Source organism: Lathyrus oleraceus, chromosome 5, assembly GCF_024323335.1.
Source record: "Lathyrus oleraceus cultivar Zhongwan6 chromosome 5, CAAS_Psat_ZW6_1.0, whole genome shotgun sequence".
Lineage (NCBI taxonomy): Eukaryota > Viridiplantae > Streptophyta > Magnoliopsida > Fabales > Fabaceae > Lathyrus > Lathyrus oleraceus.
Genome location: NC_066583.1, coordinates 305185947 through 305258035, shown reverse-complemented (window position 1 = coordinate 305258035; position 72089 = coordinate 305185947). Strand labels below are relative to the sequence as shown.

Below are 72089 nucleotides of genomic sequence, written 5' to 3'. Positions count from 1 at the left end.
TGATTGGTGAATAATTATGTGTGATGTTAAAAAATATTGAAACTGGGATGACATATATTCACGAGAATTATCAGTGCATAAAATTTTAATGGAAGTGTCAAATTTATTTTTAATTTCATCATAAAACTCTTGAAATATATGGAAAACATATGAATGATTTTTCATTAGAAATAACCAAGTACATCGTGAGAAATCGTCGATGAAAGTTAGAAAGTAATAATATCCTAAAGTTGATTTGACACGACTAGGACCCCAAATATCATAATGAACTAAAGCAAAAGGTGATGCAACATTTATATATACTCGTTGACAATAAGTGTTACAAGTATGTTTGCCTAATTAGCACGACTGAAACTCAAATGATGAAAGCTTAGAAAAATTAGGAACTAAAAGATGCATTTTATTAAGGCTAGGGTGACTCAAAAGTTGATGTGTAAGATCTTGAGAAGAAATAGAAGCACATGCCACTTATGGAGATAGATGATATAATCCTCTGAACTTACTCTTTGCTCCAATCTTTCGGCTTGTACGTCGATCCTAAACATAAACAGAATTATCGTTAAAAAGGACTAAACAATCAAGAGTACGAGTGAGATTATTAAAATATATTAGATTAAAAGGAAAACCATGAATGAAAAGGACAGAGTCTAAAGACAAGTTTGGAAGTGGGTGTGCCTGACCAAATCCTTAAACTTTGATTTTAGAGCCATCAGCCACAGTGACAGAAGGCAAAAAATCAGAATAAGACAAGAGAGATAAAAGGGATTTATTGTCAGCCATATGATCAGAGGCACCAGATTCAAGGACCCAAGGACTAAGAGAGGATGTAGAGACAAAGGCTACATGATTACTAGACTGAGCAATAGTGGCAGATGATGATGGTTGATGGGTTGCTTTGAATTGAAGGAAATCATTGTAATCAGTGGCAGGAATAATGATGTATTTAGTGACAGTCGTCTGAGTAATGATAATGGGCCATGGTTTTCGTTGTTGTTCCATTGCCTTTGTACGACAATCACCTTCAATGTGATTGTAATGATTGTAATAGTTACAACGAATACCATGGTGGTTGAAGGTGTGAAAAACACAAGAAAGAGGGGTTTGAATTGGGTTTTAAAAACAAAACCAACTCAAAAACTCCACACAATTAAAATAACAAAGAGAGAAAGACGCGAAGATTTTTATCCCGGTTCGCTTGAAATCAAAGCTACTCCAGTCCATCCGCCAAGGTGATTTCTCCTTATACACAAGGACTAAACCCAGTATAATCAAACATATTACAGAAATCACAAAGAATAACTTTATTTATCTTCTCAAGGATTCGACTACAACTTAGTCTCCTTAAAGAAATCACAAAGAACAACTTTCTTTGTCTTCTCAAGGATCCGACTATAACTTAGTCTCCTTAAGGAAATCACAAAGGAAAACTTTCTTTGTCTTCTCAAGGATTCGACTATAACTTAGTCTCCTTAAGGAAATACAAACAAGCAAGTTTGAATATAGTTTTTTATGTTAAAATTTGCTTCTACACAAGCAGATTTTACACAAATGAAATATAAACACTTAAAGAAAAGTAAACACAAAGATGAAAGCTTTTTCATGTAGAAAACAGTCTTGTAAATTATTGCACTAGCTTTCTTCAAGTCTCCGAGTCCTACTTATATAGCATAAGAAAGGGACCATTGGAGGGAAAATCTGGTATACCAAAAAGCAATTGTCCACTAACGGATTAGTGACATGTGTGAAGAATAGTATTGTCCTTCGCCCACGTTTTTAGGAGTGGAAGGAATATTTTTGATTTGTACCATGTACTATTTGATCATGTATCCACTTTATCTTATCTTCAAATTCATTGGCTTCTGATGAAAAGTTGATGAAGCATGAAAAGAAGAAACACACAGCTGAAATCAGAATCTTCAGTCAAAACCATGACAGCGTCAGCATCTGGCTTGAGATCTTCAGAGTCTTCTGCTAAGTAACAAAACTTCATAAGCTTTCCATTCTTCATAAGCTTAAAGATCATAGTCATATCCATAAGCAGCAGCGGAGAGAACATTACAACAACAACAACATAACGTCTTTCCAGAACTTCTCATGAGTGAATCAACGTAGAAGCAGAAATAACATTTCCGCAGCAATATAGCGTCTTTCAGAACTTCTCATGAGTGAAACAGTGCAGAAGTAGAAAGAACATTGTCGTAGCAACATAGCGTCTTTCAGAACTTCTCATGAGTGAATCAGCATAGAAGCGGAATTTAGAAGAAATATTCAGAAACTGATGACGTAGCACGTCATAAACTCAGAGTCATAACTTGTTATTAAAGCTACAGAATAACAAACCATTAGAGTACCAAAATTGTTCTCACACAAATATTGCATTGTTATCATCAAAACTCAAAGGTATAGATGCAGAACCAAATCTTGTTCTATCAATCTCCCCCTTTTTTGTGATGACAAAACCATGTATTTTGATGAACAATTTTGTATAGGGTAATCACAGAAGGATACATCACAAAGAAGCACAGAGCTCCCCCTGAGATGTACAGTCCTAAAAAGATAAAATCAGAATGAAAGAACACTTTCCTGATTAACCTTTTTGTAGAACCAAAATGATCTTATATCAAAATCTGGCTTGTCTTTAGAAGTTGCTTGAACTTATCTAGAACACTGGTTGTCAAAGTCAACACTCTGATGAACTTCACTTCAGAAGCTTGGTTGAACTCTTTTTGAAAGAGCTTCATAGCCTGGTTCTTTTTGAAAGAGCTTCAAATTCTGGTTACAAGCCCTTTTTAAAGAGCTTCAGAACCTAGTTAAAACCTTAAAAGTTGGTTGAGTTAATTTTGGTTAACATGGAATTCACAATTCCTCAGAACTTAATGTCTGGTTATGTCTGGTTGGAAGTCTTTCTCAACCGGTGAAGTTAAAACTTCAGAATCATAGAATAAACCATTCTTCATAAACTAATAACTAAAGAGCTTCTGATGTTCTTGACTTTCCCAGAAAAACAATTAACAAACTACTATTCGAAGTAGTTGTTAGCAGAGACATTTAAAAATGTTTAGGTTCTGATTCACGAACATAGGTATATCAAAATCAATTACGTTTCTTCCATTTTGTCATTGATCAAAAAGGCATAGACAAAATAAAATAAGGAAACAACAAGTTTTATTAATAGCAAAATGCCATAAGGCACAATAGTATAAAACTTTGTAAAACAGATACACAAACACTTAGACAAAATAACACAAAAGTGCATAAATTATTTTGAAAAAACTAAAGTTTATATGACAGAGGAGGCGGCAATCTGGAGAGAAACATTTCGAACAGAAGATCCTGCCTATCCAAGCATTGTCTTACAATGGCACTTTCTTCCTTTATCTTAGCAAGAGTCTTCTGAATTACTTTAGGAATTATCCCAGAAGAAGTTCCAACGGTACTTTGATTCTCAAAGATAACAAGTTGTTGTTCTGGCACATTGTCTTGAGCTTGCTGTTGATCTTCAGAAGAAACTTGCTTTCCTTTATCCAGCTAAGCAGAAGTATCTTCCATGATAACATCTGGATGTCCAGAATCTTCCTCAATCTTCGTTGTTACTTCCTCAATTTTAGGAGTAGGAAGACATAGTGGAGCACGTTGTAACTGTAAGGCTTCCATTGTAGGTTTAAACCTTGAATGGGAATTCCTTTCAGAAACTTTGTATCCAAAGTTCTTCAACTTATAAATTTTGGAGTTAACCCATCTCCGATATCCTTCCCAGACCGCATCATTTTTTGCTAGATTAGTGGATAGAACACTAGTCCATTTGGGGGATTTTTTGTTCCACTACTGGGTTGGTCTTGTCGGCGGCGGAGTGAGGAGGAGGCTGATGTTGATGTTTTTGAATTTCAGCCATTGTAGAAGATGAACAGTTGCAGGAGATGAACAGTTGCAGAGAGAGAGGTTGGCGATTTGAAAGAGAAAAAGTGTGAGAGTATTATGAGCATAGTGTGGAATGTGAGTGAAGTGTGTATATAAAAATATTTTAGTAATGATGAAAACAAGAGATATGATGTCATAGGGGGAAACGTAAAAGTTTTAGCCTAGTTCCAAGAAGGAGAAACCCAATGTGTCACGCCATCATCATGCATGCTAAAAAAGTGGGATTGTTGTCACCACTAAGAACCACATGATATCAAACGAAATAACAACCATTAAATGGAATAACTGTTCAGAATCAAGAAGACAAATCGATAAGATTTCTTCTGATCAGAACCTTTCTGATTAATGGAACTTCCTTACTTCAGAAAGCTCATGTCTTAGAATTAAACAACACTAAATCATCAGAACCTAATCAAGAGATTTAGAAGCTTAACATTATGATAACATCTTTTCATTCTGGACAAGAGTCCATACATACATTTTTTAGAATAAAAATGAATCTAACCTCATCCAGGAGTTTTGTAAAGATACCATCCCATTGATGGTCTGTATCAACAAATTTTAAATGGAAAATACCCTTTTGAACATAGTCACGTAAAAAATGATGTTTAATCTCAATATGTTTAGCCCTAGAATGAAAGATAGGATTCTTGAATAAACAGATAGCAAAAGTATTATCACAGAGAATAAGAATGTTACTCTTAAAAGTCTGATAATCTTCCAGCTGACTCTTCATACAGAGTATCTGAGTGTTGCATCTAGAAGTTGCGACATACTCAATTTCGATTGTTGAAAGCATAATTGTTGACTTCCTTTTGCTAGACCACGAGATCAAAATTGTCTCCCAGAAATTAACAACTCCAGAAGTACTTCTCCTCTCTATTTTATCTCCAGCATAGTCAGCGTCACAATAACCTACTAACTTATATTCACTTGATTTTCTATAAAACAAACCAAGATTAGTAGTACCTTTCAGATACCTAAAGATTCTCTTAACGGAAGTTAAGTGAGTCTCCCTAGGGTCTGATTGGAAGCGAGCACACAAATAAACACTGAATAAAATATCAGGTCTTGAAGTAGTTAGATAAAAAATAGAACTTATGATACCTATGAATAGCTTCTGATTTACCTTACTACTTACATCTTCCTTCTCCATAATGCATGTAGGATGCATGTGAGTTTTTGCTTGCTTACATTCTGACAAGTTAAACTTCTTCAGAAGTTATCTTGTATACTTGCTTTGGTGGATGTACGTTCCTTCTGGACGTTGATCAATTTGAATCCCCGGAAAGAACCTAAGTTCTCCCATCAAACTCATTTCAAATTTTGTGTGCATTAACTTAGCAAAATATTTGCACATCGAAGCATTAGCAGAACCAAATATAATATCATCAACATAAATTTGCACACCAGAATATCATTCTTAAAAGTTTTGAAAAAGAGTGTTGTGTCCATTTTCCCTCTGGTAAAATCATTTTCCAAAAGGAAGTTACTTAGTCTTTCATACCAAGCTCGGGGAGCTTGTTTCAGACCATATAACGATTTTTTAAGTTTGAAAACAAAATCTGGGTTTTGAGAACTTTCAAAACCAGGGGGTTTATGCACATACACTTCTTCAGAAATGTATCCATTCAAGAATGCACTATTAACATCCATCTGATACAGAATGATGTTATGACTTACTGCAAACGAAACTAAAAGACAAATAGACTCTAACTTGGAAATTTGTCCAAAGGTCTCTGTATAATCTATACCTTATTGCTGACTAGAACCTTGTGCTACCAGTCGAGCCTTGTTTTTGACGACTTCACATTTCTCATTGAGCTTGTTTCTGAATGCACATCTCGTTCCACTGACATGGACACCTTTTGGTTTTTGGACAAGATCCAAAACATTTTTTCTGGTAAATTAATTCAGTTCCTCTTGCACATCCAGAATCCTTTCATTATCCAGAAGAGATTCATGAATAGATATGGGCTCTATCAAAGATACCAAACCCATAAGAGTTTCTTCAGAAGGTTTGGGTGAAGATCGAGTTCTGACTGGTGTGTCTTTATCTCTCAGAATCAATTCTTCAAAAGGAGAAGTTCTTAGTCTATTGTTCTTCTGATGAGTTGGACCAACGAAAGCTTCTGGTTGAGTCACTTCTGAGTGTTTTGCTTCAGCGTCCTTAGATTTTCCTTCTGAGTTTTTATCTCCAGAATCTTTATCCGTGGATTCGGAAAAATTGATCTTCATATTCGCAAATTTCTCAACTAGCTTTGACTTTTCAGGGTCAAGATTATCATTGAATCTAACATGAACTGATTCCTCGAAAATTCGTGTCTCGGTGTTAAAGACTTTGTAGCCTTTTAAGCATTCAGAATATCCTAACAATAAGCACTTTTGTGCCTTAGAATCAAACTTACCAAGATTCTCTTTAGTGTTTAACATAAAGCAATCACAGCCAAAAGGATGGAAATACGAAATGTTGGGCTTTCTGCTTTTCCATAATTCATAAGGAGTCTTACCCAGAATAGGTCTAATAGAAATCATGTTCTGAATATAACATATTGTGTTAACTGCCTCTGCCCATAAGTGCTTAGCCATATCAGTCTCATGGATCATGGTGTGGGTCATTCCATGTAAATTCCTATTCTTCCTTTCTACAAATGCATTTTGCTGTAGAGTTCTAGGACGGGAGAAATCATGGGAAATTCCCCACCATGATCTTTTCCGACTCTGACTATTTTGCAATTCATCTATGTTTTCACTTGTGAGCAGAAGGTAGAGAACACAAAATATGACTCATCCTTATGTTTCAAGAACTTTACCCAAATCCAACGACTGTAGTCATCAACTATGACCAATCCATACTTATTACCACTGATAGAGGCAGTTTTCATTGGCCCAAACAAATCAATGTGCAGAACCTCTAACGGTCTAGAGGTAGAAACAACAGTTTTTGCTTTGAAAGAAATTTTAGAAAACTTACCTTTCTGACATGCTTCACAAAGATCATCTGAAATGAACTTCGGGTTGGGTAAGCCTCTGACTAATCCAGGCTTATTTAGCTGAGAAATCCTTCCCATGCTAACATGGCCCAAACGTCTATGCCATACCCATTACTCCTCATTAATAGACATTAAGCATTTTACACTTTGATCCTCAAGATCAGAAAGTCTGATTTTATAAATGGTGTTCTTCCTCTTTCCGTTAAAAAGGATTGTGCCATCTTTCTGACTAACAGCCTTACAGGAATTTTATTTAAAAATGATATCATAATCATTGTCGCTAAGTTGACTGGTAGATAATAAGTTATGCATCAAACCATCGATCAAAAGGACATTAGTAATAGAAGGGAGTTTACCATTACCAATAGTTCTAGAGCGAATCATCTTCCCTTTCTGGTTTCCTCTAAAACCAATGAAGCCTATAGGCTTAAGTTCCAAATCTTTGAACATATGTCTTCTACCTGTCATGTGTCGCGAGCATCCATTATCCAGATACCATGATTGGTGTCTCAATTGAGCTGCTAAGGATATCTGCAGCATAAATGATCTTATCCTTAGGTACCGACTTTATGGGTCCTCTTTTATTAGTTCTCCCAGAGTTTTTTAAAACCTTGGGTTTTTGTGCAGTAGGATAATCAAGGGGAATTTGTGCATGATACTTGCAAAACTGTCATGCTCAATGCCATCAGGAACAAAATGCTCATAGAGAGGTTTCAATTTTACCTTCTAACTTTCGTCAGGTTTCCAAGTTTTTGTACAACCTAGACCTTTCTTGCCATTTATGCTAACTCCATAGATCATGGAGGTCATTTTGCTTCTATTTATGCTTTTAGCCATAAAGTACTGGAATGATTCGTCATATTTGATGACATAATCAATACCAGAAGCTTCTAAGACTATTTCTTCCTCTAACTTTGAAACTTTTCTTTTCAAACCAGAGTTGTTAGTTTCTAAAGAAAAGATTTTTTGTTTAGGGAAGAAATGTCCTTCTCAAGCTCACTACAAGTTTCAGAAGCAACTACTTAGACTTGTTTAAGGTCCTTGTACCTAATCTGAAGACTTTGGTACTTTTCCAGCATCTCAGAGAGACATGACTCCAAATTAGAACGAGATAGTTTAGAAAATACCTCTTCAGAATCGGAGTCTGATTCTGATTCTGACAACATCTTGTCTTCTGGTTCTTCAGAACTTTCAGGATCAGTTGTAGCCGCCATCAATTCAACGTTGGTCTATTCCTTATCAGAATTTTCTTCTTTTGATTCTGAGTCATCCCATGTAGCCATAATCCCCTTCTTACCTTTAGAAAAAAATTCTTGGGCCTTATGTCCTTCTTCGGCTTAGGACACTCATTCTTATATTGGTCTGACTCCTTGCACTCATAGCAGATAACCTCTTTACCAGAACCTTGCTTCTTTGGTCCAGATGAAGAATCAGAATGACCAACAGTCCTTCTAGCTCCTCTGAACTTTCCTTGTCCATTCTGCTTGTGCCTCTAGAGTCTGTTGACCCTCATGGAAATCAAAGATAGCTCATCATCATCTTCTGAGTCTTCATTAGAATCTTTTGATTCTTCCTTAGCTTAATAAGCTCTTGTCTTCTCAGGCTTGGACTTCAAGGCAACAAATTTACCTTGCTTTTGAGGTTTATCTTCCTCGAGTTCTATCTCATGACTTCTCAAAGAACTAACAAGTTCTTCAAGACTAATATTGTTCAAGTCTTTTTCCAACTTCAAGGCAGCTACCATAGGTCTCCATTTTTTGGGGAGACTTTTGATAATTTTCTTTACATGGTCAATCGTAGAATACCCTTTGTTCAGAACCTTGAGTCATGTGACAAACATCTGAAATCTTGAGAACATAGTCTCAACGGTTTCATCGTCTTCAATTCGGGATGCCTCATATTTTTGGATTAAGTTCAAATTCTTTGTCTCCTTAGCTTGAGCATTCCCTTCATGAGTCATTCTCAAAGAATTAAAGATAGACTTGGAAGAATAACTGTTTTTTTATCTTCTCATACTCAGTATAAGAGGTAGTATTAAGCAATATCGTTCTAGCCTTATGATGATTCTTATGATCCTTCTTTTGTTGATCTGCCATAGCACTTCTTGCTACTTTGTTTCCTTCAGCATTTACTAGGCGAATGTAGCCATCGACTACAAGATCCCAAATATCAACATCATATCCCAGAAAGAAACTTTCGATTTTGTCTTTCCAGTAATCAAACTTTATACCATCAAAGACTAGTGTTTTAGCACTATAGTGATCTTTCTCGTTGTTGTTAGCAGCATCCATTATTTCTCACACACAAACTGGATTGGTACTGATCATAGTGAAGTGTTGATAAAACTTTATCACAATCAGAATCGGAGCTCTGATGTCAATTAAAGGTGTGAAAAACACAAGAAATGGGGGGTTTGAATTGGGTTTTAAAAACAAAAGCTTTTTACCAACTCAAAACTTCCACACAATCAAAAGAGCAAAGAGAAAAGGACACAAGTATTTTTATCCTGGTTCGCTTGAAATCAAAGTTACTCTAATCCACCCGCCAAGGTGATTTCGCCTTATACACAAGGACTTAATCCACTATAATCAAACAGATTAAAGAAATCACAAAGAACAACTTTCTTTGTCTTCTCAAGGATTTGACTACAACTTAGTCTCCTTAAAGAAATCACAAAGAACAACTTTCTTTGTCTTCTCAAGGATCCGACTATAACTTAGTCTTCTTAAGGAAGTCACAAAGGAAAACTTTCTTTGTCTTCTCAAGGATTCGACTATAACTTAGTCTCCTTAAGGAAATTCAAACAAACAAGTTTGAATATAGTTTTTTATGTTAAAAGTTGCTTCTACACAAGCAGATTTTACACATATAAAATACAAACACTTAAAGAAAAGTAAGCACAAAGTTTAGAGCTTTTTCACGTAAAAAACAGTCTTGTAAATTATTGCATTAACTTTCTTCAAGACTCCAAATCCTACTTATATAGCATAAGAAAGGGATTATTGGAGGGAAAATTTGGGATACCAAAAAGCAGTTGTCCACTAACGGATTAGTGACAGGTGTGAAGAATAGTACTATCATTCGTCCATATTTTCAGAAGTGGAAGGAATATTTTTTATTTGTACCATATACTATTTGATCACTTATCCACTTGATCTTATCTTAAAATTCATTGGCTTATAATGAAAAGTTGATGAAGCATGAAAAGAAGAAACACAGTTTAAATCAGAATCTTCAGTCAGAACCTTGGTAGCGTCATCATCTGACTTGAGATCTTCAGAGTCTTCAGCTAAGTAACAAAACTTTAGAAGTTTGCCATTCTTCATAAGCTTAAAGATATGAGTCGCATCTAGAAGGAAAAGCGGGGAGAACATTGCAACAGCAACATAGCGTCTTTCCAGAACTTCTCAGGAGTGAATTAGCACAGAAGCAGAAAGAACATTGCAGCAACAACATTGCGTCTTTCAGAACTTTTCATGAGTGAATCATCGCAGAAGTAGAAAGAATATTGCAACATCAATATAGTGTCTTTCAGAACTTCTCATGAGTGAATCAGCGTAGAAGCGGAATTCGGAACAAATGTTCAAAAACTGAATGTGTAGCACGTCATAAACTCATAGTCAAAACTGGATGTTAAAGCAACACAATAATAAACCATTAGAGTACCAAAATTATTCTCACACAAATACTGCATTATTATCATAAAAACTTAAAGGTATAGATGCATAACCAAATCGTGTTCTAACAGTGGTGACCATTGCGTCCTCCGACTCTTCCACCACAACCATGGTAGTGGGAAGCAAAAGCAGAAGATTCGGTGGGAGATGGAGTAGAAATCGGTCCAAAAGCATGAGGTGTAGCAAAGCGCAAAAGTTGTTCACTAACTACTTCATAGTTAGGAACAGTGGCTCCTGATAAAATCTGGTTACAAACGGAATCGAGTTCTGGTGGTAGTGTAAGACCCCAATTTTGACCCTAAGATCTCTCATGTAATTTCATCATATGCATTAACATTGGGATCATACTTTGGCATCCTCCTTACCCCTCTTTCATTGGGTTTGTTTTAGGAGAGATCACCAAGCACTATGTGATTGTATCATACTTGTATATTATCATTTTACTAACTAAAATACCAAAAATATGTCTTTGTATTTTCCTAACTCTTTTGTAGGTAGGGCATGATCCTCCATTGATCTATCAAGTTCATATCTAGGGTTTAGGACCCTCATGACAAAGAGCACAACCATGAATTGATCCAATAATGGTTATGAGCATCATATATGAGTTCCATTGATTCCTACATGTTATATTGATCAAGTTTTCTTCAATAGTTTGAGGGTGATTTGCCTTGGAAACCCTAGTTTGACTGGGTATCTTGAGTAACTTCTCCAACAAGCTATCTCACCAATTGATCAAATCTCTGAAGGGACACTTCAAAATTCATCATCTTACTCATTTATGATCTACCATGAGCCTAAAAATTCCAAATAATTGAAGGTTAGCAATTTGGTTGATGGTAGTTGGCCAGATGAATTCATCTGATCAAAACTGGGTCTCCCTAGACCCTATCTCCTACACTTTTCACTATATGAAAATGATTCCAAGATCAAAGTTACTCTAAATGGCATTACAAACAACTTTTTAATGTTGAGACCTAGAGCTAGTTTTCCTTGGAAAATCATTTTCTATGTTGAAACATTATAGGTCATTTTGTCTAAACCCTAATTTGAAAGTCAACTTCCCAAGGCCATAACTTGCTCAATGTTTATGAGATGAAAGATTTCCAAGTTGCACAATCAAATCCAAGATGTCTACTTAAACTTTTATGTTTTGAATGAAAGCAAATTCAACTTTTATAAGCATGTGATATGAGGTTACATTATAGGTCATTTTTTACCTATACCATTGAACAAGTGATTTTTCCAAACTTCAAAAATGCATAACTGTATCATTCCAAATCCAAATTACATGAAATTGGTTGCCCTTTTGAAGGTCTTTGAAATATCTACAACTTTGATGAAGACACGTTTTTCATTTGAAGCTCACATAAAAAGTTAAGCAAGGTGGATTATTGAGATATATGGCTTGACACTTAGAAAAAATTTCAACATGTTGAAATTTCCAAACTTCCACCTAAAAATTATCCATGTTCCAAGCTCCAAATGAAAAAGTGTTGAACATCAAACTTGTTCCCCTTGATCCAAGCTTTCCAAAGAACCACATTTCATGCATTTTGGATGAGGTTTTCTAGGTATGCGCATGGCTTTAACAGAGCCGCATCTTTGGAAAGAATCAAGCTTCAAAACTTCAGTTCCCTTTGCCTTGCCAATCAAGCTTCCATTCAGACTTCATTTGGAATGACTTTGGACCTTTTTGCAGTGCATCATGGGCCTGCACATGCCCATGCACTCTGTAGCACCTCAAATTTGCCCTCCTCATTCATGCATTCATTTTAGGTCATTTAACATTTCATATTGCATTTCATCATGTCAATCAGAATTAGCTCCAAGAGTTTGTCTTCCAAGAAGCTTGGATATCATCCAAGTCACTTTGTGGGTTCTATCTGAATGATCAGTCAACACAAGCGAAATTGTGCATCAACTAGGGTTTTTCTCAACACTCAAGGAAGTTTGTATTCATCTGGGTATCAAGGGGTTTGACCTCTAGTCAACTTTGGTCTACTGAAGCAGTCAAAGTAGGGTTCCTCAAGGATTGAGATGCATTCTTGGTTTGAAGGTCTTATGGATATTGTGTAGAGATCTTGGGAGCTAGGGTTTCATTTTTAGAGGTTTTCTTTAAAGGATAAAGCTTAATGGGCTCAGTACAGTTCAAAATTCAACTGTGAAGTCAAAGTCAACTGAGGGTCAAATGGCTAGGGAATGACTTGAGATACTTCCAACATGTTCAAATGGGGTCTATTCATCATTCAAAACATTAATCTTGAAGGAACAAAGGTCTAGTGCACAAGTTACCAAATTTGGAAAGATGACCGGTATTGTGAAGTTTCCAAATTTGGAAGGATTTTGACCTAGCTTCAACTTGATTTTTCATCACCAAGGAAGCTCCAAATGAATTTTTTCTCAGGCATGAAAGTTGTAGACCTTTGTCTCCCCTTTCCAAAAAGTAGCCCCTGCTACTTATAGGATTGGTTCCTGAGCTATCATGCTCGCTAGGCGAGCAGAATGGTTCGCTTAGCGAGCCCCAAAATAAGCTACCAGAGTCACCTGCACCCAGAAGAAACTTCCTGAGCTGTCATGCTCGCTAGGCGAGCAATCCTTCGCTAGGCGAAGCCCACACTTCCTCCTTCACTCCAACGAGCCTTGATGATGTTGCTACTGGAATTACTCGCTACCTGCTTGCTGGATGCTCGCCTAGCGAGTAATTGCTAGCTATACTTTTATCCAAGTCTTGGAGTGTTCGCTAGAACCTCGCTGAGTGCTCGCCTAGCGAGCCCTTCGCTACCTCACTCGCCTAGCGAGCTTGCTGATGTACCAAGCAAATCATCAAAAGCAGGGGCAGTTTTGAACTTTTTCTCAGACATGAAAGTTGTAGATCTTTGTCTCCCCTTTCCAAGAAGTCCTATTTCAAGGCCATATGATGAATGGTTGAAGAGTTATGGTTCTTGAATGATGAAGTGTGCATGAAGGCTTTAAAAAGGCATAACTTGAGGTTGACAAGTCCAATCGGTGTGGCTCTTTTTGCTATGGTTTTGTTTTGAAAAGTACTTCAAAATGGCATGCAAAATGACCTATAATTTTGCAGGATTCATCATTGGTGCAAGTCATTTTTCAAGCTTCCTTTCATGAAAAGTCAAAAGGACACAAGATACATCATGGAATATTCTCACATGCCAATCATTGGGAATTTATTCAGCATTGTTTTTTGGGCCAAATCCACCTTGGAATTTGAGCCCATGCACTCCCACATGTGTGGAAACGTCATGCATGCACAAAAATTACACCTTTGCAAAATTGCCATTAAACATCATCTTGTGTTATTTCTTTCATATAATCATGATTAATCAAGTCTCAAGAGAAGATTAAGGTATTAAACAAGGTTGTCCATGTGCAAATAAGGGGGGTATTTCCAAAAATAACCAAAATGATGATGGATTTGAACCTCTTTCATTTGAGCCCACCAAGCCACAAAAATCAGAGTATAAACTCTAAAAATGAAATTGAGCAAAACCCTAATTCGTGCAACCTACATACACACTGAAAATCTGACTTTCCAAAAATAATCTCATACTTTATTCTCATCAAATCTCTTCATACATCCATGGAAAATGAAAAACAATAGCATATTCTTGATCTACACACTCTAAGGATCACAAACCACCCTTCATTTGAGCCATTCCAAGCAGTTTCTAAACAGAGCTTTAATGGAGGTTGATTCTTGAATCTCAAGATCTGGACCGTTTCAAGCACAACCAAAGGTAGCAAACATTCATAGAAGTTCAAGGGAGGTATTCTGGAGCTTATCTCATCACCATACTGAAGTTTCGGAAGGCGCCAATTCCGGTAACTCAAATTTCGACTCTCTTATTTCGCTCATTTCTTATGCCTAAATGAAACTACATGCTATGGTGATGATGTAGATGTGTTTACTTTTTAAAATGATGCAATATTGAGTGAGAAATCTTGATTTAAAGTTTTGATGTTCAAACTTGTTGGTTGTGATTTGAGAGATTGGTGAGGATTCATGAAAAACTAATGTGATTTTTAAGTTCCTAGCATATGGTTTAGGGGGGTAGCCCCATTTTCGTGAAGTTCTGGGCCGTGCGTGGAGGAGGTCGCTGCCGTGGGTGGCCGGAATCCCGCCGGCGTTACTATTCATGGCCGGAGTGTCTTGAGGAAGAAGACGATCTCATGGCCGTTAGATTGCTCTGACTTTGCCTTTTGATCTAAAGGCCCATATATTTTCTGATTTTTGTTTTTATTTATTTTTATTAGTCACTTAAGTGACTTGTGTGACCAATTGACATTGTTGCATATGTGTCGCATGTCATGTACATATTTTTCCCCGTTTTATTTTATTTTTTAAAAATAGAAAACATACTTAAAAAAATCTGAAATTTTTCATGAGTGATCCCTGATGAATCCTAGATTTTTTGGTACCATTGCCCAATTATTTCATGACACATGAAATTTAATATGAATTTCTGATTCATTTATGTGCATTTTTGACCATTTGCATTCAAACCATCATGAAATCCCATATTTTAATCATTATGACCCAAGCCTTTGCACGCACCATCCTCATACATGATACTAAGATGTGGTAACTGGTTTGGTTATTTTCTATGTCATTTTGCTAGGGTTTGACACATGAATTTCAATGTTGCGTTTTTGGACATGTTTTTGCATTCTCATTTTCTCAATTTTTGTTTTCATATCAAATGAATCTGGATGCTCCTGATTTTTTGCATGACGTTTATATATGCATAGCAGAACCTTGTGTTAAATTCCCATGAATTTAGGATGCATTTTCAGTTTGATTTGGATTTTTGAAGTTGATGTTTGCATTTTAGTCCCTATTTTGATGCTTGCTTAGCATGAGGCACTTGTGCCACTTCCTTTGAGTGTTGAAACCAATCCTTTTTCACATGTTTTAGTATGTATGTCATGTCTTGATATGTGGATCCTTGCCCCCTGACTTTCAGTTTTGATACCCTTTTGATGCATTTGTTTGACAAGAGGTTTAGGCCTCCTATCCTTGGTTGTTTTTGCGAACTTTTGTGAACTTTAATAGCATGATTCATGTGGTTACACTTTGATTCTGGTTTGGTGCCTTTGCACATGTGTTCTCCCCTGTTCTATGATGCTTTTATCAAGTTTTTGTGCATTTATTCATAATGAGCTCCTTTTTGCATTCATTTGAGCATGAAAGACGCATTAGGGCTTCATGATACACTTTGTTTGATTTTGATCCAAAAGTGATTCTATGCTTATGATATGAACTTGGAGGTTTGCATATTGATTACATAGCTCATTTGACATGCTTATGATGTGCATACCTTGCTGCCATGTTCATTTCATCTTGACACATAATTGCATGAGCTTGTCTATAATGCTTTTGTCGCATTTTGAGGTGCTTTGGACATGATTGACTTCCACTTTACTAAGTTGGACTTAAATGACTTTTAATTGATATTTTAGGAGTCATTTGGTTCTGTTTGTGTGCTTAATTGTCTAGTCCTTGACCCTTGCCTCATGCCTTTACTTTTTATGACTCATTGTTGAAGTTGAAGCACTTTGAACTTGTATGTTGACTTGTTTGACTTTGATGCATCTTTGGATGTTTAGTGTTTTTGCTTTGATCTTGTTGAATTGAGTTCTTGAGACACTTATTGAATTGATGTCACTTCTGACTTGGTGCTATTGTATCCTCCTTTCATCATTCATGCTTTGTTATGACATGCTTTCTATTGCACTCGTGCACTGTTTACCTGACACTGTTGTTGCTATGATTCTTCTGTTTGGTGCAACTCTTGATTGCACCCCATCTTGTTATTCTAACTTGTTTGTTAAGTTTTTGTGAGGGATCACATGACTCTTGAAGAGATAGCTTGCTTGGTATTCCACTTTATTTGTGGGATACCATTTGGATATTTATTCTGATTGCTTTGCTGACTTGCTTTCTTTGATGGTGCTAGCTTGAGAGATCTCTGGGTTTCTTATTTCTATAGTTGTTGTTACTTTGGACCTTTATCCGTGTGGTAGATCTCTTGATCCCTTTTACATCTTTCCAGCATTTTACCGCTTTCTTAGCTGGAAGACCTCGATAGGAGGCAATGTTTTTGTGTGTTTACTTTTGTGCCCAAAGACCTCCAAGAGGAGGCACCAGTACTAAAGACCTCCATGAATAGGCAATTGACGGATAAAAGGGATTAGTAGTCAATCCCCCGTTATTCGGTGTGTCGTTCTTTATGCTCGCACTACGTGTCGATGCTTCAGAACAAAAGCCCAAGATCTTTTGTCCGGTCAGTCAATGGAGAGGGTTCCATCTTTCTGAACCCCCACGTTTTGTCATGAGCTCACCCTGTCCAGGGTTAAGAGCTATGAGGTCTTATCCTTATTACCCTTTTGATCGGCTCACCCTGACGTTCAATGTCAGTGGTTAAGAGCCCATTTGATTACCGTTCCATGGCTTGTTTGTCGAGGTTGATATGACCCCTCTTGACTAAAGCCCTACCCATGTATGTTTGAGCCCCCTTGTTGGTGCGTTTACTTTATGCTATATGTTTTTGTGTGGTGTGATCGTCTCCCCATAGGACTGCTAGGCTTCGTATAGCCTCTCGTTTGCATGTCAATTAAGGTAGCACGGTTCCTTCGTCTAGGACTTCCTTTTTGCATGAGCATTCCTAAAACACAAACAAACTCTTTGATTTTCTTTTCTTAAGAATACGTTAACTCCTTCTACTACAGGTGAGTAAGTCTCCAAAGGTCGAGAATCCGGTAGATTGCGTAGTAACGTCGTTCATCTAAAAAACACAAAACAAACAAAAATAGGTTAGCCGAGCTACGGTGCTCTGATTCTCAATCCTTCTTGAGATACGTATGCAGCAGGGTAGGGCATGTGCGAGCAATAACTCTTTCTTTTCCCTACTTTGATTTTCTCTCTTTCGCATCGCATATAGGACTTTTTTATACACATACTTTAGACATAAATAGCAAGCGTGGATCCTGTGGAGTACCACAGACGTGAAGGGGTGTGATAACCTTCCCTTCACGTAATCGGCCCCCTTACTCGGTTTTCTTTGGTTCAAGACTTTGTTTTATCCGTTCCCTACTAGTTATGCAGTACTACCTTTCCCTCCTCTTGGGATAAAAGTACATAGCTGGTGACTCTACTCTTTTTCCTCGCCACTCTTTTTCGCGTTTGTACTTGGATTCGGGAAATCCGGGGAGCGACAGCTGGCGACTCTGCTGGGGATTTATTTTCCCTAGTGGGCCTTTCCTAGCGTTTGTTTGTTTATTGTCTATTGTGTGTTATTCACTTATAGCTTCGCATACTTATCTGCTTGCATTGCATCCTATGTGTGCTTTACTGTTTCATGCATACTGTGCTGGCTGTGTATCTGTTTCGCTGTTGGGTGGGAGTCACAAGAGGTAAAAAGCCCAATACACAGGCTATGAGTGAACTTTAGGACACCTAGGAATAGAGTGATTCATGGGAAGCGGGTGGTATGGCTCCACTTAGCGGAACATGGTATCACGAGCAGTTCAGATTCTGATGCGGTATTATCGTTGCATACACCTGGTGTGCATATGATGATATTCTTGAAAGGATTGTTTATCCTGCATTTCTCTTGACCTTACCCTAGCCTAGATTACACCCGTGAGTGGGGCGGGAATGAATCATTTACAGGTACTGATGGTGACTTGTTCTAATGGTGACTTGTTCTTATGGTGACTTGTTCTGTTGGTGACCGTGTCCTGTTGGTGACTTTTGTTTGGTTCTTGTGGGTGACCGTTGGCTCTGAAGTATGGGTTCTAAGTTGATGATTGTGTTCTATGGTTCCCGGTTCCGAATTCATGCTGAAGTTTTGATCCTGTGCCTTGTGATACATAGCCAACCAGCCATTGTTTCATCATTTTGCATCATAGCATGTTTATTTTCAAAAAAAAATGCATAAAAAAGAAAAAAAGTTAACCCGCATATGCATATCATTTTTTAGGTTTATTCAGGAGTCTGTTCACACCGAGAGATGGCTGCCATTCCAGAGTTGAAGAGGAAGACTTGCACCTACAGCTTTTACCGTGAGTCGTTGACATCTTTGGAAGAATTGGGTAATCTCGTGACCGACCGTAATCGGAAAGTTTTTGATGATCAGTACGGGGATATCTTGGCATTGTTGAAGATGGTGGTTGATCTGGTACCTCTGCAGACTCTCTTACAGTTCTATGATCCGAAGCTTCGTTGCTTTACTTTTCAGGACTACCAGTTAGCTCCCACTTTTGAAGAGTATTCCATCCTTATGAATGTCCGAATCAAAAATCGAGTACCTTTCCTGGATGTGCCAAAGGAGGTGGATTTCAAAGTTGTCGCTAAGGCTCTTTACTTGAGCATCAAGGAAGTGAGTGATAATTGGAAACCAAGCGGTGATGTTGTGGGCTTATCCTTGAAGTTCTTAGTAAGGATGGCTAAGGAAGAAGCAAAGAAAGGAAATTGGGTAGCTTTCAATGCTCAGTTGGCTGTCATGATTTATGGAGTTATTATGTTCCCTAGTATGCCTAGTTTCGTGGACCTGGCAGCAATCACTATTTTCATTGGAGGAAACCCGGTGCCTACCTTGTTAGCTGACAACTATTATGTGATACACAGCAGGCATGGTAAGTGTGGAGCTATCAGGTGTTGTCTCCCGTTGCTACTCAAGTGGTTCTTGTCTTTTCTACCAACCAATGGACCGTTTGTGGAAACTCAGAATACTCACAAATGGACTCAGAGGATCATGTCGCTCACATCTTATGATATCAAGTGGCAAGCTTATAGGATTAATGTGCGCAACGTCATTATGAGTTGTGGAGAGTTTCGCAATGTTCCACTCATAGGAACTAGGGGTTTCATCAACTACAACCCGGTTCTTTCTCTCCGTCAGTTGGGTTTTGTCATGAATGAAAGGCCGCAAGATGTCGAGATAGCTGAAAATGTGTACTTTGAGAAACGGAGCGATCCAGCGAGATTGGAGCAAGTGGGAAAAGCTTGGGGGGATATTGGTATAAAAGATGGATCTGTTTTAGGGAGGAAGTTTGCAATTGCTATGCCTGCTTACACTGAGTGGGTCAAGGAGAGAGTTGGGACTTTGTTGCTACCATATGACCGGATGGAACCATTACAGAAGCAACCGCCTTTGATCCTTTCTGAGAGTGTGCCTGCTGAGTATTACAAACAAGCCTTAATGGAGAATCGCCAGTTGAAAGAAAATGAACAAGAGGTCCGAATGGAGTTTTACAAAGCAAAAGCTGATAGGCTGAATTTGGCTCATAAACTCAAAGGAGTGCAAGGTGAAAGTTCTAGTAGATCAAGAAACAAAAAGAGGTCCTATGATGAGATAGAAACAATGTTGGATGAGGAACACCATGAACGCTTGAGATTACAAAAAGCGGAAACCAATTACAAAAAGAAGATACGAGACTTGGAAAGACAGCTTAAGGACAAAGATACTCAGTTGAAGAAAGAGGTAGATCTGAGGCATGCGGCAGAGAGCCAGCTCAGAGGAAGTGACATCCGTGCATCTCATTTCCGAGAGGAAGTTGTTGAACTCAGGGTGCAACTGAAAGAGAAGCTCACCCCTCTACCTGAGTGTTCAGAGTGTGACCAATTGATGGATCAGTGTCAGTATTTGAAGACTCTCATTCCTGAAGGACGACTTCCCTAGTTTGTCTTGTTGTTATTTTGAGAATCACCTCCAGGATTGTTGGATGGGATTCCTTGTTATACACTGATGAACTAAATCTTTGCTTGAACCATGTTTGTATGAACCTTATTTCTTATGTCTATGGATGAGATTATTGATGTTTCACTTTTGCTTGTCGTCCAGTGTATGTTGCTTCTTTGTTGTTTATGTTCCGCTTACGGGTGCAGGTTGCCACTTTTCAAAGGTGGACGAAACTCTTGAATACCTGAGAAATGATAAAACATAGCATACGCATCATACACATATCATTCTTGCATCATTACAGGTGTTCTTGAGGAGGATTTCTCATTCTTGTTCCCGTTTCAGGCAGGATTGCTGAGTATCGTCCGCACCGTTACGCAACAAGGCAGAATCAACAGAAGACCATGGATCAATTTCAAGCAGAGCTAGCAGAGATGAGGACCAACATGGCCCAGTTCATGAGTATGATGCAAGGGGTAGTGCAAGGGCAAGAGAAACTCCGAGCCTTGGTCCGGAGACAAGAAACTGTGATTCCCCCTGTGGTCAGAATCCGCCAGAAGGAACCCCTGTCAATGACATCGCTGCTGCTACCAGCCCTGTCAACAACTATGCTACTGGTGACGAATTGCATGGTATTAGAATCAATGGACAACCCATCATTACAGAGGCTGCTAATGCTCGAGCGGGACGTGCTCCAGTTCACCATCCTTCTCATTTGGTTGACAAGCAAGAAGATATGTTCACTATTCTCAGTGATGATGATGAATTTAGAAAGGTGGAAGAGAGAGATAGAAAGGTTGACGCCCTTGCTGAAAAGATTCGCGCCATGGAGTTCCAGAATTCTTTGGGCTTTGATGTTACTAACATGGGTTTAGTTGATGGGTTGAGGATCCCGTACAAGTTCAAAGCGCCATCCTTCGACAAGTACAATGGCACTTCTTGCCCCCGAACTCATGTGCAAGCTTACTACCGGAAGATATCCGCTTATACTGATGATGAAAAAATGTGGATGTACTTTTTCCAAGACAGCTTGTCTAGAGCCTCTTTGGATTGGTACATGGACTTGAAAAAAGAATCTGTCAGAAGCTGGAGAGAGTTAGGTGAAGCTTTTCTGAGGCAGTACAAGCATAACATGGACATGGCTCCGAGTAGAACCCGGTTGCAGAGTTTGTTTCAAAAGACCGGTGAGAGTTTCAAGGAATACGCCCAGAGGTGGCGTGAACTAGCTGCGAGAGTACAACCTCCGATGTTGGAGAGAGAATTGACTGATATGTTCATTGGAACCCTGCAAGGTGTATTCATGGATCGTATAGGAAGTTGCCCAATGGTAGTTTTTCGGATGTTGTGATTTGCGAAGAAAGAACTGAAAGTCTTATCAAAGCGGGAAAAATCCAAGACCCTGGTTCTTCAAGGCCTTCAAGTGCTAAGAAACAATTTTCAGGGGCACCCAGAAGGAGAGAGGGTGAGACAAATGCTATACATAATCAGAGAAATGGAAACAGAGGACAACAATACCGTCAAGTTGCTGCTGTGACTATTCCAGCAATCCAACCTCAACAACAACAAAGAGGACAACCACAACAACAACAGCAACGCCAATTCCAACCAAGACAAAGAATGCCAGATCGTCATTTTGATCCGTTGCCAATGACTTATGCTGAATTACTCCCTGAACTGTTCAGGTTAAAGTTTGTTGAACTTCGCATTATGGCTCCATTAACAAGGATTCCCGCTGGTTATGATGCTAATGTCCGTTGTGATTTTCACTTTGGTGCGCCAGGGCACCACATCGAGAATTGTCGGGCTTTTCAACATAAAGTTCAAGATTTAATTGATGCCAAGACTATTAACTTTGCTCCTACTCCGAATGTGGTGAATAATCATATGCCTCAGCATGGAGGGCCCAGAGTAAATAGTGTGGAAGATGGGGAAAATTTGAACTTGGTAGTCAATATTAATGATGTTCAGACTTCGTTGTTTGTAGTGAAGGAACGTCTGCTTAGAGGGGGAGTATTCCCGGGATGTGATAAGAATTGTTCAGATTGTCGTAATCATGAAAACGGCTGTGTGAAATTGAAAGAAGGTATCCAGGAATTGATGAATGAAGGTTGTTTACAGTTTGATAGAGTAGTGAAAGACCGTGAAGAGGTATCGACTGTTACCATTTACTTTACACCGTCAGAAGGTCCTGTACGTGCTCCAAGAACTATTAGTGCGCCTGTGACTATTGGTACTCCTGTGACCGTAGCTGCGCCCGTGACTATATCTACTCCGGTGACTGTTGATGTTCCCGTGATTATTAATGCTCCAGTAACTATCAGTACTCCTACCACCATTGATGTTTCTAGTGGAAGACTTTTTGGAGAATAGTAGAGTAATTCCGTGGCAATATGACAATGCTTTTTGCAGAAATAGAAGACCAGATAATCAGACCAGATCAGTAAATCATACTCCAGTGACGATTGGTTCGTCAAATAAGACTCCAGTAACAGATGGTTCGGCTGTGGGTAATGTGGGAGGACCCGGAGGATTTACGAGAAGTGGTTGTTTGTTTGCACCACAGATTCCGAAGGATAACAATGCTGAGGCTCTTGCTAGAACAAAAGGAAAACAAGTTGCAGTTGAAGAAGAACTAGTGCGAAAGGAAGTGCCCGAGAGTTCTTTTGAGGAGGATGTGGAGGAATTTATGAGAATTATCAAGAAGAGTGATTACAAGATCGTGGATCAGTTGAACCAGACACCGTCAAAAATCTCTATTCTCTCTCTGTTGATGTGTTCTGAGGCACATCGTAACGCCCTGTTGAAAATGTTGAATATGGCTTATGTGCCTCAAGAGATTTCTGTTAACCAGCTTGAAGGTGTTATTGCAAATGTTAACATGAGACATGGTTTGGGATTCACGGATCTAGACTTGACACCTGAGGGTCGCAATCACAATAGAGCTCTGCATATCACGATGGAATGCGAAGGCGCGTTTTATCGCATGTTTTGGTTGATACCGGTTCTTCTTTGAATGTGCTGCCCAAAAAGGCTCTGAGTAAGCTTGATGCCGAAGGGGTTGTTCTCACACCAAGTGATCTTGTTGTCTGTGCTTTTGATAGATCCAAGCGATCGGTTTTTGGTGAAGTCACGTTGCCTGTGAAGATCGGCCTGGAAGTGTTTAATATTGTCTTCTATGTGATGGATATTCAACCAGCATATAATTGTCTGTTGGGGCGTCCCTGGATACATGGAGCCGGAGCAGTTTCTTTGACTCTCCACCAAAAGCTAAAATATGTGTGGGATGGTCAAGTTGTGACCGTGTGTGGCGAAGAGGACATCTTTGTGAGCCATTTATCCTCCTTCAAATATGTGGAGATGGATGGCAAAATTCATGAAACTCTATGTCAAGCTTTTAAGACTGTCAGTATTGAGAAGGTGGCTTTTGTTGAACAGAAGAAACCAGGTACCCCGATTGCGTCCTATAAACAAGTTCTGGAGGTCATTCATTCAGGTAACGCGGAAGGCTGGGGCAAGGTGATTGATGTGCCCGTAAAAGAAGACATGTTTGGCATTGGTTATCAGCCTTTTCAATTATCAGAGCAGGGTGTCCAGAATCAGAAACGGCCGTGTACTTTCACTAGTGCTGGATTGATGAATCCTGGGGATGTCTTTGCAACAGACAATGAAGATGGTGACAGTGATTGTGACATGGATAATTGGGTGCGCCCGTGTGCTCCAGGGGAGAAGATCAACAACTGGACTGCTGAAGAAATAGTCCAAGTTACTCTTCAGACAGAGTAATTTTCTTCTGTTTTTCATTTTGCATGAAAGCCCTACACTCTGCCCAAGGCGTAGTGGTTCATTGTAGGGCCACATCATGTTTTAAATTTTCAATGATTATCATCAATAAAGGACGTTTTGCAATCAAATTTATGTTCACTGTCTTTCTGTTTTATTACTTTCATTTTCAAAACAATAAAAATGGCAATGTTTTTTTTGTGACTTTCTTGAACTCTTTTCTAAAATAAAGGATGAAACACCGCTCGTGCAGAATTGATCTTGCGGATTCCATTAAAAACAGTTCTGTTATGGCTCAGTATGACTTCGATAATCCCATTTACCAATCCGAAGAGGAGAGTGAAGAAGATTGTGAACTCCCCAAAGAATTGGCCAGACTATTGAAATAGGAGGAAAGGGTCATTCAACCTCATCAGGAAGAGTTGGAAGTCATTAACCTTGGTACTGAGGATGCAAAGAAAGAGATCAAGATAGGGGCTGCTTTAGAGGAAAAGGTCAAGAGAGGGCTGATTGAAATGCTGCAAGAATATGTGGACGTATTCGCATGGTCGTATCAAGATATGCCTGGTTTGGATACAGATATTGTGGTGCACAGGCTACCTCTCAGAGAAGATTGTCCTTCAGTAAAGCAGAAGCTTCGCAAAACTAGTCCTGATATGGCTGTCAAGATCAAAGAGGAGGTTTAGAAACAGTTAGATGCATGTTTTCTAGCAGTTACCAATTATCCCCCTTGGGTGGCCAACATCGTACCCGTGCCGAAGAAGGATGGTAAAGTCAGGATGTGTGTCGATTACTGAGATTTAAACAGAGCCAGTCCGAAAGATGACTTCCCATTACCTCACATTGATGTATTGGTCGATAACACTGCTCAGTCCTCAGTTTTCTCTTTCATGGATGGATTTTCTGGCTATAATCAGATCAAGATGGCGCCAGAAGACATGGAGAAGATGACTTTCATTACACCTTGGGGCACGTTCTGTTATAAGGTAATGCCATTTGGGTTGAAGAACGTCGGTGCTACCTACCAAAGAGCTATGATGACTCTCTTTCATGACATGATGCACAAGGAAATTGAAGTGTACGTGGATGATATGATTGCGAAGTCTCAGACAGAAGAGGAGCACTTGGTAAACTTGCAAAAGTTGTTTGAAATATTGAGAAAGTTCAAACTGAGGCTGAATCCAAACAAGTGTACATTTGGAGTGAGATCTGGAAAGTTGTTCGGTTTCATTGTCAGTGAGAAAGAGATTGAGGTTGATCCAGCGAAAGTAAAAGCTATTCAAGAAATGCCTAAACCAAGAACGGAAAAGCAGGTTCGTGGGTTTTTAGGGAGGCTGAACTACATTGCACGGTTCATATCTCACCTAATAGCTACGTGCGAATCGATATTTAAATTGCTAAGAAAAGATCAAGCAATCAGGTGGAACAATGATTGTCAAAAAGCTTTTGATAAGATAAAAGAATATTTGCAGAAACCTCCAATTCTTATACCTCTAGTTCCTGGGAGGCCTCTGATAATGTACCTTTCAGTAACAGATAATTCGATGGGGTGTGTATTGGGACAGCATGACGAGTCTGGTCGAAAAGAGCATGCAATATACTACCTTAGCAAAAAGTTTACCGACTGTGAAACAAGACATTCGCTGCTCGAGAATTCTTGTTGCGCTTTGGCATGGGCTGCTCGCCGACTAAGACAGTATATGTTGAACCATACTACCTTGTTGATTTCTAAGATGGACCCAGTAAAGTATATCTTTGAAAAGTCGGATCTTACCGGACGAGTGGCTCGTTGGCAGATGATTTTGACAGAGTATGATATCCAGTACACGTCACAAAAGGCCATCAAGGGTAGTATTCTGTCTAATTACCTTGTCGAGCAACCAATTGATGACTATCAGCCGATGATGTTTGAATTCCCCGATGAAGATATCATGTACTTAAAGATGAAAGATTGTGAAAAGCCTCTTGTCGAGGAAGGACCGGATCCCGATGACAAGTGGACATTGATGTTTGATGGGGCGGTAAATGTGAATGGAAATGGTGTTAGGGCAGTACTCATTAATCCTAAAGGTGCACACATACCTTTTTCCGCCAGATTGACTTTTGAAGTAACCAACAACGAAGCTGAGTACGAGGCCTATATCATGGGGATTGAGGAAGCCATCGATCTAAGGATCAAAACTATGGACATTTATGGAGATTCCGCTCTAGTGATTAACCAAGTCAATGGAGATTGGAATACTCATCAGCCGCATTTGATTCCTTATAGAGATTACACCAGAAGGATCCTGACTTTCTTCAAGACAGTAAAGTTGTATCATGTACCCCAAGATGAAAATCAAATGGTTGATGCCTTAGCCACATTGTCTTCCATGATTAAAGTTCATTGGCAGAATCATGTGCCACACGTTGCTGTGAATCGACTCGAGAGGCATGCGTATGTGTTTGCAGCCGAGCCTGTTATTGATGAGAAGCCGTGGTTTTATGATATTAAGAATTTCCTCAAAAGCCAAGAGTATCCTGAAGGAGCGTCAAAAAATGACAAGAAAACACTGAGAAGGCTAGCTGGAAGCTTTTACTTGAACAAGGATGATGTGTTGTACAAGAGGAACTTTGACATGGTTCTGCTCAGATGCGTGGTTAGACACGAAGCTGACATGTTAATGCAGGAAGTACACGAGGGATCTTTCGGTACCCATGCTGGTGGTCATGCAATGGCCAAGAAGTTGTTAAGAGGCGGTTATTACTGGATAACCATGGAATTTGGTTGTTTCAAATACGCTCGGAAGTGCCACAAATGTCAGATATATGCAGATAAAGTGCATGTACCACCAAACCCTCTGAATATTAGGAATTCTCCTTGGCCATTCGCGATGTGGGGCATCGATATGATTGGAAAGATTGAACCTACTGCTTCTAATGGACATCGCTTCATCCTAGTCGCGTTTGATTACTTTACCAAGTGGGTGGAAGCAGCTTCCTATGCCAATGTTACCAGACAAGTGGTTGCTCGATTCATTAAGAAAGAAATTATCTGTCGTTATGGGGTTCCTGAGAGAATCATCACTGATAATGGTTCGAATCTCAATAACAAGATGATGAAAGAGCTTTGCAAAGACTTTAAGATCGAACACCACAATTCTTCTCCTTACAGACCAAAGATGAATGGTGCTCTAGAGGCGGCAAATAAGAATATTAAGAAGATTGTGCAAAAGATGGTTGTGACGTACAAGGATTGGCATGAGATGTTGCCTTTCGCTTTGCATGGGTATCGTACCACAGTGCGTACGTCAACCGGGGCAACTCCGTTTTCACTTGTGTATGGCATGGAGGCAGTCTTGCTAGTAGAAGTTGAAATCCCTTCTTTGAGGGTGATGATGGATGTAAAACTTGACGAGGCTGAGTGGGTTCAAGCCAGGTTTGATGAGTTAAATTTAATTGAGGAAAAGCGATTAGCAGCTGTGTGCCATGGACAACTATATCAGAGAAGGATGAAGAAGGCCTTTAATCAGAAAGTGCGTCCTCGAAGCTATCAGATAGGTGACTTAGTTTTGAAGAGGATCCTTCCTCCCGGTACAGATAACAGGGGCAAGTGGACTCCGAATTATGAAGGTCCATATGTTGTTAAAAAGGTCTTTTCTGGTGGAGCCTTGATGCTTACAACTATGGATGGTGAAGATTTTCCGTCTCTTGTAAATTCAGATGTAGTCAAAAAATACTTCGCATAAACTGACCCGCTGGACAAAGAAAGAAAGTCCAGGCAAAAAAAGGGCATCTCGGCGAACCAAGAGAAAAAGAAAAGAAAAGGTTCGGGCAAAAGTTAGGGATAAAGAATAAAAATAATATGTACACCCGGTAAGTCGAAAACCTGCAAAGGCGGCTTAGGCAAAAATGGGTATCCCTGTGGATTGAAAACCTGAAAAGGCGGTCCAGGAAAAAGAGGGATTAAAGCGAAGACTACAGTCTTAGTTATCTGTACTTCATCGTGCTTTAGTGTCTACCATCTTGAAGGATATGATCGGTCCAATCACTCTTCTCAGAAAGCAAAGAATTGGGGGAATTGAAGATCTATGAGTCATAACAGAATTGGAAAATAGTGGAATGCCGTGTTCACATTGCCAATAGGATAGTTTGTTTTCTCTTTTGGCGTAATTACCTCTTTCTAGGAATTGCTTCCTGATGTATTTGCCTTTATAGGCCGTTTTCAATCAATAAAAGTCGTTATTCAGTCAAATTGCTCTCTTGTTTTTTTTATTATTCTACTGTTTTGTTTGCAAAAAACGTCCGAATTTTTTATAACCATTGCATCTAAAAACATGAAGGCTAGACAATGACGTGCGGAAAGATAAAACATCTGAAAATCATTTTGAATGTTGAGTACACTTGAGTATATTTTGTCCATACGATCCCCTGGGGCATGTATGTCCTGCCGTTTTGCAGGTTACTATCTTTGATTGATGGCTAAAGCAAATGAGCCAAAGTTTGTTCGAAGGAAGACCCCGTTGTTTCAACACTGTCCAGTTGTGTAAGAAGTTGGGTCGTCTAAGTCGAGTTCAGAATTTGTTTCCCCAGCATGGTCGAGAGGTTTGTGTTTTCCCAACAAGTGACTCCCCAGTTGAGTTGGTTTCTCTACCGTTCCGAGAATGTCAGATCAGTAAGTATCCTCAGCAGAATTATTGTATGTCCCCACAGAGTTGGAAGATCGAATCAGAAATTGTGTGCTCAATAAAGTGATCATTTGCTTTCCCAGCAGGAGTTTTCCTCCCTTTGCATCTTGCATGTAGTAATCATCATTTGCATTCGCATTCTCAAATCGCGTAGCATTTCCATTCAGTATGGAGCATTACGCCATGGAAAACTCAAACATATGCATACATGTATTAAACCAGATTGGATCATATCTCCGGAAGAGACGGATCATTTTTCAACATCAGTGTGGCACATTTGCAGCAGTTGCTCTTGGCAACATTCAGAATCGATAATCCCAGTGAGATTTATTTTCTCACCAGTCCGTGAAAGGAAAGCTTGATTCTCTTCCGATTTGGTCACCAGTAAGTGTTTGCCTTATTTTGGCATATGTAAATATCATCCTTGCGATACCGGTAAGTGTCGTGTTGATCCCCGTAAATGTCTATGCTTTTCTTTGATGTCGGCGAACATCATCTTTCGATGTCAGTAAACATCGAGTTCCTTCCCAGTCATCAGTAAATGTCTGGTCTTGTTTCACTTATAAACATTTTTGTTCGATGTCGGTAAACATCGAGTTCCTTCCCAGTCATCGATAAATGCCTGGTCTTGTTTCACTTATAAACATTTTTGTTTGATGTCGGTAAACATCGAGTTCCTTTCCAGTCATCGGTAAATGTCTGGTCTTGTTTCACTTATAAACATCATTGTTCGATGTCGGTAAACATCGAGTTCCTTCCCAGTCATCGGTAAATGTCTGGTCATGTTTCACTCATAAACATCTTTGTTCGATGTCGGTAAACATCGAGTTCCTTCCCAATCATCGGTAAATGTTTGGTCTTCTGTCACTTGTAAACATCATTGTTCGATGTCGGTAAACATCGAGTTCCTTCCCAGCCATCGGTAAATGTCTGGTCTTGTGTCACTTATAAACATCATTGTTCGATGTCGGTAAACATCGAGTTCCTTCCCAGTCATCGGTAAATGTCTGGTCTTGTTTCACTTATAAACATCATTGTTCGATGTCGGTAAACATCGAGTTCCTTCCCAGTCATCGGTAAATTTCTGGTCTTGTAGCACTTTCCTTGATATCGATAAATATCAAATTTGTTTTGAAGCCGCCATCGGTAAATGGCCTCACTTTCTTTGATATCGGTAAATATCAATTTTGCTTTGGAGCCGCCATCGGTAAATGGCCCCGCTTTCCTTGATTCGTCACCTACAGAGTGCAAATTCTCTGGTTCTTTTGGTATTCAATCCCTATTTATCTTAAAAGTCTGATAGCCGCTGCTTTCATCCGTTCAGGTTCACAGTTGATTGAATAGGGGCAGCTGTAGCACCTCAAATTTGCCCTCCTCATTCATGCATTCATTTTAGGTCATTTAACATTTCATATTGCATTTCATCATGTCAATCAGAATTAGCTCCAAGAGTTTGTCTTCCAAGAAGCTTGGACATCATCCAAGTCACTTTGTGGGTTCTATCTGAATGATCAGTCAACACAAGGGAAATTGTGCATCAACTAGGGTTTTTCTCAACACTCAAGGAAGTTTGTATTCATCTGGGTATCAAGGGGTATGACCTCTGGTCAACTTTGGTCTACTGAAGCAGTCAAAGTAGGGTTCCTCAAGGATTGAGATGCATTCTTGGTTTGAAGGTCTTATGGATGTTTTGTAGAGCTCTTGGGAGCTAGGGTTTCATTTTTAGAGGTTTTCTTTAAAGGATAAAGCTTAATGGGCTCAGTACAGATCAAAATTCAACTATGAAGTCAAAAGTCAACTGTTGGTCAACTGAGGGTCAAATGGCTAGGGAATGACTTGAGATACTTCCAACATGTTCAAATGGGGTTTATTCATCATTAAAAACATTAATCTTGAAGGAACAAAGGTCCAGTGCACAGGTTACCAAATTTGGAAAGATGACCTGTATTGTGAAGTTTCCAAATTTGGAAGGATTTTGACCTAGCTTCCTCTTTCACTCCAGCGAGCCTTGATGATGTTGCTACTGGAATTACTCGCTACCTGCTAGCTGGATGCTCGCCTAGCGAGTAATTGCTAGCTATGCTTTTATCCAAGTCTGGGAGTGTTCGTTGGAACCTCACTGAGTGCTCGCCTAGCGAGCCCTTCGCTACCTCACTCGCCTAGCGAGCTTGCTGATGTACCAAGCAAATCATCAAAAGCAGGGGCGGTTTTGAACTTTTTCTCAGACATGAAAGTTGTAGATCTTTGTCTCCTCTTTCCAAGAAGTCTTATTTCAAGGCCATAGGATGAATGGTTGAAGAGTTATGGTTCTTGAATGATGAAGTGTGCATGAAGGCTTTAAATAGGCATAACTTGAGGTTGACAAGTCCAATTGGTGTGGCTTTTTTTGCTATGGTTTTGTTTTGAGAAGTACTTCAAAATGGCATGCAAAATGACCTATAATTTTGCAGGATTCATCATTGGTGCAGGTCATTTTTCAAGCTTCATTTCATGAAAAGTCAAAAGGACACAAGATACATCATGGAATATTCTCACATGTCAATCATTGGGAATTTATTCAGCATTATTTTTTGGGCCAAATCCACCTTAGAATTTGAGCCCATGCACTCCCACATGTGTGGAAAAGTCATGCATGCACAAAAATTACACCTTTGCAAAATTGCCATTAAACATCATCTTGTGTTATTTCTTTCATATAATCATGATTAATCAAGTCTCAAGAGAAGATTAAGGTATTAAACAAGGTTGTCCATGTACAAATAAGGGGGGTATTTCCAAAAATAACCAAAATGATGATGGACTTGAAACTCTTTCATTTGAGCCCACCAAGCCACAAAAATCAGAGTATAAACTCTAAAAATGAAATTGAGCAAAACCCTAATTCGTGCAACCTCCATACACACTGAAAATCTGACTTTCCAAAAATAATCTCATACTTTATTCTCATCAAATCTCTCCATACATCCATGGAAAATGAAAACCAATAGCATATTCTTGATCTACACACTCTAAGGATCACAAACCACCCTTCATTTGAGCCATTCCAAGCAGTTTCTAAACAGAGCTTTAATGGAGGTTGCTTCTTGAATCTCAAGATCTGGATCGTTTCAAGCACAACCAAAGGTAGCAAACATTCATAGAAGTTCAAGGGAGGTATTCTGGAGCTTATCTCATCACCATACTGAAGTTTCGGAAGGCGCCATTTCCGGTAACTCAAATTTCGACTCTCTTATTTCGCTCATTTCTTATGCCTAAATGAAACTACATGCTATGGTGATGATGTAGATGTGTTTACTTTTTAAAATGATGCAATATTGAGTGAGAAATCTTGATTTAAATCTTGTTTCCACTATTTTGATGCTTGCTTAGCATGAGGCACTTGTGCCACTTCCTTTGAGTGTTGAAACCAATCCTTTTGCACATGTTTTAGTATGTATGTCATGTCTTGATATGTGGATCCTTATCCCCTGACTTTGAGTTTTGATACCCTTTTGATGCATTTGTTTGACAAGAGGTTTAGGCCTCCTATCCTTGGTTTTTTTTGCGAACTTTTGTGAACTTTAATAGCATGATTCATGTGGTTACACTTTGATTCTGGTTTGGTGCCTTTGCACATGTGTTCTCCCCTGTTCTATGATGCTTTTATCAAGTTTTTATGCATTTATTCATAATGAGCTCCTTTTTGCATTCATTTGAGCATGAAAGACGCATTAGGGCTTTATGATACACTTTGTTTGATTTTGATCCAAAAGTAATTATATGCTTATGATATGAACGTGGAGGTTTGCATATTGATTACATAGCTCATTTGACATGCTTATGATGTGCATACCTTGCTGCCATGTTCATTTCATCTTGACACATAATTGCATGAGCTTGTCTATAATGCTTTTGTCGCATTTTGAGGTGCTTTGGACATGATTGACTTCCACTTTGCTAAGTTGGATTTAAATGACTTTTGATTGATATTTTAGGAGTCATTTGGTTCTGTTTGTGTGCTTAATTGTCTAGTCCTTGACCCTTGCCTCATGCCTTTACTTTTTATGACTCATTGTTGAAGTTGAAGCACTTTGAACTTGTATGTTGACTTGTTTGACTTTGATGCATCTTTGGATGTTTAGTGCTTTTGCTTTGATCTTGTTGAGTTGAGATCTTGAGACACTTATTGAATTGATGTCACTTCTGACTTAGTGCTATTGTATCCTCCTTTCATAATTCATGCTTTGTTATGACATGCTTTCTATTGCACCCGTGCACTGTTTACCTAACACTGTTGTTGCTATGATTCTTCTGTTTGGTGCAACTCTTGATTGCACCTCATCTTGTTATTCTAACTTGTTTGTTGAGTTTTTGTGAGGGCTCACATGACTCTTGAAGAGATAGCTTGCTTGGTATTCCACTTTATTTGTGAGATACCATTTGGAGATTTATTCTGATTGCTTTGCTGACTTGCTTTCTTTGATGGTGCTAGCTTGAGAGATCTCTGGGTTTCTTGTTTCTATAGTTGTTGTTACTCTGGACCTTTATCCGTGTGGTAGATCTCTTGATCCCTTTTACATCTTTCCAGCATTTTACCGCTTTCTTAGCTGGAAGACCTCGATAGGAGGCAATGTTATTGTGTGTTTACTTTTGTGCCCAAAGACCTCCAAGAGGAGGCACCAGTGCTAAAGACATCCATGAAGAGGCAATTGACGGATAAAAAGGATTAGTAGTCAATCCCCTGTTATTCGGTGTGTCGTTCTTTATGCTCGCACTACGTATCGATGCTTCAGAACAAAAGCCCAAGATCTTTTGTCCGGTCAGTCAGTGGAGAGGGTTCCATCTTTCTGAACCCCCACGTTTTGTCATGAGCTCACCCTGTCCAGCGTTAAGAGCTATGAGGTCTTATCCTCATTACCCTTTTGATCTGCTCACCCTGACGTTCAATGTCAGTGGTTAAGAGCCCATTTGATTATCGTTTCATGGCTTGTTTGTCGAGGTTGATATGACCCCTCTTGACTAAAGCCCTACCCATGTATGTTTGAGCCCCCTTGTTGGTGCATTTACTTTATGATATATGTTTTTGTGTGGTGTGATCGTCTCCCCATAGGACTGCTAGGCTTCGTATAGTCTCTCGTTTGCATGTCAATTAAGGTAGCACGGTTCCTTCGTCTAGGACTTCCTTTTTGCATGAGCATTCCTAAAACACAAACAAACTCTTTGATTTTCTTTTCTTAAGAATACGTTAACTCCTTCTACTACAGGTGAGTAAGTCTCCAAAGGTCAAGCATCCGGTAGATTGCGTAGTAACGTCGTTCATCTAAAAAACACAAAACAAACAAAAATAGGTTAGCCGAGCTACGGTGCTCTGATTCTCAATCCTTCTTGAGATACGTATGCAGCAGGGTAGGGCATGTGCGAGCAATAACTCTTTCTTTTCCCTACTTTGATTTTCTCTCTTTCGCATCGCATATAGGACTTTTTTATACACACACTTTAGACATAAATAGCAAGCGTGGATCCTGTGGAGTACCACAGACGTGAAGGGGTGCGATAACCTTCCCTTCACGTAACCGGCCCCCTTACTCGGTTTTCTTTGGTTCGTGACTTTGTTTTATCCGTTCCCTACTGGTTATGCAGTACTACATTTCCCTCCTCTTGGGATAAAAGTACATAGCTGGTGACTCTACTCTTTTTCCTCGCCACTCTTTTTCGCGTTTGTACTTGGATTCGGGAAATCCAGGGAGCGACACACTCGTGCCATCAACATTGCTAAAATTGGACAAAATTTTAAGTATGCAAATATCATTCATTCATGCTATAAATACATGCTCTCTGTGCTCATTTGAATCACACCGTGCGCGTCAGCTTTGCCCCCCATTTAAACCCTCTCATTCCAAAGGAAAACCTGATAAATTTCTCTTGAAATTTGAGTTTGAATCTCAACTTTTGAAGATTCAAAAACTCCAGGATCCAAAGCCTTGCAACCTCTCTAATCACTTCCTACTAGCTTCTCAAGTGTGATCAGATCGTGTTTGGAGCAAGCAACATCAAGAACTGCATAGCATTGAAGGTAATTTTCAGAAAACTTCATCTCTTCGATTCTCTCTCAATTCTACTCAATTCTCTTGGATCTTTGGTTGTCTGAAGTCCTACTAATGTAGGAAAGAAGATTGAGTTGCTTAGAGGTCAAATCGAAGCAACTCAATTGACACACCGCAAAATTCGACTCCTCATATCTTTCTATATATGTGGAGTTAGTTAAAATTGAGGTCAGATTCGTGCTCTACGCTATTTTTTCCTTCAGATCATGTCCTCTTTTTTTATTTTAGTGATGGTTGAGGGTGGACCAGTCCGGTGAGGTCCACCGGAGAAGAATACCGGAGCTACAGCTCCGGCCGTGCGTTGGCACGTCTTCCAGCCACATGATCTTGCCATTTTGTTTTAATCTGAGGCGTTGGTTGTGATTACCACGCGTGTGGCGTGCTGACTAGGTTCCATCATGGAATGCGCGTTGTAGTACACTTGATCTACCACCTCAATTAATGAGGGAGATCAAGTGGCTCTCATTTTTTGCTATTTTATGATTTTCATTTTAATCCTTTTATTTTCATTAATTCATATTAATTTTAATATTGATCCAAAAAATATGAGAGTTTCACCAAATGATTTCAAATAATTTCCTCTTTCATATTCTGAATTAAAATTATTTTTTGGATCATTATTAATATTTTTCATGATTTAATTGATTTTGTGATTATTTTTAATTGTTTGAAAATACTTTTAAGTCTTTAAAAATTCTGAATTTTTTCTCCAAGGTCCTTTGATCTTGTTTAACCAATGAAAAATCTCATGGCCATTTATTTAGTGTTTTGATGAGGTTTTAGGAATTTGACAAACCATATTTAATTTAAATGCCTTATTTTAGTATTTTTAATTTGAATAAATGCCAAATAATTTTGTTGACCAATTGTGATGACTTGTTTGAGTTTGACTCTTGTTGTTGGGCTTTGGTCAAGGTTGATTTGACTTTGTCAAGTTAATATCATTGGATTTAGGGGATTGATGGAATGTACATTCCATCTCCCAAAATGAATGGATGATAGTAATTTGGTAAAAGTCCTTCTTTGACCAATTTGAGTTTTGATTCATTCCACTCCCTCTTCATCTCATTCCCTTTCTTTATGCATCCATCTCATTTGGCCTATGATATCTCAAAGTCCTAAGGCTAGTTGATTAAAAAATCAACATAAGTATGGATGAGATTAGGCCACCTCTTTTGCATATTCTTTTTGTGTGTGGTATGTTTCATGAGCATAGTCTATTATACTATGTCTCTAACATGCATTAACACCAAAATTCTATTGCCCGACCTCAAATAGTTTTGACTTCTACATAAGTCCAAGTATGATTTCTTAACATAGCGCTAAATTTGTGACACAAAAGGCATATCATTCTAGTTAGTGAGATTGTAAGTCTCCCCTCTTTCATGGTATTGTATGGAAATTTGGCCTTTTTTCCTTCCTTTGGAAGATGTCTTGGCTCAAGGATCCATGCTTGTGATAAGCAGGTTGAGTGTTCTCCAAAGAATGACTTTAAAATGAAAAGCAAAAGTAAAACAATACTAACTTCTAACTCATTAACAACTAACTTTTAATTTCAAGCCATTTACTTTAATGTCATTTAATTTTAGCCTTTATTCATTTTGACATTATTCATCCCATTATAATTGTTTATATTAATGCAATTTTCACTTTGTCCATTTAGACCATATTGTGTGATATGTCTTGTTTGTGTATACTTTGCTTGTTTGTGTGGTCTTTGACCATTAATGTACATAATAACCACAAAAAACCCTAAAAACTTTTGTATGGACTGTTGGCTTGATCTTGGACAAATGTACTTAGAACTTAGGCAACATTCCTATGCTAAAGGACTTGGCCAATGCCAACTTTCTATGAAACCAAGTGCTTGCAATTTGAAACTTCAACTGATACATCATTTAAGATCCCTCTGAGTTCATTTACAACATGATCACTGTGAAGCTGTTATTTTGAACTTGGGACTTGTGGAATTCATCTGCTACATGGGCTAATTTTGAAGAAGATCATGGAATGGCTAAAGCTTGGATGTGGCTATCTTTATTTGATGCCTTTTCTCTTTAAGATAATATAATTGTGTATTTGTGTGTTGCTTGATTCTAAATGTCCAAGGGAATTCTGGGTTTCTATTGACATCCTTGTCTATTGGATTGCTACCCATTTGGTCAGATTTTTTCAACTCTTAAATTTAAATTTTATACATAGGATTAGTCTCTTCATCTTCTCCCCATTTCTTTAATTTCAAAATCTCTCCCTCCCTTTTCAAAATCTTCTTTGCTTGAACTTATTTTGCTTTAAACTTTGACCACTTGGCAAAAAGATAGAAACTTTGGCCTTATGCCATTGTATTTTTAAACTTCTTTTCTTAAATCAAATTTGTAAATAAACTTAACTATACTTGACTTAAATTTTCAGAAAAGCCAAAAAGAACTAACTCATTCAAACCATTTTTAGGCCTTTGAGCCTTTCAAACTTAATTTTTTGTTAAAAACAATGCATCCACTTTGAAATTTGTATCACGAACTACGAGGTTTTGATCCCTCATTTTCATGTTGGTACGTAGGCACAAGTCCGAAGGTCTTGTCAAACACAAAAATATAATTAATGAATTATTTTCTCATCCCCCCATTCTATTTGTTTGCGAACATCATTTTTGTACCAAATACATATGCACACAAAAAGGGCTCCCTAGGAGTACCTAGGACACTTTGGGTGCTAACACCTTCCCTCTGTGTAACCAACCTCCTTACCTGTAATATCTGACATTTTATTAGTTTTGATTTGAAAACTTCTTACCTTTGGGTTTTGTTCGTACTTTTTCCCTTTTCCCTTGGAAACAATAAAAGCGCGGTGGCGACTCTTGTTATTTGATGTCTAGCTTACCCATAGCTTGATGATCATGAATTTACCACTACAAAAATTAAGTGGCGGCTCTGCTGGGGGGTAGTCTCCAGTGGGTTTAGCCATCTTTTTGTGTGAATATATTTGTATATATGTGATGTTTGTATATATGTATATGTGATATAATCTGCTTGTTGTGCTTGGTGATCTCTGAGTGGTAAGATAAGTTCTAACCCGAACTTGAGTGCAATTAAGATAGGAGGATGGTATAGTCATGTTCGACTTGTATGGAGTAGTCCTTAACAAGTTGGCTTGAGATCCATCTGCTTAGTGGAGACTCTTTTGGATTTGGAAATGTCACACAAGTATTTGTGGTTAGGCATTACTATCTCTAATTTGGGTCCGAGAAGCTGACGACCGTAGAACATTTACCCCCTCTTGGCCTATTTAGGACGTAGTCCGGAGACTGTTCAAGTATAGACTTGATAATAGTTGTTACACGATACTACACTCAGACGAGTTTCTCTTGAGAATATTATGGGTCGATGAGTCAGTCATCTTAACCTGTAATATCCGATAGATGGAATTAAGACTCTGGGAACTTTTTAGAACATGATCTACAGGTTTTTATCCTTAGTTCACTCCTTTGGGATGGTTTTTACCCAGACTCCATGCTCGTGACTTACAACAAACCCTTGAGTCTTGGTTGATCCAATCAAGTCTTGTCAATATCAATGGAACTTGGATGTTGATAAGGTGTAAACCATAATCCACCAAAATGGATGGTTGATCTTGACAATGACTTGATTCATCACATGACCTTGTTTTCCTTGTGTGTGATCCCTTATTTGTGACTGTTGCATTCATGCATTCATGCATTCATACGCATCATAACACTCATCACACGAAAAATTTCAAGAAACTGAGGTATTATTTGCAAATATTTTCAGACCATGGATTATGGACGAAGGAACACTAAGAAGTACAGTTTCAGATGTCCAGATTTGAAAGAGTTAAGGAAGCTAGCATCTTTTGTATTAGATCCTTTGGACTTCAAACAACGCCATGGGAAGCTTCTGTTCATCTTGTCTGCTGATGTGGTTGAAGGACTTTTGAGTGTGCTAGTGCAGTTCTATGATCCTCTTTACCGTTGTTTCACTTTCCCATATTTTCAGCTTGTGCCTACATTTGAGGAGTATTCTCATCTCTTGGGGATGCCTGTTTCTAGTAGAGTGCCATTTAGTGGATTGGAGGAGATTCCCTGATCTAGTATTATTGCTGAAGCTTTTCACTTGAAGAAGTCTGAGATAGAGGCTCATTGGGTGGAGAAAGGAGGATTGTTTGGTTGGCATCTGATTTTCATCATCAAGGAAGCTACTGCTTTTTCTCAAGTCGGTAGTGTTGACGCTTTTGAAGCTATCTTTGTGTCGCTCATTTATGGATTAGCTTTGTTCCCTAACGTTGACGGTTTTGTTGATGTTAACGCCATTAGACTTTTCTTGATTGGGAATCTTGTGCCTACTTTGTTGGGTGATATGTATTTCTCTTTGCATCTAAGGAATTCTAAGGGCGGGGGAACTATTGTCTGTTGTATTCCTCTTCTGTACAAGTGGTTTATTTCCACTTGCCTCAGACACCTGCTTTTGTGGAGAACAAACAATGTCTACGGTGGTCTCAAAGACTTATGTCTCTCACTAATGATGATATAGTTTGGTATGATACTTCTTTGAGAAGTTTGGAGATTATTGATAGTTGTGGTGAATTCTCTAATGTGCCTCTCATTGGTACACAAGGAGGAATTAACTACAACTCTGCTTTGGCTCGTCGTCAACTTGGGTTCCCCTTGAGAGACAAACCTAATAACACTTTGTTAGAAGGTCTTATCTATCAAGAGGGTAAAGATCCCCAACATTTGAAGCAGAATATTATGCATGTTTGGCATAATATGCATAGGAAAGGAAGATCCGAGATTGGTCTGCACAATTGTGTAGCTTTGGAAGCTTACACTCTTTGGGTGAAGAAGAGAGCTTTGGAGTTGAAGATGCCTTATCCTTGTGAAATACCTATGTCTACGGTTGTGGTTGAGCCAGTAACTCTCCCTAACCAAGATGTAGAGGAGTTGGAAGACGCGCTCGTCAAAATGAAGCAAGAGAAGGACATGTCGGAAGAGCGTTTTCGTGCTTTGAGCAAGAAGCATGAAGAGTTGCAGTTGGAGTCTAAGGACAAAGATGCACTTATTGAGCTACTTGAAGATCGAGTGACGAAGAGACAGAGAGAGCAGGAGGTTTCATCTTCTAGCATGCCTCAGCCTTCCGTTGCTTGGAAGAAGATTGTTGATAAGCTTGTCCTCGAGAAGACTCATATGAAGGTTTCTTTTGAGACCGAGATCCATCGCATTCGAAGGAAGTACGCGCCTTCAGCTAGATCTTCTGACGTTGTTAGGGATCCTTAAGATGACTAGTTTCTTTTTCTCTTGTATTTTTCATTTGGTTTCTGAAATTGTACTCAGTGTAATCCTTCCAATTATATAAATGAAAAGAGATTTTTGGTCATATAAAAATTATTGTAATTGTTGATATATATGTTTGCAAATGATATAGTAAGTTCCTTGAAAACAAAAATAAATAAACAAGCATTGCATTTCATGCATCATTTGCATAAGCAGGTTTTCTTTTGCCAGATGTCTCATTGGTGTTTCTTCTATGCTTTATGTCATACCCCAATTTTGTCCCTACCCCGATACAACTTTCATCTGATCCATGACCCTACCGCACATGCATACATTCATTATTTCAAAAAAAAAAAATTAAAATTTAAAAGAAAAAAAAATTAGGTAACCGGTTACACAGACCCAAAATTGAGTTTTTGGCCATTTTTGGCTGGGTAACCGATTACACCTGCGCAGGCAGCTGTAGTAGGTCTGTTTTTTACACAATGTGCTTTTTGGACCACCCCCTATTTCCACCAACTTTCCCTATAAATAGAGGTATTATTTCCCCTCATTTTCCATGCTTCCTAGCCCCCAAAAGTTATGTCCAAGTACCATTTACTCATCTCTCTAAACCTAAGCCAAAACAAAAAATCTTTCTCTCTTAGAAAAGTCACCCTACCAACTTTTTTGTCCACTTTCATATTTTCTTCAAAACTTCTTACTCTCTAACACTCATAACTCAGCTCCTTCACTATACTTCCACCATAAACACTTTCATCCCAAACTCCTTGCTCTATATCCAAGCTCAACACCACCTCAACCTACCCTTTTTCAACATTTTTGGGTAATGATTTTAACTTAATCTTTGTTAACTTTTGGTTCTGTTTTTGTGTTGAAAATGTTTGTTCATTCTTGGTTGATCTTTTGAGAGGTTTTAGACTCAAGATTGTAAAAATGATTAACTTTGGTTTACACCCTTTTTTTTGGGATTTCTTGCTCTTGCTACTTTTATCCACTATCTTTAATCAAACTTAGTATTTTGTTTCATTTGCTATTTAGTGTTGACTTGTTGTTCACATTTATTTGGTTGATGAGATCTATTAAATCATGACTATGGTTGTTTAGAGTTGATAAAACCTTCAATATTTCAAACCTATTAATGATTGGTCAATAGATCTTTCATGATACTTTGAGGCATTAATAGGTTGCCTCTATTTCAACCATGTTTGGGTCATTTGATACATAGATGAAACCATTTCCTTTACATTTTTTCTTGTTATCATTTAATATTTATTTTTGAATTGTTGTTACGTTTATTTGGTTGATGACTTCTATTAGATCATGACATGGTTGTTTAGAGTTGATTAAATCTTCAATGTTTTAAACCTATTAATGGTTGATCAATAGATCGTTCATGATACTTTAAGGTATTGATAGATTGCCTCTATTTCACCCATATTTGAGTCATTTGATGCATAGATGAAACCATATTCTCTATATTAACTTGCTAAGTCATTTGCTTATTGTTATTCTACTAACTACTAACTACTAACATTTATATTATTGCACTTTAATTCTTTGCAATTTATTTTATTGTTACTAACCATTAACTACTAGCTTCTAACATTTACATTATTGTACTTTACTTCCTTGCAATTTATTTTATTGTTCATTTACATTCACTAACCATTACAATTGTGATATTACCATTCTTTATCTTGTGATTTACTTTTATGTCATTACCTTGTAATTTACATTCAAGTACTCATTATCATCATCATTGTACAAACTCATAATGCATGTTTATTTACTTGTTATTTATTTTATTGTCATCATACATTAAAAATAACAAAAACATGATAAAATGATAAGACAAAAATATTCACTCAACTCTTAAGCAACTTGGACTTAGAGGATTTCATCTTAGGACTTTTGCTTGGAAACCTTCCTTTACTCTTTGTGACACTTTGTAAACACTTGGATTCTCACCCGTAACTTACATGCATGTTTGTAAGACCATTATCTTTTGTTTAGCTTAGGTCACTTTAGCACACAAAAGGCTTTCTCTTGGGCTACCTTACAATGAGACTCTTTATTTTCTTGTTGGTTATTTTGCATTCACGTTGCATAAGCTAAAATTTATAAGTAATCTCATTTTGAGACCATTGTCATAATTCGATTCATATGCACATGTAAATACAAATCTCGGTCAATATCGAGTGCGCCTTTTCCAAATCAATTCAAAACACCCTTGTAAGTCGATCGCTTTTAAAGCATCGCCATCAACCTCACATAGATTACTCTTGGACTTTCTTACAATGAGACCTATTCGACTTTTATCGAGTAGAAGAGCAATACACTAAATGATTTCACTTCATCCAAAACACAAATCTAAAACATCGATCCAATGTCGAGTATTTTCTCTCAAATTCAATTGAAATACCCCGATTAAATCAAAACATTTTTCTACAATAAGTTGAATGAAAAAGGAGTTGACTTTGAGTTTTCAACTTCACTCCTCAATTGGACGAATACGAGTTTTCTTACTCGGTCAGTCGAACAATTATCATTTTCCGCCAAACATACAACTTAATCAAACCACTTTCATAACAAATTATGCGAAAAGGGAGATGGTCTTGAGTCTTCGATTCCTCTCCTCAAACGCTTGGATATGAGTTATTTTACTCCGTCATTCAAGTATTTGTCGTTCATGCTAAAATACATCAACCATACGCAAACTTATTTTCGTAATCATTCAGATGAAAAAGAAAGCGGTCTAGAGTCTTCCATTCCCTTTCCCGATTATTAGGATACGAGTTGTCTTACTCGATTATCCGAGTATTCGTCATCCATTTAAAACACCTTAATTATTATCAAATCCTTTCTGTAATTAAGGATGAAAAAGAAAGTGGTCTAGAGTCTTCTACTCCCTTTCCCGACTGTTAGGATACGAGTTGTCTTACTCGACTATCCGAGTAATCGTCATCTAACCAAAAACATCTCAACCAATCAAAACATCCGACATATTAATCCAACTTGTCACCCCCGTGTGACTGAAACTCTTTTCAAAACGAACACTATTTAATCCTTTCTGATGCGCATAACAAACTAATGCTTAAGCCTCCGCCGAGAGTAGACAAGCCAACGTTTAGCCTTTAGGATGCGATCTAAACAGTTGTTCATTAAAAAACACCAACCAATCGTAGTTCCCGAACTACGAATGCTCTGACTTCCTTATTACACCATAAGGATACGTAGGCAGGAGATTGTTGTATCTTCGCGAGCACACTAATAAAAAACATCCCCTTTCCCTTTCTGAGGTTCTCATCCATTTCTATTTTTAATAATTTTATGACCTAAAGATAACAAACAAACATAAATTAACACTCGAAACGCACATTAGAACTAAAAGGTTCATGTTGAGTACAACGGACGTAAGGGGTGCTAATACCTTCCCCTTACGTAATCCACTCCCGAACCCGAATATGGTTGCGACAACCATTATTCCATTTCCTAAAGGTTTTATCGATATTTTCCTATCCCTTCATTGGGATAAATAAAGTTCGGTAGCGACTCTGTTCGAACATTAATTTTTTCCACGACCATCGCGAGGAATCGTATTTTTCGAGATGCAACACTTTAGCCAAGCTGACTCATCGGTACAACACCCGCGCCAATCACTTCAAAATTATGGAGCATCTAGAGCAAGAGAACAGAGAGCTGAAGGACGAGATCGCCCGCCTGACTGCCATGATGGAGTCAGTTCTTGCCGCTCAGAGCCAATCTTCTCCAACACCTGCAACTCCTCCTCCTGCGAGAACTATTATTTCAGAGGTGGCTACATCTACCATGCCTACTGCTACCCCTCATTTCACGCCCACTATGCATGTCGGATTCCCGTGGGGAATTCCATCCAACTTTATGCCTAAAGGCTTTGCGCCTACTTTTGCTTCCATGCCGGCATCTAGCCCGGCCATGTCTGTGCCACCTCCCGTTGTGCACACCTTACCTCGTGTAGAGGACATCATTTATCACTCTGAGCCGTCTAAGGGTCCGGATGTCTACGAGAAAATGGATGAAATGAAAGATCAGTTTCTTGAGCTGTGCAAGGAATTGAAGACGCTAAGGGGTAAGGACTTATTTGGAAAGAGTGATGTTGAGTTGTATTTAGTGCCCAACGTCAAGATCCCGGTGAAGTTCAAAGTGCCTGACTTTGAAAAGTATAAAGGGAACACTTGTCCGCTCAGTCATCTAGTGATGTATGCTCACAAGATGTCTACTCAGACCGACAATGATCAACTGTTTATTCATTATTTCCAAGATAGTTTGACTGGTGTTGCGCTCCGTTGGTATATGGGATTAGACAGTTCAAGCGTTCGTCCTTTTAATGACTTGGGAGAGGCTTTTGTCAAGAAATATAAGTACAATGTGGATATGGCGCCTGATAGAGACCAGCTGAGGTCTATGTCTCAGAAGGATAAGGAGATATTTAAAGAGTATGCGCAGAGATGGAGGGAATTGGCTGCCAAGATCACTTCTCCTTTGGAGGAAAAAGAGATGACAAAGATCTTTCTGAAAACTCTGAGTTCATTTTATTATGAACGTATGATTGCTAGTGCCCCCAGTGACTTTACCGAAATGGTAAACATGGGGATGAGGCTTGAAGAAGGAGTCCGAGAGGGACGTTTGTCGAAGGATGAAGTACTGTTGAGCAAGAGATATGATAGCAATTTTGGGAAGAAAAAGGATAATGAATCGAATGCAATAAGCAGTGGGAGGAAGAGGAGGCCTCAGATCAGAAGGAATCAACCATCCCGTCAACACCATCATCAAGTATTTTCAGTTATCCCTGTGTTTTCTAATCAACAATCAACACCAGTTCAACAACCACAACGTCAACAACAACAACCGCAACAACGAGAAAACACCTACAGCAACAATAATACCAACAATCATCATCAACAAAACTTCGAGAGGAAAAAGGTCTCTTTTGACCCGATTCCTATGTCTTGTGCAGAATTATACCCGTCTTTGGTTCTCAAGAACCTGATCCAACCAAGAAACCCGACGCAGATTCCAGAACCACTCCCATGGTGGTACAAGGCTGAGCTCCGTTGTGCTTTTCATCGGGGAGCACCCGGACATGATATCGAGAACTGTTATCCTCTCAAGTATGAGGTTCAAAAGCTGATGAATAGTGGAATGGTCTCCTTCAAGGACCGTGCGCCGAATGTGAAAGCAAATTTGTTGCCCGCCCATGGGAACTCTTCTGTGAATATGGTGGATGGTTGTCCTGGCGAATTTAAGGTTTTTGATGTGCGCCTTATTCAAAGATCCTTGGTGCAGATACATAAGCATGTCTGTTTGGTGAGTGATTGTGAGCATGACCATGATGGTTGTGCTGTTTGCAGTGTTAACCCGAGGGGTTGTGAAGTTATGAAAAGGGACATCTAGCGACTAAAGGATGAAGGCATGATTCAAATTGTTCAATCCCATCATGTAAATGACGATGTAAATGTCATAGTGCCCATTTTCAAGCAGCTAGAGAGATTGGTAATCCAGTACGACAGCAGCAATAGTAACAATGTCAGCAATAGATCAGTATCATCGTTGGTTATACGGCTAACGGGCCCAGTCCCGTATTCATCTGATAAAGTTGTGTTGTATCAGTATAATGCTACAATGATAGAAGGTGGTTAAGAGGTCCCGTTACCTACGACTAGCTCTATGGTGAGCATTGCTAATGTTACCAAGGTGACCTGTAGTGGTCGTGTGTTTGGGTCGGTGTTCCCAAAGGATAAGGAAGAAACAGTTGTGAGTAAGAAGGTGGAAGTTCCTGTTGTAGATCCAGTTGGTGTTTCAAAGAGTAAGTCTAGTGAATTCAGCAATTTGAAAGCTAATGATGATGATGAGGTACTTCGGTTAATCAAGAGAAGTGAGTTCAATATGGTGGAGCAGTTACTCCAAACCCCCTCAAAAATCTCTGTGTTGTCTCTGCTCATAAATTCTGAAGCGCACAGAGAAGCACTGCAGAGAGTTCTAGAGCAAGCTTTTGTAGAAAATGATGTTACAGTGGATCAATTCGATCATATCATGGCTAACATCACTTCGTGCAACAATCTTAGCTTCTGTGATGAAGAACTCCCTGAGGAGGGAAGAAATCATAATCTGGCTTTGCACATTTCTATGAATTGCAAAGAAGATGCTTTGTCAAATATTCTTGTTGACACCGGGTCGTCACTAAATGTGTTTCCGAAGTCAACTTTGTCAAAGTTATCGTACCAAGAAGCGCCTATGAGGTATAGTGGTGTAATCGTTAAAGCTTTTGACGGTTCTCACAAAACAGTTATTGGTGAAGTGGATCTTCCAGTTAAGATAGGTCCGAGTGATTTTCATATTACTTTTCAAGTAATGGATATCCACCCGGCCTACAGTTGCTTGTTGGGAAGGCCATGGATCCATGAGGCAGGAGCTGTTACTTCAACGTTGCACCAGAAACTCAAATTTGTGAAGAATGTAAAGCTTGTGATTATTGGTGGAGAGAAGGCGTTGTTGGTTAGCCACCTGTCATCTTTCTCTTATGTTGACGCTGAGGATGAGGTTGGAACTTTGTTCCAGGCATTATCTATTATTATTGAAAAGAGATTTGAGGCACATATGTCCTCGTTGAAAGATGCTAAGAAGATTGTGGAAGAAGGCGATGTTGATCAGTGGGGGCGCATGGTAGAGGTCTCCGACAACATAGGCAGAACCGGTTTGGGGTTCCAGAAAGGTTCATCAACTGCAAGGACGGAAGATATGCAACTTAGCTTCCATAGCGGAGGGTTCATTCATGGCAATGAACAACACTTAGTTGTTGTGTTAGAGGATGACGAAGAGGAAGACTGCACCAATTTTGTGACGCATGGAAAGGCTTGCAACAATTGGACTGCTATTGATATTCCTGTTATTTTGCATCGATCTAAGTAATTGCTTTTATATATTTTTAAAATCCTTCTCCTATGCCTAAGGGAGAAGTGAACATTGTTTGGGCATTTTTAAATTGATCATTAATAAAATTAATTATATTCATCCACATCTATGATGTCTTGTTTTTACTTGTTGCTTTATTCTGAAAATGGTAATCACAAAAAACATAAATAAACAATATAATTGTCCATCTGCATAATATTTGGTCACAAATTTACTTCTCTAAAATCAAAATATCAAATCATTATGCAGGTTGGTTCCTAACCCCATTGAATACAATGATCCTTCTTCTTCTCCAAATTTTGAATTCCTTGTGTTTGAAGTCGAGGAGGAAAGTGATATAGAAGTGAGTGATGAATTATCTCGTCTTCTTGAGCAAGATGAAAACACCATTCAGCCGTTCGAAGAGCAGGTTGAGTTAGTCAACTTGGGTTCCGAGGATGATGTGAAGGAAGTCAAGATTGGGTCTCGCCTGTGTCCAGATGTCAAGAAGGGGTTGATTGATCTTCTTCGAGAGTATTCAGATGTGTTTGCTTGGTCCTATCAAGACATGCCTGGTTTGGATTCTGAGATTGTGGAGCATAGATTGTCGTTGAAGCCAAAATGCCCGCCAGTCAAGCAGAAGTTGAGAAGAACGCATCCTGATATGGTTGTGAAGATTAAAGAGGAAGTGCAGAAACAGATTGATGTTGGTTTCCTTGTAACTGCTGAGTATCCATAATGGGTGGCCAATATTGTGCCCGTGCCGAAGAAAGATGGAAAAGTCCGCATGTGTGTTGACTATAGAGATTTGAATAAAGCCAATCCAAAAGATGATTTCCCTCTGCCACACATTGATATGTTGGTAGACAATACTGCCAAATTCAAAGTCTTTTCGTTTATGGATGGATTTTCCGGATATAATCAGATCAAGATGGCACTCGAAGATATGGAGAACACCATATTCATTACACCTTGGGGAACATTCTGTTATAAAGTGATGCCTTTCGGTTTAAAGAATGTTGGTGCAACTTACCAAAGAGCAATGACTACTCTTTTTCATGATATGATGCATAAAGAGATTGAAGTTTATGTCGATGACATGATTGCTAAATCAATTAATGAAGAGGAACATGTTGAACATTTGTTGAAGCTATTCCAATGTTTGAGGAAATATAAACTCCTCTTGAATCCCAATAAGTGTACTTTTGGTGTTCGTTGTGGTAAGTTGTTGGGCTTTATTGTCAGCGAGAAGGGTATTAAAGTTGATCTTGCCAAGGTCAAAGCAATACAAGAGATGTTTGCGCCCAAAACTGAGAAGCAAGTCAGAGGTTTTCTCGGCCGCTTGAATTATATTTCCAGATTCGTTTCCCACATGACCGCCACATGTTCGCATATATTCAAGCTTCTTCGGAAAGATCAGTCTTATGATTGGACCGAAGAATGCCAGAAAGCTTTTGACAGTATTAAAGAATATCTGTTTGAACCTCTGATTTTGTCTCCCCCTGTTGAAGGAAGACCATTGGTCATGTATTTGACTGTACTAGAAGATAGTATGGGATATGTTGTTGGTCAGCAAGATGAGACTGGAAAGAAAGAATTTGCAATTTACTACCTCAGTAAGAAGTTCACCGACAGTGAGACTCGGTATTCGATGCTTGAGAAGACTTGTTGCGCATTGGCTTGGGCTGCTAAGCATCTACGCCAGTATATGTTGAATCATACCACTTGGTTGATATCCAAAATGGATCCAATCAAGTATATTTTTGAGAAGCCTGCTTTAACTGGGAGGATTGCCCATTGGGAGATGTTGTTATCATAGTATGATATCGAATATCGATCTCAGAAAGCGATCAAAGGTAGTATCTTGGCTGACCATTTGGCTCACCAACCAATTGAAGATTATCGGTCAGTACACTATGATTTTCCTGATGAAGAGATCTTGTACCTGAAAATGAAAGATTGTGATGAACCATTGCTTGAAGAAGGGCCAGAACCTGGTTCCCGTTGGGGCATGGTATTTGATGGAGTTGTTAATCAATATGGAAATGGCATTGGGGCACTGATCATTACTCCTCAAGGCACGCATCTACCATTTACAGCTAGATTGACTTTCAAGTGTACGAACAATATGGCAGAATATGAAGCTTGCATTATGGGGCTTGAAGAGGTCATGAATCTCATAATCAAGTATTTAGATGTCTTTGGAGATTCAGCTTTGGTTGTGAATCAGATCAAAGGTGAATGGGAGACAAATCAACCCAGTTTAATACCATGTAGAGATTATGCGAGGAGGATTTCAACTTTTTTTACAAAGGTTGAATTTCATCACATTCCTCGAGATGAGAGCTGGATGGCAGATGCTCTTGCAATGTTGGCGTCAATGGTTGTGGTAAAGTATTGGAATAAAGTTCCCAATTTGTATGTGATGCGTCTTGATAGGCCAGCTCATGTGTTTATTATTGAAGAGATCAAATACGAGAAGTCTTGGTATTACGACATCAAATGTTTCCTCCAAAGTCAGATTTACCCGCCTGGGGCATCGTTGAAAGATAAGAAGACCTTGAGAAGATTAGTAGATAATTTCTACTTGAATGGTGATGTACTGTACAATAGAAACTTCGACATGGTTTTGCTCAGATGCATGGATAGACACGAAGCAGACTTGTTGATGACCGAAGTGCATGAAGGTTCCTTTGGTACTCATTCCAATGGACATGCAATGGCGAAGAAGATGTTGCGAGTAGGTTACTATTGGATGACAATGGAATCCGACTATTGCAAATTTGTGAAGAAGTGCCACAAGTGTCAAATATATGCTGATAAGATTCATGTTCCTCCGACACTATTGAATGTTATTTCTTCCCCATGGCCCTTCTCCATGTGGGGAATTGATATGATTGGGATGATTGAGCCCAAAGCTTCAAATGGACATCGTTTCATTTTGGTAGCTATTGATTACTTCATAAAATGGGTTGAAGCGGCATCGTATGCGAATGTAACCAAGCAAGTTGTTGTAAGGTTTATCAAGAATCAGATAATATGTCGTTATGGTGTGCCAAATAAGATCATTATTGATAATGGATCGAACTTGAATAACAATATGGTGGAAGCTCTTTGCAAAGACTTCAAGATTGCACATCATAATTCTTCTCCCTATAGACCTAAGATGAATGGGGTTGTTGAAGCTGCGAACAAGAACATTAAGAAGATTATTCAGAAGATGGTTGTCACATACAAAGATTGGCACGAGATGCTCCCATTTGCTTTGCATGGGTATCGTACATCCATCCGTACTTCAACAGGGGCAACCCCTTTATCTCTTGTGTATGGTATTGAAGTTGTGCTCCTCGTAGAGGTTGAGATTCCTTCATTGCGTGTGTTCATGGAAGCCAAGTTGACTAAGGCTGAATGGTGTCAGACCAGGTTTGACCAGCTGAATTTAATTGAAGAGAAGAGATTGACTGTCATGTGTCATAGTCAGTTATATCAGCAGAGGATGAAGAAAGATTTTGATAAGAAGGTCAAACCTCGTGTGTTTAGAGAAGGTAACCTTGTGCTCAAGAAGATCCTGTCGTTCAAACCAGATTCTAGGGGAAAATGGACTCCGAATTATGAAGGCTCATATGTTGTGAAAAGATCCTTTTCAGGCGGTGCTTTGATTCTTACAACTATGGATGGTGAAGAGTTCACTCGTCCCGTGAATGCAAATGCAGTCAAGAAATACTTCGCCTAAAAAAAGAAAAGAACAGCTCGCTAAGTTGAAAACCCGAAAGGGCGGCTTAGGCAAAAAAAGAGCGTCTCGGTGGATTGAAAACCCGAAAGGGCGATCCAGGCAAAAATTAGAGACATAAAAAACAGAAAGAATTTCCCGATAAGTTGAGTACCCCACCTTGGGGAAACTTATGCAAAAATTAGGGATTATGGCAAGTAATTGCAGTCTACTGATCGCCCAGTTTTGGAAGGACCTTAGTTGAGCACAAGGGTGACGTCGATTCATCATCCCAGCAGCGGTTAAGAGCACAGTGGATATCAAGAGTTTGTAGAAATATTAAGGATCATTTGTATTCAATGTAACCCTTTTCCATGTAAATTACCATTTTCAACTTTGTAAAAATCTATGGAGTCTTGTCATTTACAGACTACCATCCCAATTAAATAAAGTTGAGCTTTTGTCCAATTGTTTCTACTCTTATTTACTTCAGCCAATAGTTTAAATTTTATTATGATCGTTTTGGAAATTTAAAATTTTTAATCAAAATCTTTTTCTTAAAAAACATATAAAAACAAGAATTTTTTAAAGCAATTAAAAAGAAGTATCAACAGCACTTCAAAGAGCAGCAAGTCCTTAAGTGCTAAGCATCAGAGGTTCCCCAAGTAGTTGACCCTTCGGGTATTCCTAGTTGTTTGTGTTGATCTGATTCCCCTGCGGAGTGTTTGTTCCCTAGTAGAGTTCTGATTCTTTTCCCCAACTAAGTTGGTTGATTCAGTACCTTGCGGCGTGTTATCTCCCCGATAGTGTTTATGTATTCCCCAACAGGGTCGATGCTTCAGCAGAGTAATATGTTTTCCCAGTGGATCGCATTGGTTTCCCCACCAGTCGCCATCCGACTCGCTCCCAGTCAGAGTTTCCTCCTGGTTTCTGAGCAGCTATTCGTATGGTTGCCTCCATTTGATATAGTGTTGACCTAAAATTCCGTGCAGACTTAATAATTTCGCCTCTCCTCAGCAGATCTCCTCCCTCGGCTAGATTTGAGCCTTTGGTTTGTTGATTTCTCTGTTCTCCAGCAGTTGTCTCCCTCTTTTTGTGGATTGACCAAGGATTGTACCGATGATTCAAATTCTTTACGACACCTTTGTATCCTTTGTGATTGTTTTGTCAACATAATCATCATATACATATACATTCATATAATTGCATATTTGCATCTTCATATCTAATTAACTTGTTGATTTGAGATTCTCATTCTCTGTATGGCGGTACTTTATCCCCATACAAATTTCGGTGTCTATCCTCCCTCAATTGCAGAGAGTCAGCCCCTTAGGCAGAAAGACTTTAACCTTTCTCCTCTTCCCCACTGAGTTGTTCCTCGTGGATGATTATTATTTCAGTTTCCTTTCCAGTTGATTATCTGGATGGAATCACTCCCCTTGAGTTATGTCCTCAATGGGTTGAGTCTTGATTGACTGTTTCTTTCTAGCTCTTACCTAGATAGATTCTTTGAGTTTCCTAAGAGCTTATTACCCAGTAACTGGTAATATTCTTCTTAGTTTGCAGTTTTTTATTTCTTGCCCAATACACGGCAAAAGTATCCCTGTTTTTCTCCTCAGTAGAGTCCCCAGTGGGTCTGACTCCCCAGAAAGTATATCCTTGATATGTTCATCCTAACCGGTGACGGATATCTTTCTCTTCCCTGCCTGAGTTTATCCTTGATATGTTCATCCTAACCGATGATGGATATTCTCACCTTTGGTATCCTACCCAGTAAAAAGGTAATCGTAATCCATATCCTTGTTCCCCATAGAGTTAATCCTTGATATGTTCATCCTAACCGATGACGGGTTTCCTTCTCTTTGCGGTCTTCTACCCAGTAACCGGTAGTTGTAAATCTTGCTTTTGTTCCTTTCGTAGAGTTAATCCTTGATATGTTCACCCTAACCGGTGACGGATTTTCTCTTAGATGGTATTCTATCCAGTAACTGATAGATGTAATTCCTATTTTCTTCCCTCTCAGAGTCTATCCTTGATATGTTCATCGTAACCGGTGACGGATTTTCTCTCTGATGGTCTTCTATCCAGCATCCGATAGATGTAATTCCTACTTTTTGTTTAGTTGGTTTATCCTTGATATGTTCATCTTAATCGATGACGGATATCCTCCTTGACAATCCCAGGCAAGTCTATCCTTGATATGTTCATCTAACCGATGACGGATTTTCTTCCCTGTTGAGTTTATCCTTGATATGTTCATCCTAACCGATGATGGATACTCTCACCTTTGGTCTTCTTCCCAATAACTGGTAGTTATAAATCCTTTTTTTTCAGTTTTCCCCGGCAAGGATATTCTTACCTAGTAACCGGTAATGAGTATTCCCTTCTGTTGGTGCCCAGCGAGTCATCCTTGATATGTTCATCCTAACTGATGACGGATGTTCTCTCTGTCAGATCTTTATTATCTCCTTACCCAGTAACAGGTAGTAGATAATAGATCTTTGTTCCTCCTATGTTGAAGTTTATTTCTTCCCCAATTGAGTTGAGTGCGCATTTCCTTAGTGAAATCGCTCTTCCTGCATGATTCAAGTACTTCAGTTTTATCCTGACTTACTCGTATCCCCTGCAGATGTTGTTGTTCCCCCGGCTGAGTCTTTCCATGTTTGTATGGAATTCCTCGAGTCCCCTAGTAGTTTTGAGTCGTAGCCTGGCCTACGCATAACTCCTTTTTTTCCCCATAGTCTTTGTCTCCCCAGTGAGTTTTCCTTACGGAATACATATTACTCTTGTGGACTTTCGGTCTCTCTGATTTCCTTTCCTTTGTGGCAATATTTCCCCACAAAGAATTAACTTTTACATTCATATCATATGCATCATGAGGTCTCTTAGGGACCAAAATTTGTTTCTATAAGTTGTTATTTAAGCTCATTCTACTGAGTCGACAAGAAGATTTCAACCTTCGCCTCCTCAGTTAGAATGTCCTTAAATAGGGGCAGCTGTAAGACCCCAATTTTGACCCTAAGATCCCTAATGCAATTTCATCATATGCATTAACATTGGGGTCATACTTTGGCATCCTCCTTACCCCTCTTTCATTGGGTTTGTTTTGGGAGAGATCACCAAGCACTATGTGATTGTATCATACTTGTATATTATCATTTTACTAACTAAAATACCAAAAATATGTCTTTGTATTTGCCTAACTCTTTTGTAGGTAGGGCATGATCCTCCATTGATCTATCAAGTTCATATCTAGGGTTTAGGACCCTCATGACAAAGAGCACAACCATGAATTGATCCAAGAATGGTTATGAGCATCATATATGAGTTCCATTTATTCCTACATGTTATATTGATCAAGTTTTCTTCAAGAGTTTGAGGGTGACTTGCCTTGGAAACCCTAGTTTAACTGAGTATCTTGAGTAACTTCTCCAACAAGCTATCTCACCAATTGATCAAATCTCTGAAGGGACACTTCAAAATTCATCATCTTATTCATTTATGATCTACCATGAGCCTAAAAATTCCAAATAATTAAAGGTTAGCAAGTTGGTTGATGGTGGTTGGCCAGATGAATTCATGTGATCAAAACTAGGTCTCCCTAGACCCTATCTCCTACACTTTTCACCATATGAAAATGATTCCAATATCAAAGTTACTCTAAATGATATTACAAACAACTTTCATGTTGATACGTAGAGCTAGTTTTGCTAGGAAGATCATTTTTTATGTTGAAATATTATAGGTCATTTTGTCTAAACCCTAATTTGAAAGTCAACTTCCCAAGGCCATAACTTTCTCAATTTTTATGAGATGAAAGATTTCCAAGTTGCACAATCAAATTCAAGATGTCTACTTAAACTTTGATGTTTTTAATGAAAGCAAATTCAAATTTTATAAGCATGTGATATGAGGTTACATTATAGGTCATTTTTTACCTATACCATTGAACAAGTGATTTTTCCAAACTTCAAAAATGCATAACTCTATCATTCCAAATCCAAATTACATGAAATTGGTTATCATTTTGAATGTATTTGGAAGAGCTACAACTTTTATGAAGACACTTTTTTCATTTGAATCTCACATAAAAAGTTAAGCAAGGTGGAATATTGAGATATATGGCTTGACACTTAGAAAAAATTTCAACATGTTGAAATTTCCAAACTTCCACCTCAAAATTCTCCATGTTCCAAGCTCCAAATGAAAAAGTGTTGAACATCAAACTTGTTCCCCTTGATCCAAGCTTTCCAAAGAACCCAATTTCATGCATTTTGGATGAGGTTTACTAGGTATGTTCATGGCTTTAACAGGGCTACATCTTTGGAAAGAATCAAGCTTCAAAACATCAGTTCCCTTTGCCTTGCCAATCAAGCTTCCATTCAGACTTCATTTGGAATGATTTTGGACCTTTTTGCAGTGCATCATGGGTCTGCACATGCCCATGCACTCATGCCATCAACATTGCTAAAATTGGACAAAATTTGAAGTGTGCAAATATCATTCATTCAGGCTATAAATACATGCTCTTTGTGCTCATTTGAATCACACCTTGCGCGCCAACTTTTCCCCCCATTGAAACCTTCTCATTCCAAAGGAAAACCTGATAAATTTCAACTTGAAATTTGAGTTTGAATCTCAACTGTTGGAGATTCAAAAACTCCAGGATCCAAAGCCTTGCAACCTTTCTAATCACTTCCTACTAGCTTCTCAAGTGTGATCAGATCGTGTTTGGAGCAAGCAACATCAAGAACTGCATAGCATTGAAGGTACTTTTCAGAAAACTTCATCTCTTTGATTCTCTCTCAATTCTACTCAATTCTCTTGGATCTTTGGTTGTCTGAAGTCCTACCAATGTAGGAAAGAAGATTGAGTTACTTAGAGGTCAAATCGAAGCAACTCAGTTGACACACCTTAAAATTCAACTCCTCATATCTTTCTATATATGTGGAGTTAGTTAAAATTGAGGTCAGATTCGTGCTCTACGCCATTTTTTCTTTCAGATCATGTCCTCCTTTTTTATTTTAGTGATGGTTGAGGGTGGACCAGTCCGGTAAGGTCCACCGGAGAAGAAGATCGGAGCTACAGCTCCGGCCGTGCGTTGGCACGTCTCCCAGCCACATGATCTTGCCATTTTGTCTTAATCTGAGGCGTTGGTTGTGATTACCACGCGTGTGGCGCGCTGACTAGGTTCCGTCATGGAATGTGCGTTGTAGTCCACTTGATCTGCCACCTCAATTAATGAGGGAGATCAAGTGGCTCTCGTTTTTTGCTATTTTCTGATTTTCATTTTAATCCTTTTGTTTTCATTAATTCATATTAATTTTAATATTGATCCAAAAAATATGAGAGTTTCACCAAAAAAATTCAAATAATTTCCTCTTTCATATTCGGAATTAAAATTATTTTTTGGATCATTATTAATATTTTTCATGATTTTGTGATTATTTTTAATTGTTTAAAAATACTTTTAAGTCTTTAAAAATTCTGAATTTTTTTCTCCAAGGTCCTTTGACTTTGTTTGACCAATGAAAAATCTCATGGTCATTTATTTGGTGTTTTGATGAGGTTTTAGGAATTTGACAAACCATATTTAATTTAAATGCCTTATTTTAGTATTTTTAATTTGAATAAATGTCAAATAATTTTGTTGACCAATTGTGATGACTTGTTTGAGTTTGAGTTTGACTCTTGTTGTTGGGCCTTGGTGAAGGTTGATTTGACTTTGTCAAGTTAGTATGATTGGATTTAGGGGATTGATGGAATGTACATTCCATCTCCCAAAATGAATGGATGATATTAATTTGGTAAAAGTTCTCCTTTGACCAATTTGAGTTTTGATCTATTACCCTCCCTCTTCATCTCATTCCCCTTCTTTATACATTCATCTCATTTGGCATATGATATCTCAAAGTCATAAGGCTAGTTGATTGAAAAATCAACATAAATATGGATGAGATTAGGCCACCTCTTTTGCATATTCTTTTTGTGTGTGGTATGTTTCATGAGCATATTCCATTATACTATGTCTCTAACATGCATTAACACCAAAATTCTATTGACCGGCATCAAATAGTTGTGACTTCTACATAAATCCAAGTATGATTGCTTAACATAGCGCTAAATTTGTGACACAAAAGGCATATCATTCTAGTTAGTGAGATTGTAAGTCTCCCCTCTTTCATGGTATTGTGTGGAAACTTGGCATTTTTTCCTTCCTTTGGAAGATGTCTTGACTCAAGGATCCATGCTTGTGATAAGTGGGTTGAGTGTTCTCCAAATAATGACTTTAAAATGAAAAGCAAAAAAAAAACAATACTAACTTCTAACTCATTAACAACTAACTTTTAATTTCAAGTCATTTAATTTTAGTTTTTATTCATTTTGCCATTATTCATCCCATTCTAATTGTTTATATTAATGCAATTTTCACTTTATCCATTTAGACCATATTGTGTGATATATCTTGTTTGCGTATACTTTGCTTGTTTGTGTGGTCTTTGACCATTAATGTACATAATAACAACAAAAAACCCTAAAAACTTTTGTGTGGACTGTTGGCTTGATCTTGGACAAATGTACTTAGAATTTAGGCAACATTCCTATGCTAAAGGACTTGGCCAATGCCAACTTTCTGTGAAATCAAGTGTTTGTTATTTGAAACTTCAACTGATACATCATTTAAGATCCCCCTCTGAGTTCATCTACAACATGATCACTGTGAAGTTGTTATTTTGATCCTGTGGTTTGTGGAATTCATCTGCTACATGGGCTAATTTTGAAGAAGATCATGGAATGGATAAAGCTTGGATGTGGCTATCTTTATTTGATGTCTTTGCTCTTCAAGATAATATAATTGTGTATTTGTGTGTTGCTTGATTCTAAATGTCCAAGGGAATTCTGGGTTTCTATTGACAGCCTTGTCTATTGGATTGCTATCCATTTTGTCAGATCTTTTCAACTCTTAACTTTTAATTTCGTGCATAGGATTAGTCTCTTCATCTTCTCCCTATTTCTTTAATTTCAAAATCTCTCCCTCCCTTTTCAAAATCTTCTTTGATTGAACTTATTTTGCTCTAAACTTTGACCACTTGGCAAAAAGATAGAAACTTTGGCCTTATGCCATTGTATTTTCAAACTTCTTTTCTTAAATCAAATTTGTAAATAAACTTAACTATACTTGACTTAAATTTTTAGAAAAGCCAAAAAGAACTAACTCATTCAAACCATTTTTAGGCCTTTGTGCCTTTCAAACTTAATTTTTTGTTAAAAACAATGCATCCACTTTGAAATTTGTATCACGAACTACGAGGTTTTGATCCCTCATTTTCATGTTGGTACGTAGGCACAAGTCCGAAGGTCTTGTCAAACACAAAAATATAATTAATGAATTCTTTTCTCATCCCCCCATTCTATTTGTTTGTGAACATCATTTTTGTACCAAATACATATGCACACAAAAAGGGCTCCCTAGGAGTACCTAGGACACTTTGGGTGCTAACACCTTCCCTCTGTGTAACCAACCTCCTTACCTGTAATCTCTGACATTCTATTAGTTTTGATTTGAAAACTTCTTACCTTTGGGTTTTGTTCGTACTTTTTCCCTTTTCCCTTGGAAACGATAAAAGCGCGGTGGCGACTCTTGTTATTTGATGTCTAGTTTACCCATAGCTTGATGATCATGAATTTACCGCTACAGGTAGTCCGACAAGTGTCAAGATCATGAAATACTTACTGTGTTGTTCAGCATAAGTTGTTGCATATGTTGTAAAAGACATTAGGGTTGTAAATTTACCTTCAATGCATCAAGCTTACTCGATAGGTTTGCATATCCATATTCTTCAATTTCAAAGACTTGAGTTTGAGGATGACCCTGTAAAGATTATGGACATTGTTAGAGAATAATTTCTTAGCCTTTTTCCAAATCTCATGGCAAGTGGTAAAGGCTTGGTATTGTGCTTGGAGGTTAGTTGTTATGGAAAACCATACCACAATGCATTGAGAAGCATCGGTTTGTTTCCACTTATCGTGTTTGGCGGCTGGAATATCATTTGATTTTGTGGTTAAATGATCTTCATATCCTTGATCATGAAATCACATTTTTACAACACCAGTCCATATGTTGTAGTTGGATGTCCCGGTTAGTTTCTCACATGGGATAAGCGGGACCTTAGTAAACGTGACGGAATCGGTGTCTCCAATGAGAGTTAATGGCTTGAAATAAAAAATTGAGTACATATCTGTAAAAAGGGCAGGATCATGGCGCCGCGATGAAAACGCGAAGGAGAGGGTCGTCGAACACGTTGTCACGTGCGGATGGAGCGGTGGCGTGTTAGATCCACGCATAGCAAGAGGTGTGATACGTGAAGGCGCGCGCAGGAAGGCGGGTGGCGGCGTGCTTTTGGGGATTGGCCGATCTAGAGGAGAACATTCCGACGGTAAAGGTATCTCGCCGAAAGATCGTCGGGAGCGGCGAAGCAAGTGCCGACTATGGCCGGGAAAAATGAAAGACAGTAGATCAACCAACTCTAGATACCATATTGTGATTATGTTTCTGTGTGTCGAATATGATAACACATGTTATATATTTATAAGCAAATATGATTATCCACCATAGATAATAATCTAATTACACTTATGATTAATTATATCAATTATTACTAATTGATTTTTAACAAATTCTTAACACATGTCATAGAAACTTCGAATAGAATTCTATCTGATGAATGAAACCTATAATAATTATTTCAATAATAAAACATAAACAACTTTTATATTCTATCTAATCCTCAGTTTGAATGCAAATCAAATGATGATAAAAGTAAAGGGAAGAAACTAGTTATCAACATAAAGTTTAAATAGAAATATTCTTGTAAGATCTTGTTCCTGTACAGAAAACAATTACAACACTCGTGCTACTGGGTAAAAGAAGTTACAGGGATGAATATGGTATACATTGATTCTTAGAGTCAAGAGTCAATGACAAACACTACTCTATTTACACAATATTATCTGCATCTTGAAAATTACAAAATAGCATATCAACCCTTGCAAAAATATAATAACTCTTGATATAGCTGATAGGGCCCCTTATATAACATAATCTATATATCTCTATCTATAATGGGGCCGCGAATATCGTAATTCTTAACCAAGCATGGATTATTGGCCTGCGCAAGGGGTGAACTAAACTAAAAAAAATGGCACCCTAGTGCGGCGATAAGGAATGGTCTCTGAAGTAGGTTGAAGAATTTGGAGCCTTCTTGGATACTCGAATATTCTTAAGAGTCATCATGAGTTTTTGTCTCTCACCCTCAACTTCTGCAAACTGCAGACTTAATTGAGAGTAACGGTCATGCATCTCTTTCAGTTCTGTTTCCATGGAAGAATGTCTTGTCTTTAGTTCTAACATATCTTTAATTAGCTCATTGATATCCCTGAAACTTCTGAATACTGCTTCGTCATCACTGTGTTGCTTTGAGAAAGAACTGGAATAAATGGAGAAAATATGTTTCAAACTTGGGGTGGAATGATCTAAGTGCAAATTTTCATTGCATGCTAATGCAACAGTATTTAGCATATTTCATTAATTTTGTAAAGAATGTACCTCTGAAATTTGATGCTCGACTTCTTCTTGGATTGCAATGCTTCAGCAAGCTCAATCTCCAAAGCAAGCACCCTTTCTAATGCATTACCACTGACAGAGATTTTATTGAACACGGGGAACATGTTTCCTAACTCTTGATTGGCCTGAGTAAAGTACGGAATTAATAGGAATATAGACAAAGGTGTGTTTTGTCGTAAACAAAGCAACAAAAAACATTTACCTCGTGTAACTGTGTCAGTTCTCTGTGAAGACCTGGAAAACTTGACTCATGGTTTTGACCATCTTCTGTAGGAAGCATATTATCGTTTTTCATCCTTTCCAACTGCGAACAGAGTACAGAACTTAAATATCATATTTGAATTAGATGCAATTGTAAAAGTAGCAGCTGAAGGATCAGGGAAATGCAAATATTGAAACTTAACTTGTTAATGCACCTTAAAAACTTACCTCCTTATTCAGGTGGTCAATGCTAGATTTCAAACTTTCAGCTAAAGCCAGGTGCTTGTTTTCTTCTTTTTTTTGCAAGTCCTCTTCAGTTCCGAGAATTTTGCATCCATTCGTAACTCTAGATGCATGAGGATCCTATGAAAGAACAATGAAAATACATTATTAAGGCATATCAATCAAGATTGATGTAGTAGGAAGGCATCCTTTTGAAATGTTGTAGTAAGATAAAGTATATAACCTTTTCCACAAAGTAGGGCTAGGTTTGAGAAGAAATGGGAAATAAAGACAAAAGGAAAAGGAAACAATAAATAAATGAAACCAGTTCTAAAACTTCACCACATGTTCCAACGAGAAAGCTCAGATGGTGAGCTGATGAAGTTCTAAATCCTAGAAACTAACATAATCACTAATTTATTAACATCTGCCTAAAGAAAAAACTAATCACAAATTCTTGTTTTTTCTCTACATATTCCCTAGTGCATGTTGCACAAAGTGATAAAAGTTAATCATCCTAGAAAATAGGTGATTTCAATAATAATTGATAATTAAACCTAAATAAATGAGTCAGTCACCTCAGGTTGCATGCTGAGGATTGAATTTGCACTTTCTGGTTCGTGACTGAAAGCTGCAGGGCTTGATTTTTCTTGAGGATTTAATGAAGACAATGTGCCATTGCCCTCATTCAGAACATTCACACTAGATTTCAAAGTCTCAATTGATTCCTTCACCAGGGCAAGCTCCGCTTCAATTTTGGACTTCTCCTCACTGCATTTCAGAAGAGAAGCTTCAAGCTCTTGTTTTTCTTGCTTACAGCATTCAAGGGATATCACTGAGCACTCCTTTTCAGCCTTTAACAGGTCATAAGCATTTAGCAAATTGCGTTTGTCAGATATTACAGCCTGTAACTCAGCCTCCAATTCCAAGATCTTCATTCCCAACTCTTCGTTTATTTTTATTTGAGAAGCTTCAGACTTTTTTCTATTCTCAGTTTCTTCACTTGCATGTTGTAGTTTCCACAGCATTTCCTCACTATGTTTTTTTGACAAAGACAGTTGTTGTTTCAGTTCTTGCAACTTAGTTTCATATTGTTCTTTGATAAATGCAATTCTCAATGACTCCTGCATGGCGGCCGGTGGTCCTTCATTTCCTCTTCTGTCACGAACATTAAGACATTCAGTTTCAGCTTTGTCTTTCAGTTCCTTCAAATGAATAGACAAATTCTTGAACTCCTCTGTCTTAAGAACCTGTTCAGAAAGCCTCCTGGTAAGCTCATTACATTGGTCCTGCAGCCTTATCAGTTCATTATCTGATTGTTTCAATGAAGTAATCGCAGTTTCCAGTTCAATCAATTTTCCTTGGAGAACTATACATTTGACTTCAGCTTCTACATTTGATAAAAACAGTCCTGCCCCATCTCTACAAACACTTTCCAACAACTGCTCCAGCCTTACGACCTCAAGCCGACACTCACTTTCACGCAAGCAAGAAGAACTGCTGACATTTTCTGTCCTACTCTTGTATTCCTTAACCTCTGATATTGTTACACTATTTTGATCAATTAGTGCTCTACACTGAGCAGTATACACTGCTAACTCAGACTTTAGGTAGTCAAGACTCGTGGACAATGTCATATTTTCTTCCATGCAATTCAATTCTCTACAAAGACAGGCATTCAATTCAGATTCTACATCAAGATTCTTTTCACAAAGCACATCAACTTGTCTGCAAGCAGAATGAAGCTTCTCAGTAAGTTCCTCTACATGACCCTCAAACTGAGCTCTGGTAAAGGTCATAACAACATCTGTAGCAATTGAAAATTTGTGCACTTCAGATAAGTGGGTTTCCAAACCACTAAGAGAAGAGGAGTCCACTATAGCATCTTCAAGACGTTTCTCAGATATCTGTAGAAGATCTGAAATTCTTGATTTTTCAAATTCAACATCTGTGACCAGTTGCTTGAGATGGACCAGCTCTTGCCTGTTCATATCAGAATCCTGCTGCTGGTGTTGCTTTTCATTCAATTCGGTGGTAAGATCTATAACCGTTTTCTCCAATTTTTCTCTGAAGATTTTTTCATCATGCAACTGATTTTGCAGAGAACACAAGCTGTTTTTCAAAAAATTAACCTCAGATGAAAACTGGGCAGATTCTTCTGCTTTGTCCTGTAAAGACAACTCCAAAGCTTTCTTCTCCTCTGTAATTGTTGCTAAGGTCAGCTTACACAATTCAAGGTCACCAGACAAAGTACCTAGCTTTACAATTTCTTGAGTAAGATCATGATTTCTGGAATTGAGTTGCTGAAGTTCAGCTTCCAAATGATCGAGACTGGAAAACGATTCATTGTGCTGCTGAGAGTGTATTTCTTCAGATTTAAGACCGGCACTGATCCTGTCAACAAATGCTTCAAAATCTAACTCAAGTTTCTGCAACTGGATACCAGACACGCTTAATTTACTTGCCATCTGCTGTAAATCACACTCATACTTCTGTTTCATGACTAGAGCATCTGATTCAGCTGTGTTTAAAGATACTTGAACCATATGTAGAAGATCTGAAATTCTTGATTTCTCAAATTCTACATCTGTGACCAGTTGCTTGAGATGGACCAGCTCTTGTCTAATCATATCAGAGTCCTGCAGCTGGTGTTGTTTTTCATTCAATTCTGTGGTAAGATCAATAACCGTTTTCTCCAATTTTTCTCTGAAGATATTTTCATCATGCAACTGATTGTGCAGAGAACACAAGTTGTTTTTCAAAAAATTAACCTCAGATGAAAACTGGGCAGACTCTTCTGTTTTGTCCTGTAAAGACAACTCCAAAGCTTTCTTCTCCTCTGTAACTGTTGCTAAGGTCAGCTTACACATTTCAACGTCACTAGATAAAGTACCTAGCTTAACAATTTCTTGAGTAAGATCGTGATTTTTGGAATTAAGTTGCTGAATTTCAGCTTCCAAATGATCAAGACTGGAAAACAATTCATTGTGCTGCTGAGAATATATATCTTCAGATTTAACACCGGCGCTGATCCTGTCAACAAACACCTCAAAATCTGACTCAAGCTTCTGCAACTGGACACCGGACACACTTATTTTACTTACCATCTGCTGAAAATCACACTCAAACTTCTGTCTCATGACTAGAGCATCTGATTCTGCTGTGTTTAAAGATACTTGAACCATATGTTTTTCATTCACTAAATTTTTCTTCTCTTCAATGAGTACCAGGATCCTATCAAAAGCATTACGTTGCTGCTCTTCTAGTTGCAATAACAGACCTTCCAAGTCTTTACATTCTGAATCCAAGCAAGCAGAACTACTACAAAGAGAAAATTCAGTGTGTCTATCATCATATGATACCACCAATTCCTGCAACTTACTAGACAAAAAGATGACTTTGTTTTGCAGATCATTCTTCATAGAATCTAGCTCATCAAATTTAGCTCTGAAAGATTTTAACTCTTCCTGCAAAATGGATATTTCATCATGAAGTTGGTAATTGTCTAGGCTCTCTTTTTTCAATAAGCTCTTCAACTCTGAATTTTCTGCACTGCATGCACCGTATTGGCTTTTATAACTTCTATAATCTGTCAGAAGGACTTCCAACTCATTACTTTTCTGAGTAAGAAGATTGTTTTCATGAGCAAGATTTTGTAAATTTGCTTCTAAAATTTGGTTCTGGTGAGTAAGATCATTGCTCTTCGCTATGCAAAGCTCCTTGTACTCCTTTAACGAGAGGATATCATTCGTAGCATTCTGCAACCTCAATACCAGTAAGTCGTTTGATTGATTTGTAAGCTCCAGCTGTCTCGAGAGTTGAAAATGTTCATTATTAATGGCCTGAATGTTAAGACTAGCTTCAAACAATGTTTCTTGCAGAGCCTTCGAAAACACATCTGAGTATATATTCACAAAATGCATCTGGCAGATTTCTTCTTCAACCTGCTTGTATAACCCCTCTTGATATTGAAGTGATCTTTTCAAATCGCTTAGTAAAATGTCTTCACCCAAATGTTTGTGAAAGGAAGAACTGTGATTTTGACGTAGCAATTGATTAGAAGCATGGCCTTCTGAATTTTTAGTATAATTCACTGGCTCTGGGAAACCATCAGTGTTTGAAAGTGAAGAATCAGAAAGGGTCTGGTTTATGAGATTCTCGTTTGTCTCGTGCATAGAAAGAACCTGGCAAGAAAGAAGTTCGAGATCTTTTTGCAGTTGACCAACAGCAATAGAATAGTTCAATCTAGCCCTTTTAAGGGCTGCTTCTGCAGACATAGCCCTTCTTTCAAACTCACTGTTGAGAGATTCCAAAATGCGCTTATCTTCAGAAAATTTCATTATCTGCTCATTCATATTTTGGTGCATTTTCTCCATCTCCGTCTTACCAGCAGAAATTGCATATAGGCAAGTTGAATGTTCATTTCTGAGATTCTGCAACTCGGCCATCATCTGCCTTTGACTCTGCTCAAGTTCCTGAATAAGAGCTTCATAGTAGCACTCCATCTGGTCCATTTTCCGCACAAATCCTTCCCTTTCAGTTTTGGACTCGTCTAGCTCCCTTAGAAGTTCGAAAATTTTCTCCTTCAGAGCAAGGGTAGGATCTACAGAATCAAACTCATGAGACACAATGCCAGGTACGGTAAGATAACGAGCCATGCTCTCAGGTTGAAATAAAGCTGCATCGGACCCAATTTCGGTTAAAAGTTGCCCATCCATTTGTAAATCCATTTTCTCGTTCTCTCTTCCGTTGACAACTTTAGTCCCTGAAATTGGATCTCTAGATTCTTGTTTTAGATCCTGCAAAATCTCAACCACTCTCTCCAACTCCAAGTTAAAGAACCTAAAATCCCTTTCAGGAAATCCCGTAGATACCTTCTGAATATCTCTTAACTTGTCTTCCATGAGCAAAAGCCCTTTATGCCATTTAAACTGTAAATTCTGGAATAATTTATCCCTATCTGTCTCAGTAGGTTCATTGCGAGCAAATGATAAGTTTAGCTTAGAACTTTTAAGCTGCTCAAATTCATCTTTAAACTTTGAACATTCTGATTTTAGTACAGTGACCTCTCTTGCTAGCTCTTCTCCTGATGATATCTCAGCAACAATTTGCTCAGAAAAAAGTTTTGTTTCAACGCCTATTTCATCAGAATGATTTTGCAAACAGCTCACCTTCAGTTTAAGATCAAGAATAGATGACTCAACTGCTTCTAAACTTCCCTTAAGACTGCTACTGCTACAGTCTTCGGAAGCAGCAGCCAAATTATTGGCAGCTGAATAGTCTATGCTCCAACCATGAGCCCAAGCATTGTCATGTGGCGGAAATTGATTGCCAGGTGATTCTCCTTTCTCTAACTGAGGACTTTGACCAAGGGATAGTGCACCTAAATCACCAGAGATTGTGCTTTTAAGGCTGTCCACTTCATGCGTACTGCAGATATCATGCTTCTCAGTATATACACTTTCAGAAGTAGTAGAAGAGCCATCAAATCCAGCAGCTGAGTCAGCATACTCTTCATTTAAACCTGCTTCTCCTTCAAGTGAAGAAGTACGGCGGAGATTTTTTGATTCCCTTTTCAATTTCACTCTTGAATTGGCCTAAATTTCATGATATAAATAAAGGAGAGTCAGTGAAGAAAATGAAATTTAAAAAACAGATATGCATGGTTTAAGCAAATAAGGCGGAAAATTGTAAGAGGAGTACATATAATATATATAGAGTACACTTGTAATGAGGGAAAATAAGATACCTTATTAATGTGATTATTGACATTCTTGTCAGGAGATGACTCTTTGCTATCAGCAGATCCATCATGAGTACCTTGGTCAGAGGTTGTCTGTAGACCTTTCTCTCTGAGTTCCCTCTGCTGTTCAAATTCTCTAAAAGCAAAAATAACATTAAATAAGTATATTTTGTCCAGCTAAAGTACATCCTTAAATGTCACAATTCACAATATGGTACCTAAACCCGGTTTTGGAAGTGAGAAGCTGCACTGCAACCTGGCTTCAAACAATGAGGAAAAAACATTAAATGTGATATCAATGATATCTTAAGCAGCTAAAGAACTCTTAACGAATATGCACGCTTGATATATTATTGCCAAGGAAACAGAAATGCATCAAGTAAATGTACCGCAGCACATCCATGTAAGTGCACAGGGAATGAATTGATAAACAAAATAAAATTACTTCAGAGAATATGAAGCTCAGATCCTCACATGTAGTGTGACTCCAGGCTCACTTCCGTTAAGAGGCAAAGCGACAGCTGTAGGCTTCAATGCATCAACGAAATCAGCCAGATCTATGTTGGCCTCGCCAAGGATGCTAGATCGTGAAGAGCCCTAAAGTGGTTAGGGAAAAAAATATAATTAGATAAGTTCTAACCTCTCTCAAAACTAATAGCCACAAGAATATCTCTAATTTGAAAATGCAGACAATTCTTAGGTATTTCAAATAGTGGCAGGCAACAACAAAGTTGTTACAAATACTATGAAGTTGTTGTTCTTTACATTATTAATTATACTTTATTCTTAACAATCAAAATCATACTATTTTGAACAATAAACTTAATCCATGAAAAAAGAATGAGTCCAAACTATCATTGATTATTGTGTCTCACTTTTAGAGAATGTAATCAAGATTTCAGAGTATGTATAGACAACGCAAACAACCCAAAATTAAGCTTATTCAATATACACCATGAATATGAGCGATATAATGGAAGATTTTGCACCAAGTTGTCATCAATGTAATAAGTTTTGTTGAATTGGGTTTCTGTTTTCACATGCAAAACTTCTCTAAAAGTTATGACATGCGGCAGGATAGAATATACCCATTTAAAAGTAAGAAAAGAATCTTACCATCCCCACAACAAGTTTGTAAAGCTTCTCCTCATATTGTCTTGTTTTAATGTCTTGGAGGAGTCTTGTAGTTTCATAAATCGGATCTGCCCACTTGCAAGTTCCATTTCTCACATTTGCTTTGGTTGTTTTTGATGTAGCCTTCCCAGTGTCAGCAGGGATGAAAGAGATAAACAGTTTATCCCATCCAGGCTGTGGAATCTAGACCATACAAAAACACAATTTACCGTCTGTAATTGCATAAACAAATAGATCGACAACTATGTAAATGACAATAATAACAATAACAGTCGGGGGTTGGGTAGCTCAACGGCTTTGAGCTATAAGGGTTAAAAGAAAACACTAGCATAATAACTAATATACAAACATTTTCCTATAAACAGAAAAACAATAACCCGGTCAAAAAGTAAAGTTGATTAAACATAGACCTATGAGATTAAGAATCAACAAAGCTATACTTCTGCAATCTATTGCCTTAACTTAAAACGACTCCTTAAAAATATTATCTAACCACGGCAACTGCCCAAATAAAAATTCTCTCCAAGATCTCACCCAAAAAGGGATGTTTAATGTTGAGTACTGACTATATAAGGGCCATGTTAGCAAGACATTGAACTTGAAGTAGCTTCATTCATATCACACTCTCAAGATGACAATTTAAAATGGCACATAACGAATCCAGAGGTAGAAAAATTTTAAGTAACTAATACAAATGAGTTCTAAATAAGATTAGTTGATAAAGAACTGGATACTTGGATTAGAATACATCAGATGTTATCTAGAGCTTGATTAACTTTTCAGTAAGTCAGGAGAATGTCGAACCTAAAAACTGCTTCAGTATGCTAAATTTGGTCAAATAATTTAAATCTTTTTCAATGTTTTTATAAACCTAGAAGTGTTACAGGGAACCATTTTGGTCTTAATAAGAGCCATTGATTTCAGTTAAAGCCACATACCAATTAAATTTGATACTAAGCCTTTTCATTTATTGTTTGGGGCCACGGCCAATGAAAAGTTTTTCACTTTACATTTAAACAGGTTGCTTGACCCTCTGCTTGGCTCTCTATGTCTAATCATCGCAATATAACAGTTGAAATCGTAAATTCCCAAACCCAGAAAATGAAGTAAAAACGTAGAATATAGAAAACTTACATGTGTAGCATGAAATTGGAGGCGAAAAACCACCTTTACTTTTGTTTTCTCAATCTTCCACTTAGTAACTCTCGACATTGTTGCAGAAAATCAATCACACCTGACACGAACGTTCCATTATCATTCTCACCTCCAACACCAAGTTAATACCTGAACATATAAGAATCAAAAAATCCACATTCAAACCTCACACTTACCCTTGTTTAGACCCAAACTTAAAGCTATTATTCTACTAATAACATAACTTATTGCTCAATTAAACAAACCTTAAAAGCAAATCACCTATTAAAAAACACTCAAACCAACTTAAGACCCCACTGATCTAGAATCACAAGTATTATGCAAGATAAATAACCTTCTTAAGATATCTTAAATAACAATAATGCAACAAAAATGCTAGATCTCTAAATTAAATTTCCTAAAAACTCATTCCCTTATATAGAAAAAAAAAAGGTTCAGAATCATTCCAACTGAACTGAATCATTTCATTTCATTTCCGTTTCTGAACTAACAAAGCTCAAAAAACTCATCAATGGAACACAAAATCAAAAAGTTATCCATTTTCAAAACGGAAAAAATTAGGGGGAAAAGTGTTTTCCAGAAAATACCTTGCTGAGAAACGAAAGTTGAAAAAAATTAAGCGGTGGAATGAATGGATCGAGCAGAGAGAATTCGAATTTGAGGAGAGGTGAGAAAAATGGAGAATTTGGAGAATGGCACTGGTTTTGTTTCTACTACAATAAATTGAACTCAGAACCCAATGACTGACAAAAGCAAAGAGTAAAAGAGAATCCTAAACACACCAAAATGTGTTTACACAAAGCTAGAAAAAAATTATGTACTTAAAATAAGTATATTTTTATTTTTGTATTTTTCTTCATTATAGAAGATTGATAATTAGATATGCTGTTTTTATTTTGTTAAACATCAAACTCAATCCAACCTACATTACTATATTATTACTTTTCATTGATTTTGCGATGAAAAAAATTAATATAAAAATATAAATAAATGTTGTTGCCGTTGTTAAATATTAAATTATGAATCAATAATTTATATTTATTTAATTCAATTATCACAGATAAATTATTTAATTAATTTCGGTTTTTGTTGACATAGTTGAGATAGGAAAATATTCATTCAAATTTAAATTTGTCTTTGAGATGAAAACAAACAAAAAAAATCAAGTAATGATACCTAATGCCACTAGAAAATGACACCTTATGTTTTATTGTTAGTATAATTATAAATAAGTTAAATAATGTGTAGTGCTGTAGGGGTAACTACTCTCTTGCCTCAGATCTACTATGAAGTATGGCTGCTTAAAAAGCAAGAAAAAAAATTAATCTTTAAAGGCAAGAATCAAGATTGGACTAAGACCCACTTTTGAATTTTTGATAAAAGAAATTGAGAGTGATTTGAGATGTGTTTTGGTTTAAGATATGAAGTGTTGTTGTTGGGTTGGAGTGAAATAGAAATATTGTGATTAATAAGTAAGGTAAAGTGGAGCTTTGAGGGATAAGATGTTCTATCAACTTCAAATAAACCAACTAACACTTCTCATTAGTGGTGATTATCATTCAACTAGTATTTGTATTAATTACATTATCCTCTAATTACTCAAATTATGTTACATATTTAGATTTCTAATTGCCCCATTTTCTTGGGTTTTGGCTAAATTAGGACACATGACAAGACCCTCCTTGATTTAAGGCTGGGTTTAGGGATTATGGATATACATTGAAGTTGGTTTTGTATATCATTTTAAAATGCTTGTGTAAATCAATAAAATTAACTAACAATGTGATGAAAAAGTTTATATCATGTTGATGAAGAAAGTGTTATCCAAAAATTTTGTTTCTCTTTATTACTACTTTATTTTAAACTTTTTTAGAATCTTTGTTTGTACCAAAAGATGGATATTTATTTGTTTAAATTAGTCCTTGATGATTCAATTTCTTATACTTTTTGTGAAATCAATATTGATAAATCTTGTGTTGCATCTTTTATTAATCAAATATATTAAATATATTTATTTATTATTTCATGTTTAGTGGAGTCCACATGGCCTTGTTCTAATGGAGCTTCTATTTCAACTTAAATACTCAGACAAGTATTTATCGTGTCAAACAGCTAAGCCAATACCCTTTATCACGTGATGCTTCTTCACTCACGTGCATCATGCACGTGATCACTTCAACCACATATTACAAAACTCTTATGAATAAATATTTTTTAAGAAATACACAAAAGATAAATGATAAGTTAATTGAAACAAGGAAAAGTTATTGAATTTATAGTATTTAATATTATTAATATATTTGATAATTAATATTTTATAATATTAATATTTAGTATTTATAAAATTATATATTCTTATATTTTAGTCAATATTTATTTATTTTATTAATCAAGAAAATAATAGTCAAAAGAAATTGGAATAAATAAATACTTTAAGGTTCTGATTACTAAAGTCAAATTTTGAATTTATAATAACTGTACTTGTGACTCATGTAATCGTAGGATCGTTGAATGTTTAAGTTTATTTTAATATGTAATTAATTTAATTTTAAAAAGAAGTTGATCGTAAACATGTATGAGGGAAATATGAAAAAAAAAGATAGTGATTGAAATTATAATAGAAATCAAAATTGAAAGATAAAAATATTATTTAAGATTAAAAACATAAACATCAATAATATAATTAATTTTGTAAACATGACACTTTTATTTGTTGAATTAATATCAAATCTAAATCGAATTCCTTTTTCTGGTGCGAATAAATTAGTTTCACATAACTCGTCTCATTTGTATGTCAATTTTATTATATTATGGATCTTCGATGTTTAATAGAGTAAGTGTCATATTTTTCTCTTATCATCATAAAATAGAAAAAAGTGATAATCATAATCTCTTACTTCCTCTGTCTCATAAAAAATATTTCATTTGTATTTTTTCTCTGTCTTAAAATAATTGTCTTTTAACATTATGAATTCAGTATTTAGTATTATTTTTTCCCTATATACCTATATTTATTAACTTTCACTTTATTCAACCATTTTTTAACTACAATTAATAGGGGTATTTTAATAAATGATATTAGTTTTATCATCAAAATCAACATATCTAATCATTTTCTTAAAAATCGAGAATTATTCAAATAAGACATTTTTTATGAGACGGAAGAAGTAATATAGTTGCAAAATCGACCTATATTTTTTTATAATAAAACATAAAAAAAATAAGTTAAATAATATATAATGTGATAAAAAAATTAAT

General features: G+C 37.7%; 1 protein-coding gene across 1 annotated transcript; it reads right to left on the bottom strand.

The window, feature by feature from the left end:
- Nucleotides 1–59590: 59590 nt before the first annotated feature.
- Nucleotides 59591–69707, bottom strand: LOC127084165 (uncharacterized). Its single transcript, XM_051024565.1, has 11 exons — nt 69419–69707; nt 68811–68960; nt 67659–67859; nt 67017–67139; nt 66761–66798; nt 66549–66678; nt 61378–66396; nt 60806–60940; nt 60579–60680; nt 60359–60501; nt 59591–60239 (listed from the first exon to the last, which is right to left on the bottom strand). The coding sequence occupies exons 2-11, from the start codon at nt 68886–68888 to the stop codon at nt 59960–59962; spliced, it is 6249 nt and encodes a 2082-aa protein (XP_050880522.1). The 5' UTR covers nt 68889–68960; nt 69419–69707; the 3' UTR covers nt 59591–59959.
- Between the last annotated feature and the right edge of the window lie 2382 nt (nt 69708–72089).

Bases quoted from the DNA above. Each gene is read 5' to 3' on its own strand.
- LOC127084165 (XM_051024565.1), bottom strand. From the start codon at position 68,888: ATGTCGAGAGTTACTAAGTGGAAGATTGAGAAAACAAAAGTAAAGGTG. The intron at 67,140-67,658 runs GTAAGATTCTTT...TAACCACTTTAG, and splicing joins ACAAACTTGTTGTGGGGATG to GGCTCTTCACGATCTAGCAT. The intron at 66,679-66,760 runs GTACCATATTGT...TTTTGCTTTTAG, and splicing joins ACTTCCAAAACCGGGTTTAG to AGAATTTGAACAGCAGAGGG.